At 35.4% G+C, this 72,089-nt stretch overlaps 3 protein-coding genes across 8 annotated transcripts in view; 2 read left to right on the top strand and 1 right to left on the bottom strand.

Moving 5' to 3' along the window:
* ubald1a (UBA-like domain containing 1a) overlaps nucleotides 1-8,542 on the bottom strand; it is a 22,358-nt gene extending 13,816 nt beyond the window's left edge. Inside the window, exons 1-2 of one of the 2 annotated variants that reach the window (XM_009306668.5) lie at nucleotides 8,309-8,542; nucleotides 7,709-7,768 (exon numbers count right to left, since the gene is read on the bottom strand). In XM_009306668.5, the coding sequence (XP_009304943.1) occupies nucleotides 7,709-7,768; nucleotides 8,309-8,416 (168 nt within the window). In that variant the 5' untranslated portion in view covers nucleotides 8,417-8,542. 2 annotated transcript variants of the gene reach the window in all.
* Nucleotides 8,543-10,330: 1,788 nt separating this feature from the next.
* On the top strand, nucleotides 10,331-37,979 carry mgrn1a (mahogunin, ring finger 1a). Of its 4 annotated transcripts, NM_199879.2 has the most exon segments (20): nucleotides 10,331-10,470; nucleotides 10,545-10,761; nucleotides 11,069-11,187; nucleotides 11,700-11,788; nucleotides 13,625-13,771; nucleotides 14,961-15,078; nucleotides 15,224-15,290; nucleotides 15,380-15,423; nucleotides 15,864-15,911; nucleotides 16,844-16,912; nucleotides 17,025-17,184; nucleotides 23,644-23,756; nucleotides 26,158-26,369; nucleotides 26,465-26,579; nucleotides 30,882-30,927; nucleotides 32,808-32,924; nucleotides 35,009-35,051; nucleotides 36,644-37,041; nucleotides 37,190-37,195; nucleotides 37,372-37,979. In NM_199879.2, coding segments are annotated over 16 exon segments (1,590 nt in total). In that variant the 5' UTR covers nucleotides 10,331-10,470; nucleotides 10,545-10,673; the 3' UTR covers nucleotides 35,047-35,051; nucleotides 36,644-37,041; nucleotides 37,190-37,195; nucleotides 37,372-37,979.
* Nucleotides 37,980-39,542: 1,563 nt separating this feature from the next.
* Nucleotides 39,543-47,237, top strand: foxj1b (forkhead box J1b). Of its 2 annotated transcripts, NM_001008648.1 has the most exon segments (3): nucleotides 39,558-39,805; nucleotides 39,940-40,519; nucleotides 45,752-47,237. In NM_001008648.1, coding segments are annotated over 2 exon segments (1,329 nt in total). In that variant the 5' UTR covers nucleotides 39,558-39,805; nucleotides 39,940-39,967; the 3' UTR covers nucleotides 46,529-47,237.
* The last annotated feature ends 24,852 nt before the right edge of the window (nucleotides 47,238-72,089 follow it).

Below are 72,089 nucleotides of genomic sequence, written 5' to 3' on the forward strand. Positions count from 1 at the left end.
CGGTTAGAGAAAAGTTTACGCTGTTATAGTTCATTTACCTTTTAAAATATTTTGCTGTGAAAATAACCCGCTATTTTAAAAAAGAACGATTGAATGTTTTGAATGAGAAGCTGTATTGTAGCCATGGTGGGATACATTTTGATGTGGCACCCTACCATGAAAGAATGAATGTAGTGGAAACCAGTTGTATATTAAAATTCAACTTACACAAATTTCGTTTGTTTATTATTAGTACATGTAAAGCACATAAATATATACAGGGCTATAAAATAAGGACTGCCCGATGGGCCAGGGCCAGTGTGAGAAAAGATCGGGACAATAGACAAAATCGATACTAGCCTGGTCGGGCCAGTGCTGCATTGTCACTTAATTTTAATTTGCCTGCGACTATTTGTCAATTGCGTGCAAATACAGTCTAAGAATCGAGAAACACTTTTGTGCTTTTAAGCCTTTGAATGCTACCTTCTCTGAGACGTCATAAACATCATATTGCATTGGGTCCTCTTATCTGACTGGATGTTGTGAGCATGTTATTTTTTTCCCATAACCTGGTAAAAACCAGGACAGCGAAGAGACGGCAAGATCAAATTATGAGGCTAAAAGAAAACGTCTGTTTCTAATATCTTGGAAGCAGACATTTACATGGATAAAACACGATGAAAAATAATGAAGTGATGTTTTGCAGTTTGCCATCAGTTTGGCAAGTCAACCACCTTTTGTTTTGCAATAAAATATCTGCACATTTATGCTATATTTTACTGCTAAATATTTTACTACTTTAAAAACAGTTACATTATTTTCGTATATATATTATATATATATATATATATATATATATATATATATATATATATATATATATATATACCAATCGGGCAAGTAAAAAAAAAAAACCTTAGAGTTGAACCCTGATATATTGCTGTATTTTGCTGACATTTTTCGACATATTTTAGTTCCCTTATAAACTTAAACATAGATACCAAAACCACTAGCAAGCAGTTAATATACTTTAATTTATTGAATGTAGGTAAAGCCTTAATTATCAGTGTCCTCAATATTTGTGACCAAAAACATTTTATGTATTGTATGAAAGTCCAATAATCTGTAATGGTGAGAAAATGTAAAATATTTATTTGTGAAAAAAAGCATCACCTTCAATGTTATTATTGTTATCACACTGCTTTAAATACAAAAATATCTTTTGTGAAATAATACGCTAATGGAGCATATTCTGTGTCATCATTGAGCCGCAATCACACTATATTTTCAGCATGCAAAGTTATGGATGCAGTTGTCATAATATATGAAATTACATTCAGTGGTGTCTTTTAAAACATAAAAATATGATAATACATACAAAATATCAAAAAATATCCCAGGCTTGCGATTCTACTTCACTATTGCAACAATGTTATCCTCAATATTTAAAGTCATTTCTTTTCTTTGAGCTTCAGTCTTTTACTTTAGCCAAGTCTAAGGGATCGCACCATAACATATCCATATTCTATTGGTCAAACGTTTTCTGGTAAAATAAATTCACAGGTCAGAGTTTACTAAAATTTATTCTGGAATGCAAGAAGGCAGAAAACTTTTTTTTTCATTTACATATATGTAAATGAAAGACACGGAACAAAAATAGTGACTGCCACTTTCATAAGAAATACATCGGACCAGGTGATTAATCAAAATAAGAGCAAAGCTACGGTTGTCATGCACATCTTCTCAGAAAAGCACAGTGTGAACAGCTGTAAATTTCCTTGGAAGGCCAGGGGGCACCAAAGGAAACTTCAAATATCGAAAAACTAAAAAAGAAACTCTGAAAATCCCCATAGTGGTAGCTGAATAAATAAGCTTTAACTGCTTTCATTGGTTCAGCTTATATTAATAAACTATAGAATGATCTCACATAAAGATTTGTTTCAAACACTCAACTGAAGTTATGGCTTGCTTGGGACTTGTGGAGCTGATCATCAATGGATTTGCTCTTAAGTGTAAGGACTTTCTGCAGTTAAACTGAACCGCACTGAACTAAATTTCAACTGTGAAAACTGGACTGACACAGTTTCAATTGACTAAACTTTAAATTTAAGCTGCTATGACAATCTACATCATAAATAAACTATAGAAATAAAAATGAATAGTACAGAGCCGTACACAGAGCCATAGTTCACTTAGAAATGACACTGTCATTATCACAGGATAATTATCTTGATGTCATTATCGAAGTCAAATTCAAATTCAAAACCATTTTTTTTTTGCATAGCTTATCGTTGTACCACTATGTGTAGTAAATGAGGTTCCGTCTGAAAATATGTGCTAAAGGTTTATTAGAACCAGCTTTACCAACAAACATTTATTGAAAGGCCAAAAATGCATAATATTTATCCTTCTTTGTCCTACATTACAAATCTTCAAAGGGGAGCCATATGAATTTCATTATACCTTTATGCCAGTTAAGTTTAAAACCTTTTTTAATTATTTATGTTTTAACACCAAATCAGCAGCATCAGCTATATTCATGGCAACATTGGTATTAATTATTTAATATATAATTTACAATCATAACTAGGGCTTTACAATATATCATTTCAGCATCGATATCACAATGTGATCCTTCGAAATTGTCACATTGCAAGATTTTCAAGATTGAGTCTGTATTATAACGCATCATCTGCGTTTGTTTTTGAAGCCTGTGACTGTATGAGGATTGTAAAATCATTCAGCCTAGAGAAATTGTAGCGTTAGTAACTTTAATAAACATTTTATTATAGAAGTTTTATTGAATTATTATTTTTTTTCACTTATTGTACTTGAATACTGTTAGACTTATAAAACACTGTTTGTTTCGCCTGTAACCTTTCCTTTAATTATATTTATCTATGCTTTTAATTTATTTATTACATTTTATGCAGATGCACTTTCCTACAGAATCATCCCAATCCAAAATGATCAATTCTCTCCAAATAGAGATATTCACGTCATCTGTATACAGTACACATGGCAATATATACAGCAAAGTGACAAAATATCACAATATTAGACGTTCCCAATATTGTGCAGGGCTAATCATAACAGCTTATTAATAAACAAGCATTTTACAAAAACTTACAGATACAACAACACTGAAAAAAGATCTTTTAATTCGATTGTTGATAAATATTCCAAAAATCCTCCTGGAAACACCTTTTTCAGCATTTCCCTTAGATTTTTTTCCTAAATAAAACCCTTCTCTGATATAGTTTTAAATATATATGCATGCTATTAAAATGTTTTAGAGTCAAAATGCACTTACACAAGTTACAAATACGTTTTTCTTACCCTTTCAATAAATAAAGTGTGAAAAGTCCTGAGTCGCCAATTCTACACTTGTACACATCGTACAACCTGGTCTTGTCTACTTTCAAAATGGTTTCTATTTCTGTGTGGTATCCAAAGTTTTGAGTATTTCTGTAAATTATGAGCAAATGTGGTGGGAAATTACTACAGAAGCAAGATCACTCTAAAAGACGACATCAAACATTACATCTGTTCAGGGCATGATCTCAGCACTTGACAACATGCCCATTCACAACAATCAGTTCCCATTAATTAAAGTTTAGTAGTTAAACGAACAGCAGTGAACACAGATGTTAACCTTCAGGGAGCCCTAAACATGTGGCAAACTTTAATTGTGGCTGTGATGTTGTCAATAAAAATAAATTAAAGGATCAGTTTAGACCCAAAAAAGAAAATTCTGTCACCGTCTACTAAATGATTTTAAGTTCAAAGATACAGTCGCCATCATCTTCTCATTTCCAATAGTCAATTCTACACAATACTCCAAAAAAAGGAATATAGAATCAAACCAACATACGGTAAAACATATTTTATCATAGAGTATGAGTTTACCGTGGGTCAGAATAAGCTATTCAATGCATGAAAAATTGAAGCACAAACTTGATTAGGACAGCATAACCAATAACATTAAGTGTTGGGAGCCATGCAGCAAAATTACACCTGAAGCTATCTATATTGGGATGCAGAGGGGAAACTATCCTGTGCTTATAGTGTTAAACAATGATTCAAAAACATTCTTGTGTTTTCCCTAAAACCTTTATTCTGCATAAAAAATTCATTGTTGCTGTAACTTAATTTAATTATGAAACCCATTTCCACACATTTGAACTGCATTATAGTTTATATAGTGTTATTTTAACCTATTTGAATTGCATAATTTCAACATAATTTTGGCAAAAAAAGCCCTTGAGCTAAATGTTTTTTTAATAATTTATGTTTAATATCTTTCATTAGAATTACCCTGCCCTGTGGACATAGCTTACTCTTCAGAAACCAATTCATTTCTAATCACCTAATTTGGATAACAGGAATTTTGCGCTATTTATTGCAGCTGCTTTGATAATGAATACAGATAGCTGACACTAATCTCAGATCTAGCTTTAGTACAGTTAGTCTCATTAAGCAATGCACAAAATAAAATAATTTATATTTAAGCTGCCAACACCCATACTCTTCTGCAAGGTGGTAACCTTAAAACTACACATTATATGAAACTCTTCTAAATTTTAAAACCAAATAAGGATAAAAAAAGCCTTTTTCCTAACTTAAAACACCAGAAAACTTTATTGTCAACATTTCCTCTCTTAATTCAATCCCACGCAAGGCATGCATCGAACTATACACTAACAAAGGTTAAACCAACACAATTCCTTCATGTTGTCCCAACACAAAACAATTAGGTTAACTTAATGTTTTACAAATATAAATGGATTGACTATAAAACAAATTGTCTAAAGAAATGATAATAATTGTGTTGTTTCAGCTCATTTTATAAAAGTAGTCTGAATAAACAGCAGCAATCATGTTAATTACAAACAGAAAAAAACAAGGATTGATCTGAAATCTGAAAATATTGCACAACATTATATAGTGGTGTGCAATATGTAACTGAATATCTAAGAAAGCTTTCATTACATATTTTGATATTGATTAAAAATAGTTTTTATTAATGAACAAATAAATATATTTATCAATTTAACAAAATGCAAAAAAACATATTAATTGAATAAAATAAGTCAAGTAATTCTAAATATTAGCAAACAAGTAACGACTTTTGCTTTAATAAACTATTAATTACCTTCTTTTTAATAGTTATTATGGTATTTTAGGTATTGAGGAATATCTAATAAGATAATGCAGAATAAGTAGTAATAATAGAAGTACAAATAAGCAGTAACCAATATCTCAATAACATGCATGCTAAAAAGCAACTAGTTAATAGTGAGAACTGCTCTCTAAAGTGTTACCTTATTATGTATTAATTTTGATTAAGATGATTCTGTAGGAGAGTGAATCATGCATAAAATGTAATAAATTACAAGCATATGATAAAAGCAATAAAGCAAAAATAACAGTGAAATGAACAGTGCATGCTTTGGTTTTCTATATGTAAATGTAGAAATTACACTGCAAAGTCTTTATTGTATAATTAATTCAATAAAATTATTCTTTATTAAGCTTCTAATTGGTAACACTGTTTGTGCCTAAATACTTCAATCTCTCCTAGACCTTAATAACATGCAAATTATAAAATTTTACTCCATTGTGGTTAAACACTGCTTCAACATTGAAGCAACAATCCCATCTTAACATTGCATATCCTGCAATGTGACTATTGCAGATGCACACTTTGCGATATCGATGCTGTAACGATATATTGTGCAGCCCTAGTTACCATAAGAATTATTACATGTCATTTAGATTCAGACTAATGAATAATTTAGAACATTGTATAAAGCAGTCTGATGTACGTGACTCAAAAAACAATTCACTCACAAAGCTAACTTCATTATAGCTGTGTTTACATCTGGTATTAAGATGTGTATCTGTCAATCCAATCACAAGTCGAAGATGTGAAATACTGGTTTAAATGGAGACATATTTTAAGCTTGCCCACTTTCGACCACTTATAGATAGGCTGAAACCATATTAGACTGGATTGCTTTCATAGTGTAAATGCACATGTGGTTGAATGCATTTGAATAGCCACAAAAGACCAGCCACTCTCCACTACTGAATCAATCCTCAAATATTTTGATACATGTTGGTGAAATGTGCAGGTGTGAATTCTTAGGTTTGGTTTGACAGTATAAAAATGTAAAAAGTTCAATGTTCTCTTCCAGTCCGGATTCAAACACAAACTCAGATAGAGTTCAGCATAGTTCTAAGTTAAATGTTACAGAAAAAATGCTGGTCTCTATATTGCTTTCTGTCTGCATGTGCGAGTCTATTTTTACAATAATAGACTGAGAGTTCAGGAAATCAGGAAATTGCTCAAAGTAGACAATAAAAATGGACACTATGTGTAAATGGGAATGTTTCTCTGATCCGATTGAATAACATACATCTTAATACCATTTAAACAGCCTATGAATGATAATCATGTTTTATTCCACACATTACTATTGATTAGGTACAAAGTCCTAGGAAGATCACTATAGAAAGTTCCATTTGTAAAGGGGTGTATACATAGACACACACACACACACACACACACACACACACACACACACACACACACACACACACACACAGAACACATTCTTTAAAAAATGTCCCCATTTCGAACTCACGTTATACATACAAGCATCAGCCAAATAATTACACATGAAATAAATTAATGCTATCATTGTTAATTTATTTTAGTGTATGGAATGGGACCACATTGTAAAGTGTCTATACATCTAATATCTCTATGTTTCAACTGTGACAACATTTATTTATGTATATTGAGTACACCCCATTTTTAAAATGAATATTTTTTTTTCCATTTCTCATTGAATAGGCAATGCATTAACGGATATATTTATTAAAATACTAACTAAATTTTCCATATTTTTAGTTTCTCTTGATTTTTCCTCTTTTTAAATTTGTATTAAATATTTATCTATAACATACATTTGGGTGTACTAGATATTACGTAAGGTATTTTGTTAGATAATCTCCAGATTTGGCTTCAGTACTGACTAATCTAATGCATACGCATTGCACAAATATAATATTGTTTAGCTTTCTATTAAACATAATAATTTAAAAGATAGATTTGTAAGGGTGTACTTATATATGCTGAGCACTGTATTTAAATGCCATGCCAGCAGCACTGGCTTAAATGTTAACATTGGTATTTAATACATAATGTATCATCATTAACAGTTTCTTAATAAACAAGCTGTACACGAAAACATTCAGATAACTGACAATGAGATATTCCAGAACTACATTATTATTACTAATATATGCACATAGCTTATGTTTCTTTATCATCAAGGAATTAAACACTAGTCCTCTGCTCAGGAAGACATTGATTTGGATTGTTTGACCGATGAAAAACCACATCCGTGATACTTTAACCTTGCGGCCATTATTTCATTTCATTTATGCTGCAACACTGAAATACTGCCTACCTCGGCACACTACAGTAATAACACAGAACACAGCTTGTGTGTGTGTGTGTGTGTGTGTGTGTGTGTGTGTTTATTTCTGGAAGTCCCGTCTCTCCGCAACATGGCCGACACTATGGCTACAGCTTTACATTGTTATTGTTTCAGCCACGGCATAAACTGAGCACGTACACTCAATATAACAAACACATGTATAGAAAAAAAAGTTACATTTAATAAATCAAACACTTACGAACAGTAAGCCTACTCACCATTTGATGATGGTGACCATAAGGGATATTTGTCTCTTGAAAGAAGGCACTGAGGGCTGTCTGTGAGTGAAAGATCAGAACACAACATTACTTCACATGCCGTATTATAATAATTACAGGCTATTTTAACATCACGCTAGACTGGGGAACAGTAGGGGTTCGCTTATTTGGGAATGGCTGTAGGATTTATCCTGATCCAAACGAGAAACGAAAGCACAACATTGTATCAGTGTTGAGCTCTTTGAGTGTAATCTGTCAGCGGTCATCTTCATTGCATAATAGCATGGGAAGCTAGTACAGTGTGTCATGTGGACGGATTATAGTATTTAATCTGGAGTAAACTCTAATTGGATAGTAGCCTGTCTGTTGAGCTTTTTGCAATTTTTATACTATAAAGGTGTAGTTTTTCAAACAACAAAGCACATGCAAAGGCAATTATTATATTTAAAAAACGCTCAGTGAGGACACTAAAACACGTTTGGGTCATTGTTATCACTCTGATAATACAGAATGACACATATGCATATGTGTGCTATGCAGTGCACCACATAAACAATGCACTGGCGTAGGCATGCATAGTGTGCTCTCCGCTGCGCTTACCTCAAACTGCCAATGTGCCGCTTGCAAAAGCTGTTTCGCCTGGTCTGCGGCACATCCAGCTGTCAGGACGAACTGGTTGATCATAACTTGATGTTTGAGTTCATCCATTTTGGCTGGTGCTTGTTTCCGAGCCACGAACACTGGTGTTTTCACCCGGGACAGGATTTTCGAGATTTAGCCTCTCTCCGCTTTTCTCTTTCAGTCGTCCACCATTACAGCCGGTTGAGCAAACACAAATATTTACTGTAGGAGCGCTGGTGTGACGAGCGCCGAATGATTGACACCGCGAATCAGCCAATCAGAGCGGGGCGGGGATCATGGGAATTGTATGCGTTGGGATTCCACGTTTGTTGTGTTTCTGATGACACTATGCTAGTTTGGCGTTTATGTTGAAGCGGTAGATATACACATTACGATTTGGTTTATATAATGTCAAATGATCGATTCTTAAACTGAGAGAGGGAATATGTAGATTACACAGAAATGACAATGGCGCGTGCTGAAGTTGCTCTTTAAACAGCGAAACTGCAGGTCCCGTCATGCAACGCTTTGTTTGTTAAGTTCTAGAGGGCTGAATTTATGAATGACGGTCGTTCCCGTCCAATTCCCATTCGAGCTATGCCACTACCTTCCCAAATATGGTAAACAAATCTTCCAACACCAATTAAATCACTAGCGTCTTAACAGAGGACCTCCGATGTACTTTTAGCGCAGTCATTTCTTTTGCCCTGCTAATAGTAAGCATATGGCGACTACTTTTAGATGACGCCGCTTTTATATTTATTATTATTATTTTATTCTATTTTCACAACAGTGCGTGAATCTTTCGTTTGCGTGAATGCGTAATGTTAAAGAAAAAAGCATCACTTTAAAATACGACATCAACAAAACATTAAATCGTGGGAATTTTTGTGGTCTTTAAGATTCCAAATTTTTGGGGTCCAAATTGAGACCCCCAAATATTGTCAGGAAACCCCATCCTAAAAGTATAAAGCCCCAGTTTATACTGTGACAAAATATTATATTCCATGGGTCTAAATAGTCTGTTTTTGAAAACTATTTAGTTTTTTTAATGTTTTTTTAGCCATTATATTAATTGTTTTCAATTGTTCGCATTGCTATTATTGGTTTATTGTTTACAATTTTATTTTACCTCATTTTAATTTAACATTATTGTCATGTTGTATTAATTTTAATTATTACAATTATCATAATTATTACAATTGAACTGTTATTAAATTTAAAATAATGTTTCTTCTTACTACGGTGACGATGATTATGATTATAATTATTATGATTATTATTATTATTATTATTATTATTATTATTATTATTATACTTAGGCCCCAGCATTTAATCTGTTTACATTTTACATAACGTTCTACTTGTTATAGTATTGTTGTTTAGTTTATTTTGACATTTTAATATTAATTTCAATCGACACTGTGTAATTTATTTTAAAGTTTTTTATTTTATATTGATTATTTCTAATCATTTGTTTTATTCCTATTTATTTTTGTTTATTTAATTTCCTTTTTTACTAATGTTAATTTGTTAATAGAATGCTTGATGATATTTTTTATATGATGTTTATTTATTTATTTTACAGTTTTGTGCGTTTTGTACTTTTGCTTTAGTGCTTTTTGACTGGGACACCTATCATTTGCTGCACTGACATGTGGAATATCTAAACTGTCATGTGAATCACAAACAGAATAACACAATATAACATAATAAAAAATACAACATAATAAAAACATTTAGCTAATTACAATGTATTTAAAGTGAAAAAAATGTAAATATAATAATAATTATTATTATCATTTTAATAATAATGATAATAATATTGATAATAATAACAATGACGATAATAATAATAATAATAATAATAATAATAATAATAATAATAATAATAACAACAACAACAATAAACGTATTATTAATAAGCTAATACATAAATTAAATTTTTATTGCCTTCTGTTCAAATCAGTAACAGAGACCACAATAACAGACACCATTTCCCATCATCCTCGGGAAATCCCATCTCGCGAGAATATGGGTTCCCCAGTAGAGAGTCTTTTTCGTTAGTCTTGTTGTTTTTGTTTATATTTCATTCACCGAGAAAAACGTCGTTTATTTGTCGTCTGCGTATGGGTTCAGAGGTTTGTATAAACCAGTCTGTTTTTTTCCGAAACGCCAAAACGTAGAATCAGAAGTTTATTCCTTTTGTTTGCAGTTCTTCTTGACGCCAGAGATGGAAATGTGTCCGTAGTAGCGGAGAAACAAACGGCATCCAGCTAACTGTCCAAAACAAACCTGCGTTTACCCACATATATCGTTCTCCAGCAACTCTTTACGTCTAAACATGGGTTCAATACTGAGCAGGAGGATTGCTGGAGTTGAAGACATCGATATTCAGGCCAATTCTGCGTACAGATATCCTCCAAAATCAGGTAAAATGTCACTTAAGTAAAGTGTCGACAAATGTTAGCTTTACTAACGTTACAAGTTAGCTTATACGATTAGTGCGTGTTTTAGGATTTTCTGGTGTCATAAATCTACTTTTGCACGTTATTGGTGTTTGTTACATTTTGTACTTTTTCATTAGAAAAATCTGGTAATAACTGGGCTTTATCTCCTACTTTGGTTGTGTACAGAATATATATTAATTTGAAAAGTGTTTATTTTCCAGCTCTATCTTAGCATCATATCCATTCTAGGTTATAATCTCTATTAATAATAACGTTACCATTGTTGCAGGAAATTATTTCACTAGCCATTTCTTCATGGGAGGAGAAAAGTTTGACACACCCCATCCAGAGGGATATCTTTTTGGAGAAAACATGGACTTGAATTTCCTAGGAAACAGGCCTGTACAGGTGACCAAATGAAACGACAACAAAACTATAAACAGCCTGAAGTTTTACATCGTCTTTTAGGGCTGCACGATATTGGAAATATCAGACATTGCAATATTTTCTTTTGCTGCCATTATATATTGCGATAGAAATATAATTTCACCAGATGATTTGAAAAGCTCTATTTGTAAAGAGTTCATTAATTTAGATTGACAGTGTTAATCAGGCATTTTTCTATGCTGTGCAGCTGCATAATTTATTGTAAAATACAAGCAAAAATGAATAGATAAACAATGTTTAATGGTTTTGAGTCTTAACAGTGTTCAAGTACAGTAATTGAACCATCAAATGTAAAATAACATGGTCATCATTGTATAAATAATAAAGTAATATCTTTATTATTTATTCTTTAATAGATAATGCAATCTTGTGATGTGACTATAGCAGATACACACATTGCGATACTGATGCTCAAACAATATATTGTTTAGCCCTGTCATCCTTACTTAAATGCATTATCCTGTTTTCCACAGTTTCCCTATGTAACTCCAGCAGCACATGAGCCTGTGAAGACCCTGCGGAGTTTGGTGAATATCAGGAAGGATTCCTTACGGCTTGTCAGGTGTGTATATGATCATGCCTTTAAAGTGCCTGGGAAATGAAATGAAGTTTTTAGATGTTAGCATCAGTCTATTGGGTTTAAGATAATCTATAGGTGAGTGTGCTCCAAAACAGTGACAAAATTGGTATTAAGTAGATATTATCATCCAAAGTTCGCAGTTTGTCACTTCCCCCCCCGCTTGTTAAGTGTGACGTCACGCGAAGCGGCTTCCGGGTCCAACCGCTCTATTCAACTGAATGGGGAGACTCATGAAATGGTAATAATAAACGTTTACAAAGTGATTTAATACTTTCGAAAGTCACGATTGCAATATATATGTCCATGCCTCATAGCCGATGGCCAGAAAGTGATTCATTGTTTTATAAATTGTTAAATTTTTGGTATTTGTTATGCAGCAAGTCCAGAGATTGTTGTGTCATAAATTGTTGTATCATAAACGAATGATTTCTCCACTCAACTGAATGGCGGCTTGGACCCGGAAACAGTATTACGTAAGTCACAAACACGTCACCACTTATAAAGGGGATATGGATCAGTGATTTATTATTTTTTTTCTTTTACATCATCTCATTCTTTAGTTTCTCACCAAATCTTCTGACCAATCTAGTGCTCTTTAGTATCTAACATGTGCCATCTCTTCAAGGCGTTTTTAATTTCAAGACTTTTCATTTGATGCGCCTGAACTCAACCGCTTTCTGTGGCAGAGCTGTCATTGGCTGTCTTTAAAAAAAAGGGGAGGGGCTACTTCGTCTCACCAAGGTTTTCATGTTTTTGTTGAAATGGTCACATTGAACAAAATTGCACATTTCAAAAGCACATCACCAGATCTTTTAGAAATTTCTGATGACGAAATACAATACAAAATACAAATATGCACTACTGTACAAAAGTCTTAGTCCACTAGTATTTTCACCAACATAAGCTATTTTAAGTCACTTATTCCAAACTTTTGCTGTAGTGTGTCAGTAGAAAATATCAGATTTTATTTTCAAACATTTTTTTTGTTATAATCCAGCAAGATTTTTTTAGGCGTAAAGCAGTCAGTGCTTCACACAGAGATTTAATCTCAGCATCATCTAGTCCATCTGAAAAGACAAACTGAGTCTGACTAAATCCTGTAAACTACATGAAAATGTATGCACAAGTGTACATAGGACTAGAGCAGTTATAAATGCACATTGATAATGATGAGATCAGATCTCTGTGTGAAACACTGGCTGCTCTGAGACTGCTTTTGCATAAAAAAAAAAAAAATTTAAATTATTACAATTACCAGGAAAAATAATGTTTGAAAATGTAAACTGATATTTGACAAACCACCTGTAGGAAGCACTCTTTCCTCTCTATATGCACCAGATGCCTTCTTCTAAAAAACTCCATGTTACTCATTAAGATTCCACAAATGTTTACTTTTAAAAGCACTACGAATCATATTGTACTACCTGCTCTTTAACCTTAAATACTTCATTTGCACACTATTTTGCACACACTTTAACAATATTATGTAAAGTACTTGTATAGTGTTAGGTTATTTGTATTGTCAACTGTTCATAGTATATGTTCAGTTAGATTATCGCTTCAGTACACAAAAAAGAAATAGAATACATATTACTTTTTTGAAAAAGTACATTATACTGTATAACTAGATTAACCATGTATATACTTGTTAGCTTTACTGTCTACCATACTCATACCTTAACTTTTTTTATTTTGATTGTAATGTAATCAGCGCACCATTTGTAAAGCTGCTTTGGAACAATAATTCTTGTTATATGATTATTAGTTGGTGAAAATAGTGACCCAAGACTTTTTTTTAACCTTACTTTTTGTTTGCAGATATAAGGATGATTCTGACAGCACACCAGAAGACACAGGAGATCCCAGGGTGCTTTATAGTGTTGAATTCTGCTTTGATACTGATGCCAGAGTGGCGATTACATTATACTGTCAAGCCTTTGAGGAGTTTGCCAACGGAATGGCAATGTAAGTTTCCACTGTGTGGAGTTTCTGCAGTTTATGAATTGTAAACTAGTGGTTTTGTGCTCAGTTTTGTAACTAATGCTGATTTCTGACTGCATGATTTTCAAAGTAGTCCTGTCACAATGTTTTCACACTGCATGACCATCTGGGTTAGCTTTCGGTCACTGCTGTGTTTACATTGCAAAATGGATTGGCGACAGAGTGTTTCACAAAGCATGACTTTACAATAGAAAAAAATCGTCGACAACTTCGTCTTGGTGTGCAAATTAACATCTCGCACCCAAACAACATGAAAGTAGTGACATGGAACCAACATGAGGGCACATAGTATATCTTTTCTTTATGTTAATGAGAAAGAAGCCTTTAGATGTGTAGAAATGTACTTATGTTGCTCACCTGGCTTTTGAAGGGAATTATCAATTTCTCTCCAACTTTTTTTCATTTTTGAACCGGTTGTGATATTGCTCAGATTACACCTCAAACAGACACAGGTGCTCTTACTAAATTTCCATGAGTTTTTCCTCCATTTCTTGAATCCAAATAGACTAAAAAGAAACCTTTTTTTCAAACGAAGCCATGCTTGTTGATATTGTGTTCTATACCTTCATAACTCCTCCCTCAGCTTCCTGCTGGCCTGGCTGCTCCTTTTTTATTGGCTGTAGGTAATTGCCAATGTTATTTTCAATCAGAACACAATTTACACTGCAAAATTGTGCAGACAGCTCTAGATATTTAGCATGCCAAATATCTCACAGGTCTTTAATAGTTGACACTGTGTATTGTTACTCACGTGAAGGAGCACCGATTTGCCTGTGATTTTGTGCATTTGTCAACGATTTTTTACAACCTGTCGGCGAGTCAAAATCGGGGCTAAAATTATACCGTCTGAACATGACATCAGTGATTAGTTATGTAGAAACTTGAGTTTCTTGTGATTGATAGCCTCGGTTTCTTTAAAGTCCCACTTGTGCCAATGGAGCCCAGTGAAACATAACCCTTTGTTATCTAGGCGTCTACACACTCCACTACATAGCAACTAGATTATTTGCTTAGAAAAAAGGTACAACTATTACTCGATCTTTTTGCAAAAGATTATTCCCTTTTACAATGGTACCATGGTTTTAATGTACATTACTCATAGCTGACACTCTCAGATGTGTTGATGACAATTGCTACTATTTTCTTTTTAAAGATACAGTGCCAAGAGCCCTTCAATGGTGTCAGAGACGGTCCATTATAAGAGGGGGATAAATCAGCAATTTTCTCTGCCATCCTTCAAAATTGATTTCACCAAATGGAAGCCTGAAGAGGTGTGATTTTTCTATGATTACATTTCTCTAGATGATTAGAAACTGGTTTGCATCTGTGCAGTCTCATCAAGGCAGACTTTTAAAATATGTATATTTATAATTAATATAAAAGCTATTATTAATAGTTAGTCATATTTTTTTGTAGCTGAACTTCGATCTGGACAAAGGAGTTTTTCCTTTGGTGGTCCAAGCAATAGTGGATGATGGAGATGGTCGGTGTAAAATCTTTTATAATAAAATACACTTAGTTTTGGTTATGTGTTATCTGTCTCCTCATAAAAAAATATATTTTCTTTTCCAGATGTCACTGGGCATGCACACGTTCTCTTGGCAGCATTTGAAAGGGTGTGTATTTCTTCAGATTTGTTTTTAGCTCAAGAATGTTAGCTGGACTCTTGCTGGATTTTGCAAGCCTTCGGTCATGTTTTACAACATTGAGTCAGTCATTAACCAGGCAGCATTTTATACAGTTAGGAAAGTTTGACATTTATAGTTCCCATCATCATGGAAAATTTGTAAATATCATTTGAAAGTTTATTTTGGTTGTGTTATTTAATGAAATATTTAACCTTATAAATATTAGCACTTGCCAGAAAAAGTCTGGGAAAAGAATGGAAACCTTAAAATATTTTGGATATTATAAACACTGTGTGTAGTGAGATTAATACACTGATACATTTTTAATACGCACTATAATATAAGTCATTTGATCTCTCACATTTTTAAAGCACAAAATCCAGCTTGTTGTTTCTATGGTAGTAATATGTATATTCCTTAATTTACAGCATGTTGATGGCAGTTTCTCAGTGAAGCCTTTGAAACAGAAGCAAATTGTAAGTATTGTGGATCATATTTCTCATTGTTGAATGTTAAGGCCATTATAAACTCAGCTGTTTTTTTAAACATTCTTCACTAATAAACATTGACCTTTTGGTTAGCGTTACACTTCAATTGCAACTATAAATCAGCACTTCAGTGTAATTGGTTTATTTCTCAGTTTCATTTGAAGTAATCCAGGGCCTCAAAGTAGTGGTTTCCAACCATTTTAGCCTGGAGAACCCCTATTTTAACATTCATAATACTCAACGATCCCTCAAACCCTTTAAAAAAAAGGAGAAATGCACTACGACTACATACATTTGACTTATACTGTTATCTTGTACATTTAAAACATTTCTACATTTTAAAAAAAATCTGTTTTTTAATCTTTAAGTTATTTTATAAGTTTTTTGTGCAATAAGCAATAGTAAAACTCAGTCTTATTTTTGCATTGATCTAAAAGAAAGAAAATGTTTATCCATTTTACATGAGGCGTTATTTTATCAGGAAGATAAAATGAATTGAACTGTCATTAAGGTTTTTCTCGAGACAATCGGTTTCCTTCTTATAATTTCACTTTGCACTCAGTTCAAGCTTCTTCATCAAACCTCAAACATTAATTAATTTTGCTGATTCCCTCCTAAGTCTTTGTAACCACTTCCTTCAAGCAACAAAACCTTCTCATTTGACAGTATATTTATGATTGTGACAGTGTTTTTTTCGTAATTGTCTACCTCATTAAACCAACAGACTCAAAGCTTTGATCCGTCCACACTCAATTACAGCAATCAAATGTCAAAGCAATAATCAGACCATGTCACTTCATAAAACAAATAATCGTCATTTTGATCTGTGCTGTGACGTTTCTCAAATCACATGCTTATCCTTTTATGAAGGTAGTTTTATCTTTGATTGAAAAATAAATACGAACACAATAATCCTCCAGGTGGACCGTGTGAGTTATCTGCTGCAGGAGATTTACGGCATTGAAAACCGGAACAACCAGGAGACAAAGGTAAATGATGACTCTATGCCAGAGGATGTTGCACAAATGAGATGACTGACTGGTAATAGGATATTTCCTGTGTCTGATTTCATGTACTGTTTGTTTTGTCTTCTCTCTGCAGTCCACAGAGGATGAGAACAGTGACAACAGCAGCGAGTGTGTGGTTTGTTTATCAGACCTGCGTGACACACTCATTCTTCCCTGCAGGCACCTGTGTCTGTGCAATGCCTGCGCCGACACACTGCGTTACCAGGCCAACAACTGCCCGATCTGTCGACTCCGTAAGTGCTCATTAATCAATGCCTCAGCTTCCTGTATTCTTCTGCTATTATTATTCAGATGGGTTCCGCTTAGTGAGTGGGTATGGCCATAAAGATAAAAGACTGTGCTGTGATTTAAAAACAAAACAATCTGATATGGGGCTGATTTGCTATAGTGGTTTTATTCCTCTTTTCATTGTTCTTCTTGGTAATGAATACTGTCAGTAGTGTATCATTGATCGCTCAGGCATTGCAGATCATATGACTGTTAGAGAACAGAGCCATCTGCTGGGGTTGCCTGGTAATTGTTATTATTAGGTTGATCATAATGTTATCAAATTTGGACCCACAAGGGCTGCAAGGAAGTGTCTGAGGGGGAAATTGTGTATATAACTGTAATAATTAAATTAGTAAGTTATTATTACTATTATTATAACCTTTATTTTTCCAGGAGAGACACATTGAGATTAAAAATCTCTTTTACAAGAGCGTCCTGGCCAAGATTAGGCGATACAGGTTACATGGTTCTAACAAACAAAAAACAACTGACAGTTAACATGAGTCACACATTGACAAACAAACAATTCAAAACATCGAAAATCTTGTGTTTCAATTTCTATATCATTTCCACTCTTTTTAAAAGCATTTAGAGAAATCAATTCTTTAAGCTGCTACTTTGTTTGTAGATTATTCCATGCAAAAGTTGCTCCGTATTTAAAAGCCTTTTTTTTCTATCTCAGTCTGCACTTTAGGAAGAGACAGTAAATAAATATCCTGTGACCGAAGGCCATAGCTAAGGACAGGTTTTTTTACAAATGTAATTCTGGAGAAATGATGGGAGTAAACCCAGTATAGATTTGTCAATGCTTGAGCCTACAAATGGACAAAGCAGACCAACCTACCCTAATATACAACACACAATGATGAGGAAGAGATTTAAATTAGTTTTAAATCTTAGAGCACCATGGTAAACAGTATCCAATGCATGCACACTCTGAGACGAAGCATGCATTTATATAACATCACTGTAGTCCAACATCGACATAAATGTTGCATCAACCAGCTTCTTTTTAGCATCAAAATAAAAATCGCTAAAAATCACTTTTAATTTTTTCACCAATTGCTGAATGATAGTACTAAAAGAAAGTGTATCATCATACTGGGACACCTATTCAATCTCTGCGCCATGAGTAGTAGTAATGGAACCCAGCTTTTGCTTAGTTTCTTTTGAATTTGAAAATAACATAAGTTTTGTTTTAACGGCATTTAAAACTAGTTTTAACTCAGATAAATTACATTGAAGCACATTAAAAGCTATCTGTAGTTGAGAAAGGGCCAGGGTCACTTGGTGATTTCCGAAAATCTCATATATGTTAATAAACTATTAAAATTACTGTTTTATCCAGAACCTATAGAAGATAAAAATAGTATTCAAGTGTTGAATAAAAACAACAACAACATGCAAATTAAAAAAAATCATCAGCCTTTCAATTTAATTTTTTTTCTATTGGATTGCAACCCCTTACTTTATTATTCACAACACAGAAATGGGATTAGTTGCAACAGATTAATTTACAGCACGATGTTCAACTTTTACGGCACTGGTACATTAAAAATAAGTCACGACTGAACATAGAGGATGATCTCCAAGTGGAGGTCTCCAAAATTAAACAAAGAATAGTCTTGTGGTGTAAACATTCTGCCTGCCTCTCTCATTAGTCCTTTAACTGCCCCACCAACAAAAAAAAATTTAATTGCACTTCTGAACTTCGAATGTCGCTAGTTAACCTACTCAGTGCATTTTTTTTTTCAACACATCCCTTAATTTCTAAAAGATCAACCTCTGCCAAATAGTAGATATGTCATTTTATGGTAAAAGAGCTGGAATTAATACATATTTATGAAAAATCTGAAAAATATGAAGTGTACGAACAATTTATTTAAAAACATAATCAAAATAAAACATTTTTTGAATACTAAAAAGTCTTTATTTTTTAAAGTATGCCATCAAATATTACAGATTGTCATTTAACATGTTTTCTTGTTTATTTTTTTTTTACAATAAAGCCAAAATCAAGTGTAATAGTGCAACAGGATTGTTTGTTTGTTTGTTTTTTGCGAACCAACAGTGCTGTGTGTGTCAACCATTATTTAAATCAGTCATTCTTTACATGACGTTAACAGTAGCTGCTTTTCCACTATCGTGCCAAACCGTTCTAAGAACACTTCGGTACGGTTACGGTTGTTTCTCCACTGAGCCTGGAACGGCGCGGCACGATTACAAACCGTTCTCAGCCCGGAATTCTCGGCACGGTTAGACAACCGTGCTGAACTGTGCTGACAGATTCTGTGTGTTGACGTCGCGACTCGGTTGCTAAGCTACCACAGCTGGCTCAGCAGAAGCGCGCTAGTCATCAGACATCCTCAGTAAACTACAGTACATTTAATATAAAATAATGATCCAGGTCTAAACGATACAGTTTGAAAAAGGTGGATGATTTCCTAAATTAATAATGTTAGTGGTTCGTATGGGATTACATAGAGAGCATAGAGCAGTCTCTGGCAGAGAAGTGAATAACTCATCACATTCTTACGAAGATATTTTATTCATTAAAGTTATTATTTTATTGACTTGAATACAGACCTACTTCGCCTGCTGAATGTGAGTTTATTGCACGCAGCGCTGTATTTCACAGCACAAAACTCGCTCTGATCTGGGAGAGACATGCCAGCGACTTGCGCTGCTGACTTTTTTTTCCTGCTGCGCATCGAATAAAGCGAATAAAGTCACGCTTAGCATCGTCGATGTCCAAATTCCACAACAACATCACGATATATATATCCATGGAACACGAACTTGCAGACTCTTTTAACAACGAGGAAATAATTGCACTTTTTAATTCAAAGCCAGGACAGCTTGTTAATACCGGCGAGACCACCTAAAGGACGGTGTGTTGTAATGTCGGCCGTCCAAAAGACATTGCTTGAAAGCTTTACGGAGCGGCACTGTAACTGTCCAAGGTACTGTTGTATGATTTATATTATAGCATATGCACTAATAAACAAGTCAAAAGAATGAATGAATTAAATAAATATGGATTCTTAAATGTCAGTATTGCTTTTACTCAAAAAATATCAATACGCTTTGACAAATGTTTTATAAAAAATAAAATAAGCAATTTTCATCATTTCAGCTCTAGATAATTATATGATTCAGTTATACATAAGTTATATGACATTTATGAGGCATGTAACATGTTTCTGTGTTTTAGTTTTTTGTGGTGATCTTTAATATAGCTACGCAAATATTTTCATAAACGTCTAGCAATAATTCGCCTACAGCTTGTTAGTTAATTATGAACACAAAAATAATTATTATAATAAAAATAAAATGATCAAAATAAAAAGATAATAGAGCAGCATTTTGCTAAATATAATAGTGCTTTAAATGCTTTAAATCCTGCAATATATGTGTTGTTTCATATTCGTTTTTTTTTCACTTGCTGCATTCGTTATTTAATGTTTGAATACTAAAACAAATAACAGCCATCGCTTAATTGGTTTCATTTTACCATCAAAATGTAGTATATTTTATATCATTATCAACTTTTGATATAAAAACGCAGTGTAATTTAATTAATTGTTAAAAATGAAATCATTTAAGTGCTGTGTTTTTATTAGTGAAAGTGCCCGCTCACCTTTGACAAGGCCTGACAAAATTACATTTCTGCCACTATAATACAAATGCACTATTATTGTTGTCTTATCATTGTTTATTTTTCTGTTATGTTCAGAGATTTTAAATATTATTTATTTCCCCTCCAATTATTTTTAATCATCACGTTACATTTTGGTAATTTTCCCTCCAAATAAAATTTTGCCAGAGCTGCGCAACATATAAATAAATAAGGGTGCACATTTAGCACCCCTATTTTATAGAGCGGCATAACAGTGTTTAGTCACATGGTTGCTTTTGCTTTTATGAAAAAAAAAATAGTTTCGGCTCTTATTTAACTTTAGTTGAACAAAGTGAGCCGTTTACATTGCGTTACCAAGGCAACTACTGATGCCTTTTGTGTAATGTTTTAAAGAGCTTTGTCGCAGCACGACAGTGGAAAATGAAACCGTATCCGTGCTGTCTGGCCCGGTTTGGCACGGAATGGAACAGTTCTGTTTAAAGAACAATTCAGCACGATAGTGGAAAAGCGGCTAGTAATTATTCAAAATTGTCAAAATAAGGTCAACCATTTGGTAGAGCAGGCATTTAAAGGACTAAGTGAGGTTAATATTAAAGTGAATGAATAATTACTATGATGAAAAAAATGATATGGTCGTTAGACTGTAAAATTATTTTGTGTTGTCAAAATGCTTGTGTTTATATAGTTCCTATTGGTGAATGTGAGTCGTGTGCAGTGTTTGTATATTTATAACCACCTCCGAGGATAGTGGGGGTCGCGAGTCACTGGGATTTTTATTTTTAGTGGTCACAAGCTGAAAAGTTTGGGAACCCCTGTCTTAAATGAGGGTTTTAGGGATGGGCAGTATTTATGATTTAAGTATTTCAAATATGTAGTTTAAATACTAAATAGTGTTTTGTAATTTGTATTTTGATAAGGTTTATGAAAATGGGGTCATATTTTGTATCAAAATACTTAAGTGTCTTGTTTTTTTGTATTTTTAAAAATCCTGCAAGATGTCTACATGATGACATCATAAAAATGCGGCCCCAGATTGATGCTTTCTCTGTTATTTTCCTAAGCTTGAGATCAGAACAGAAAATTGATCAAGTAGGGGGTCAATGCTCGGAGTATGAATGGAAAATTTGCAAAACACATAAAGAAAATAACAGACAAATGGCAGGGATGTATTTAAGTGCAAGTCAACAATCATTGAAAATAGTATACTGCACAATGCCAAGATCAGGCATATGTAATGGCAATATGGTGTACAATTAGGCATCCGCATCTTTGCTTAAGAAATGGATGAAATAAAATATCAGTCCTTAAGAACAGGATGTGGAACCTTCAACACATCATTCTCAGTCTCAGTGCTGCAGGTGGAAATTCGGACGAACTTTAGAATAATAAAACAGCTAAAGATGGTGTACTGGTGTTCACTAACGGGGTAAACTGAGACTCTTTCTAGTTTAAGAAGAATTGAAATAAAACCTTGGGAGAATGAGTAAGTTGCATATATAATAGTAGTTTTGGATGAATTACTGATGCCAAGAAAATAAGACAAAAACACAAAAATAAGTCCTACAGTGGCTGACTTAAACTTGCTCAGAGAAAAGCTCTTTTTATTAAAGATTGTTTACTTCAAATCAGTTTAATGATAAAGGTATTGATCAAATATGCCTGTTGATAGAAGGTTTATGGAGAAATGTTATACTCTCTTAAAAAAGTATTTTGTAGTATTTTCAAAACACAAAATGTGATGCATGTAAAATTGAGGTGTTTGGTATTTTATTTTAAAATACATTTCAATTTAATTTCAATGTATTTTTATGCATTTTAAAGGATGAAAACTGTCTGCAGTAATCACAAAATATTTGAACAAGCTACTTGTTCACACTAAAATGTCAGAAAACAAATTACTTGCATATACACAGAACATTGTTAAATCTCTGAAACAATTATTTTAATAATCATATTTTGTATTTCGGTCACACTTTACAAGAAGGTTTCATTAGTTAATTTAATTACTAACATTAACTAATTATGAACAATACATTTACAGCATTTATTAAGTGTTTCCTAATGCATTATTAACAACCAAATTCTTACTTGTTTACCTTAATGCATCATGAGTTAACATGAACTAACAATGTACAACAATTTACATTATCTAACATTAACTGACATGAACAGATACTGTAATAAATGTACTGTGTTATTATTTGTTCATGATAGTAAATGCATTAACTAACATTAACTAATACAACCTTATTGTTAGGTATTACCATTATTTTACAGTCAGCACTACAGTGCTAAAATGCATTTACACATTTATCTATTTAGGGCACTGTCATCAAACGTTGAAAAAAGAATGAAAACATCTTTTTTATATATCAAGATTATATTAAGCTATGAATTATTTGACATCAACTGATTGTTTATATTTATTTTGTATTTCTAAAGAAAAGGCATGAAAACATATTTTCATGGATAACGGACGAGGAAACATGTTTAGAAATGTAGAAACTATACAAACTTCGCTGACATGAGTTGGTAAGCTTTTGTGTATATGTGTAAATCAGGTTTCTGCCCTTTAGAACTTCTTCTCTGTCAGAATTTGCACTGATTTCGCTTCAACAGTAACACCAGCTGGGCAAATATTTACTCCTCTTTGTCGCCAAATGAATCTAGTAACATTTAAGCTCACCCATGTGAAGATGCAGCACCTGTGTTTGTTTATGCACTCTGCACTTGTTTGTGTTCCTTTTTTCCCTCAAATGACCTTTTCCTCTCCCTGCTCCAGCATTCAGAGCCCTGCTCCAGATCCGAGCAGTGAGGAAGAAAACAGCCGCCACTCTCTCCCCGGTGTCCTTCAGTCCAGTGCTGTCCCAGAGCTCTGACCATACTGAGCATTCGGTAAAATGAGCGTGTGCTTGTCTAATTGTTAATATATCATTTATTCTGCTGTACTGTGTTACTAGAACGGCAATATTGATTTTGCCATATGAAATCTTGCTTTTGATTCCAGTACGGCTATAATTGAACTTTTTTTGGCTTAAAGGGCACCTATGATGAAAATCATCCTTTGTAACTGTGTAGGTATAGTGTCCATAGTCATATTGGGGTGATATAAAGACATTTTACATTTCACCCACCGATTTGATTGAAAGATGCATATTAACTTCTCTTCAAAGTAACATAATCATATCCACAAGATAGGATGTGTGCAAAGTAACTGGGCTTAAAAAATCTGTTGAGCTGGCTGTGATTCATCAATCATCATCAAACGTGATCAAGAATGTGTTTTACAAGTTTAAAACAGTGTAATTAATTACAGCAATTATACCGTCTTTATCACCACAGCTGCATAGTGTCAGTACAATTACAAAAGAAGACACTTCAAACTTGGTTTGTGGACGTTAATTCAGGTTTATTTTGTACATCAACATAACAGATCTCCATACAGTAGGGCATATCAACACGTATCCTATCACATTTGCTGTGCAAAAATAGTGGAAAGTTAAACACGCGCTGTGTATGTGTGTCTGCTGTGTGTGTCTGTGTGTGCATGTGTATGCGTAATATTTGTAACGACATTGTGTGTGACTCTTTGTTGCAACACGACAACAAATACATCAAATAATCATTGGTAAAGTTCTTACTGTAGTATTTCTCTCAAACGCTACGTGAGATCTGCTTCCTTTATGTCTGTCACCGTGCTGTTTATCTGATGCAGCCGGAGATTTGAGGTACACTTTGACAGGCATGTGGGAACGGTGGGCAGGGAGAACTAGCATTAAAGGCACAGGCAACAAAAACAGCTACTTTGTATTCAGAGCAGAAAATTTCAATGTTCTAAAAGGTATAATAAATAATCTGATACGTGTTTTGAGCTGAAACTTTACAGACGCATTGTGGAGACACAAAAGACAGATCTTAAATCTTGAAAAGGGGGTAAATAGGTGTTCTTTAAGCAGTTTTAGTAAATTCTACTGGTCTGTTTTAGGTTTTCTTGGCATGAGGTGAAAGTTTGGGATTGTTGATATTTTTAAAAAAAAAACTTTTTTATTTGAGAATGAGTTTCTTTTGCATTAAACGAGAGCATTGTATCATTTGGTCAAAAATACAGTCAAAACTCAAAAAAATAAATAAACTTTTTTGGTTTAAGTATTAATATTGGTTTAATAATATTATTATTTAATAACGGTTAAAAAATCATGTAATGGTAAAGCTGTGTTTTCAGCATCAATACTCCTGTATTCAGTGTTACATTTTTCTTCAGAATAATTATAATTTGCTAATTTGGAAGCTCAAGACATTTATTATCATTATTTAAATTCAACTAAACTAAAAGTGTTTCAGGGGTAATTGATGTGTCTGTTCCCTTTGAACAATGATTCATGAAGATGTACAAAAAAATCATAGGTCACTCACAAATTTTTTGACTTATCGGATGCCTTGGGTTTTTGGACTTTTTGAAAAAAGTTATACCACTTAAAAAAATTTTTGAATATGTTGTTGAAAAACAACAGCATTTAATTGTAATAGAGAGATGTATACATACTTTTACATTTTAGTCAATTTTTTTTCAATTGAGGGTGACCATAATTGGGGGTCCCTAGGCATTTTAAAGACCAAATCCTTTGTCTGCAAATAATCACATAACATTTAAACATGTTGCCTATGAAACAATCCTTTTAATAATCATATTTATTATGTCAGTCAAACTTTACAATTTAGTAGATCTAAAGCTGAAAAAGAACAGCATTGAATTGTAATAGATATAAAATGAAATGTCTGTTTTCACTTTACTGATACCAAACTGTTGAATCACGCTATTTGTTGTCAGATAAAAACAACTCTTAACTTATTAGTTCTATGCTCTTTAAATTATGGAAAGACGAAATTCAGACCTTTAATTTCCATTTCGGTCAATTTAGAAAGTGCAATTAAACACAACTAATGCTGACCCATGTGCTGTACAGAATAGATAAATAGTAAAGAAATTTTAAAATAAAACATGAAACCGAGACAGCATAAAACAAATAGAAATGATTTTAGTCTAGGTTTAAAAAAAATAGATAGTGTTGGAGCCTTTCTAATTTCCACAGAAAGGCTGATGGAACATTTTGGAACAAAAGCTCTATTACCCCCTCCATTTTTATTTTCTGCTTCAGGGAACCACCAATATCCTTAAGCTGGCTAACCTAATAGCTCATGTAGTTTGGTGTTTTGTCAGAGATATGAACGATGTAATAACTCAAAAAAACACAATAAGAGAAGTTTTTTAACAATACTTTTCTTTTTTGAATTTCAGAATGCAGACAACATTCCTCCTGGCTATGAGCCCATCTCCCTGCTGGAGGCCCTCAACGGTGTGCAACCCGTGTCTCCTTCAATCCCATCAGCCCCTCTATATGAGGAGATCCAGTTTTCGGGAGAGATGGGAGATCCTCTCAACCTGACCGGCCGGCAACAGAATGGAGATCCTGGAGCTCTGAAGGGCAAAGGTAGCAAGTCACCTGATGGGTAGGTTTTATAACTGTATTAATACTTTTGCTAATGAAAATAAAAATGCAAATGCAGTTTTTGATATGTTATTTATGTGTGTTTGTTGCTTCCAGGTCTGTACGTTCTCCCTCGTCCCCCATTCAGGAGGAGGAAGACGAGGAGAGGCTGTCGGAGCTCTCTGATGCACAGCCGCAATCTGTTTTGCCCTGTAGTCTCAGTCCCTCTGAGGTCAGTCACTGTCACGTCACAAATAATGAGCTGTGGAATATCAATGTAATGTTTTACGATAAATTGAAAGGCTGATGCCAATAATTCGGCATAGATTCATAATTATAAACTACACAGTTATAAAAAAGTTATTGAATCATGTCAAACATATTAATGGAGCGTTTTATTGCAAATAATGTACCCCTTTATTGTATACAGTTAAAGTCAGAATTGTTAACCTCTTTTGTTTTCTTTTTTTAAATATTTCACAAATGATGTTTACAGAGCAAGGACATTTTCACAGTATGTCTGATAATATTTTTTTTTTTCTGGAGAAAGTCTTATTTGTTTTATTTCAGCTAGAATAAAAGCAGTTTTAAATTTTTTAAACACCATTTTAAGAACAAAAGTATTAGCCCCTTTTAAGCAATATATATTTTTCGATAGTCTACAGAACAAACCATCGTTATACAATGACGTGCCTAATTACTCTAACTTGTCTAGTAAACCCAATAAACCTAGTTAGGCCCATAAATGTCACTTTAAGCTGTATAGAAGTGTCTTGAAAAATATCTAGTAAAATATTAATTACTGTCATTATGGCAAGGATAAAATAAATCAGTTATTAGATATGAGTTATTAAAACTATTATGCTTAGAAATGTGTTGAAAAAAATCTTATTTCCGTTTAACAGAAATTGAGGGAAAAATAACAAGGGCTAATAATTCTGACTTCAACTGTATTTATTCAGTTAATTAATGTTTATATTCCCTATCATATAATATTAAAGCAGATGAATCAAACCCAAACGATTTCCTAAATAACCTACACTTTACATGCAACTTTTTAAATTACATGGCACAAATTTGCACACATATTTTTGTTTGTTTTTCTTGATATTAAATGTGTGTGATACTAAAATGTGCTTTACTTGGGCTCAGAATCCTTATGCACATATAGAGACCTCTCTTGATCTTGAAATTGGATGGGTATAAATGAACTGGTTGTTGAAAACACTTTTTATATTTTATTTATATATATATATATATATATATATATATATATATATATATATATATATATATATATATATATATATATATATATATATATATATATATATATATATATATATACATTTCATCTCAAAATGTAAAAAAAAATGTATTACAGGGTTTATGAGTCCTATATAACAGTGCAAGTGTAGCACACAATGGCAATGCTACAGATTACAATTAGTAGTGTTCGTTTATTTCCTTTATTAACATTTTACATTGTATTTTTGACCTGTTGTTAACTGTTAGATGATAAAATTAGGATATCAAGTGAATATCAAATAGTAGCATTAACAATAGAGTCATATCACGTGCCTGTAGTAGCCTACCACTATGAATGGAGAGGGGAAAAAATTAAAAGTATAGTAGTATATATTTTAATATGTTAACCATATATTTTGTTGTTCATTTACAAAGGAATGGTTTTTATTGTTGGGCTAGTAGGTTATACACATTAATGTTTACCCTTTATAGTTTTGAATGATGTCTTGTGCATATTTGTACAATAAAAATTGATGTTTAATTTGGCCTGTAATGATGGTAATCGTAGAATCCACCTTGCGGTTGTGAAGTTTTACCGAAACACAAGTAGAGTACAAAGCCTCATGTAGCATACAGATAAAATAATTTGTATACTGACTAAGATATCTAGCTTACTTAAATTTGCATATAGCGTTGGATCAGAAGATCTGAATAATATCTGTTTAACAGAGACACATCTTTGTGGCTAAATGTAAATAAAACAGTTTGAACAAATCAGATAGCTGTACGATCAGAGAAAACACATGAAGTGACCAGGTGTAACCAGGTCTATGAGATTCTGAATTAAGTTTGTCATCTGTTTTAAAGTAAACAAGCATTAAGTTTAAAAAGAAAATCTGAAGTGCTACAATAAGTGTGTAATTAATACACTTCAGACTAATACACTTCATTATTTATTTTTCTATATTGAATTTTAAATAGGGCGACAGGGTGGTGTAGTGGGTAGCATGTTCGCCTCACAGCAAGAAGGTCGCTGGTTTGAGCTGGGTCATTTGGCATTTCTGTGTGGAGTTTGCATGTTCTCCCTGTGTTCGCGTGGATTTTCTCCAGGTGCTCCGGTTTCCCTCACAAGTTGAAAGACGTTCTATAGGTGAATTGGGTATGCTAAAACTGACCGTAGTGTATGAGTGTGTGAATGAGTGTTTATGAATGTTTCCCAGTGATGGGTTGCAGCTGGAAGGGCATCCACTGCATAAAACATATGCTGGATAAGTTGGTGGTTTATTCTGCTGTGGCCACCCCAGAATAATAAAGGGCTGAAAAGCTGAAAAGGAAATGAGTGAATGAACTTTTAATGTCTTCTGTTAGATTAACTTTTTATTTGCTTTTTTATTTTTGCTTTGTAATATTGTTTTGTTGTTCTTTGTGCTGTTCTTCTTGTTATTTACAATTAGTTTTTACTTTGAACAGTTTAAATTGAATTGTTAAGATAAAACCAGATAAATTGTAGTGAAGTATAACTCACTTTACAAGTCATGTTCATATAGACTATTTCAATGTGCTCATGTCATTGGCCCATGATTATTTCCTGCTTGTTATTAAATTATTTCATAACTGACTGTAACAATAGGCAATTCAATCATATCTCATATGTTAAAACAGCTATCATAACATTATTTATCAGTATGTGGGTCTTTTTGCATTCTCGAAAGCTATAGAAATTAAATATGTAATATAGGAAATACGTTGGGACCACTGTTTTTGTTTGCATCCCTCAAAATGGTATATATTTGTATTTTACACATTCTTAAACCATTTTATCCCCCACTCCAAAACAAAGCCTTTCAATTAAAAAAGAAATCCTGCAATATTCCAGAAATAATGTAGAATACAACATTTTGGATTTCATTGTGAATTTAACATTGATGCTATTAATATTGAAACAGTGAGAATGTGCATTATATATGATCGCTCAGTAACTATTTATGTAATTACAATATATAAGAGTCACCGTAAAATAAAGTGCCGTTTTTTTTCACCAGTGTGCTTTTCACTTGTAAGTGCAAAACATAATAACTTGACTTCTGGTTTATCGTTTGGAAAAGTGACAGAAGATAGACTTTTCTGATGAATCAATTGTTGAACTGCATCCCAATAATCACAAATTCTGCAGAAGACCTGTTTAAACCCGCATGGACTCAAGATTCTCACAGAAATCAATCAAGTTTGATGAAGGAAAAGTCATGGTTTGGGATTACATTCAGTATGGGGGTCTGCGAGAGATCTGCAGAGTGGATGACAACATCAACAGCCTGAGGTATCAAGACATTTGTGCTGCCCATTACATTACAAACCACATGAAAGGGCAATGTCTTCAGCAGGATAGCGCTCCTTCTCATACTTCAGCCTCCATATCAAAGGAAAGCAAAGAAGGTCAATGTGCTCCAGGATTGGCCAGCCCAGTCACCAGAGCTGAACATTATTAAGCATGTCTGGGGTAAGAGGAGGTATTGAAAATGAATCCAAAGAATCTTGATGACCTCTGGCAGTCCTGCAAGAACACTTTTTTTCGCCATTCTAGATGACTTTATTAATATGTTATTCATGTCATTGCAGAGATGTATGGATGCAGTCATTCAAGCACATGGAAGTCATACACAATATAAATTATTTTTCAACTGCACCATGACTTTATAACCTATACTGTTCATTATTTCTGTTAAGTATCAAGATTTTGTCTAAGCAACCTACAGGCCTATTAGACCTTACTCTCATAATTGAATAATTAAAAATCAAGGCATAATGAATATGTTTTTTTTTTGTTTTTTGCTAAAATAAGTGTAATCTAGAGGCTTTTGCCTTTCATAAAAGCCACTTCTGATACAAATGATCAACTAGAAGTCAAGTTTTTATTCGTTGTTTACAAAACTTGGATAGGCAACAAGACTTTTTTCAGGTAGTGTAAGCTTCTGCTCTAATTTTCTTACATTTGGCCTTTAAATGATCTGCCTGATGATTTGTGTAAACAATATACAATGGTTTCTTTAGAAATGCATTTTTCTGTAATGTTTCATTGTGTTGTGTGTAATTCATGCTATGGATAAGCTGACTGTTTGATACTATTAGTTTTGCATAGACCTGTGGTTTTTACCTGGTTGCACATGACTGATGAAGACATGCAAATTAGTGAATGTCCTACACTGTTGTGTCTGTTCATTGTTTCCCACAACATTGACCACAGCCTGTCCTGTAACCTGTCAACTCATCGTAGTTTATTTCCTAACAGGACACAGTAGAGGGTGTGACTGCCAAACCTGGCTTACCAAATTCAGGTTAGCAAACTCCATGTGCAAATCTCTATTAACATAATGTTTTTGACATTACTGCAAAGTTTGTATGCGTGTTTGACAACCGGTCAAAGGTTTCGGTTAAGAATTATTTTTTTTACATTTTATCTATTCTGCAAAAATACAATTAAAATAGTGAAATAATAGTGCAGTTAAAGTGCAATTTATTCCTGTGATTTAAAGCTGAATTTTCAGCATTACTCCAGTCTTCAGTGTCACATGATCCTTTAAAAATCTTTATATTATCATGATCTGCTGGTCAAGAAACAATCATTTTTATTAGTGTTGGAACATTTTTGGACTGCTTCATATTTTTGTGGAAACTAATTTAGTACCATTTAAAAGTAAGATAAAGAATGTTGACTTGTATGTCTGTTGGACACATTAAATTAGTCAAGAGGGAATTTAAAGACATTGTAATATAATATAATGTAAAATATATATTTCATAAAAAAACAATAATAATATATTTCAAATTGCTCAGAATACAAAAAAAAAAGTGAAATTTCCATGAAACTAAAGCAAGACATTTTTTTTCAACATTAATTATAAAAATCATTATTAATGATTGGATGTCAATCATAACTGCTCATAACCTAAAGTGATTATTTCTGAATGGTCATGTGACTGGAGAAATGATAACAATTAAGCTTGGAATCACAGGAAGTGCTTTCCATACATAGACTCTACTTAGACGGGCTGCCCAGGTAAATAAACACCCGCCATTACATGGCAACAATTATTATTATTATTTTTTAGCTATTATTATTATCCTTTTACACTTTTTTTTATATATATCCACCCAAGATAACCAAATATCTGCGATCGATTAACCAGTGGAAAATTGTTTCTAGTGTACCGTTTCGTAGGCTACTGCTGGTTCTGTGTGTGCAAAAACTGTAAACACTCCCACAGACAGTCACATGCTCTGCAGACCCACAGAGACGCACCTTTTTAGCACCTAAAACATGCATCCGGCTGGGGTTTCTAAATCACCTAATGTCCGATATTTGGCTTTCACTTTCAAAAGTTGTCATTAATTGTATCCGTTTTAACATTACCTTTTTATTTAAACATACTTTCACTTGGTTTCGTTGCTGATTGAGCACACACAGCCATGAAAGCGAGAGAAATATTTCATTAAGAAAACAAATAGAAACAAATAATTCATTCTTAAATCTAAACGACTCAGAAAAACTTTACTATATACTCGAAGGGGACGAAATGATATCTAAACTGACTGCTTATAATTAATATATATTTTTAGAGATATTGTCTGTTTTTATTCCTTTTTTCTGTCATTTATTTCTCATTTGCTGTATATTTTCTTAATTTGATGATGTTAATATTTTACATAGGCTATTTTATACATGTCTAAAATGCTTTGGCAATACTGTACAAAATCATACCAATAAAGCAACCTGAACTTGAGAGAGAGAGTGTAGGTCACTCGGCAGAACTACAGTTCGAACCGCTGTGGTTAAAACCCATTCTTACAAGAGAGAGAAACAAATAACAATAAAAATAAAACAATTAAACGGTAAAAAAAAATCTTTTTTTTCTGTTTTTCACATGTAATTGACCATTTATGCGTTGTGGGTAAAAGGTATGTTTCAATCTGACTACCACCGCAAGTATATTTCAACCCTGTGGGAAGCATTGACAGGGATAAATTACATTTGTAACTACATTAAATAATTTATTGGTTGTTTCAAACCGTAATAATAATTCACAGTTTTACAGATGTCCTGTGCTTTGGATCACATAAATGCATAACAGAAGTCTTACTGATCCTGAACTTTTGACTGGTAGTGCGTGTGAAACTCAGACTTGACTTGAATTCTTTATTCATGTCATGATGTCAGGTTCCGAGAGCCGATCGCTGGGTGTGTCTGTGAGTGAAATCCTCCAGGACTGTCACAGTGAGCGCAGCAGCCTGAGCCAGTCAGAAAGTGACCCCTCTGCAGATCTGGCCCTGCCTGGTGAGCCACTAACATGAACACACATACACGCACACACATGCAGGACCCTGACAAGACTGCCTATAGAAGTTACTATTATAAAAGCAGTTCTTCCGAGTCTGCTTTTGCAGGCAGGGTGTCTTTCATGTGCTGATAAAACCTTGTACTGTTGACTTTGAGAAAATGCAAAACTGCAAAGCCGGAGCAAGCAAATTTTTCAGCATGTTTGGCAGAACTGATGCTGTGCTGTGAGATCCTTCTCTGTTATTGCTGCCTTTTTGCTTAATTTCTACCTTTTAAGTAAGTTTTCCATTGTTTAAAAGCATTTTTGCTATTTTCTGGTTGTATTTCAGCCCTTTTCACATAATAGTTTAACCGTTCTCTGTTCTTAAGTGCAGTGTTTATTCAAATATTCATTGGATAGATGTGAATAATTCCCCTGACATTTTGATTATTATTGTGGATGTTAAATTAAACAAAGAAAATGCTAAGATTTCTCTTTCACCTATGATGAAAATCAACCTTGTAAGCTGTCTGTACAGAACTGTGTGCAGTTATAATGTGTCCACATCATATTGAAGTGATATAAGCACAAAAAGTCTCTTTTTATTTATTTTTTTAATTTCCTGACATTAAAATAGGATCCAAATCCCTCCTATTTTAAGGTCCATCGCAACATGACATAGAAATGCGGTTTCCCCACCCACCAAATTTATTGATATTAACATGTGTATTAACATGTCTCCGTCTCCGTAACGTGTATAATAAACATGATCATTAAATGTGGTCAAGAATGAGTTTTACAAGATTAAAGCGTTTCTAAAACATTGGATGTTTGTAATAAATATAGTTAAATCACTGTAGTTTATCACCACACCCTCTAAGTGTCAGTAAAATTATAAAAGAAGATTTGGTTTGTGGACTTAAATCAGGTTTATTTTGTAAATTAACATAATGGATGTCCATACAGCAGTGGATGTTAACATGTGCAAAAACAGTGCAAAGCCAAACGTGTGTGCGCGCACACAAGCAATCTTTATAAAGACATTTGTGTGTGACTCATCATTGCAGAAGGGCTTAAATTAACTCCACATCAGATAAAACAAATAACCATTGGGAAAGTTCTTACTGTAGTAAGGGAGATCTGTTTTATTCTAGTCTGTCAGTGTGCTGTTCGTCTATGTGAAGGCTATGGCTCTGACACACACATGGGAACGGTGGGCTGGGAGAACCAGCTCATTCGCATTAAAAGGCACAGGCAAAAAATACAGCTTCAATGTTATAACAGCTCAAATTTCCCAGATTTGAAAAGGTATAGTAAATAACCAGAAGGGTATTTTGAGCTGAAACTTTACAGACACATTTTGGAGACACAACAGATTTATATTAAATCTTGAAAAAGGGTTCAAATAGATGCCCTTTAATTAAGTTTACTTTTAATTGTACTAGTAATTGAACTAGATCATTTAATTTCATAATAAATGCTTTGAATTTTTCTTTTTATATTTATGTATCAATATTCACCTATTTCTAAGAAGAATAATTTTTTTTTTGCTATAGAAGTCCATTTTTACCACATAAGAAAAAAATATCCATACTATTTTTGTTTAGAATCTTCTGCATAATCAATCAAGATCGATTGACTTGTTCACTCTGCAGGCTTACTGTTACTTTATCTGTAGCTGTCTTTCTGTTTCAACTGAGAAATTCTACACATTTATTACATTTAAACTAAAAGTGCTGCTTTATATTTAATACAATTCCCATTATAAATGGTCTTTTGGATTAAAATGGTTTCTCACATAATACTAAAAATGAATTGAAGAGGTTCAGTATAAAACTGTAAATCTTCCTTGTTCTTGTAATTTTAGAGCAGTTGCTTTAGTACTTTATGACTAAAGCAGCAACATTCACCAAGTCATGAAACATACTAGCCAGGTGTTAAGATGACCTTAATACTATAATATATAAAGTGTGTTTTTTTTCTTGTGTGTCAGAAATGGGCTTCCAATCTGATATTGTGTGTTTTATGCATGTGTTATGCTGTGCTGTCTCCTAACCCTCTCTCTTTCTTACTGAACTTGGCTTGCTCTTAACACACATAGCGTCTGAGTCGTGGTCCACTGCTGTAGAGGAGTGTTGACTCGGGTAGGTCATCACTCTCATAGATAAATCAATCTTTTGACCCATTGTTCGTTTACACATTATATGCACAGTTACATATTTTCTAATGGTTTTTATTCAAAAGCTTGAATGTCTAGCATCTACTGTATGATGGAAACTTCTTCTTAAAGGTCCAGTGAAGGGCTTTTGAAATGAACATTTTTGTTTCAATGTTTGACAATCTCAAGTGAAACGTGAAGACAGGGTGGGACATAGAGTAGGTCCTCTCCTTTTAAAAAAAAAAAACAGCCAAGAGTGTTTTGTTTTGTCACATCTTATGACATGAAGAAAAATCATTCAATCATTTAAGTGGAAGTGACAAACTGCAAGCTTTGGATGTTTTATCAGTTTTATATCTTCCAAACACAAATTTTTTCACTGTTTTTGAGCACACTTGTTATAGATGTCTTTAAAACTTACAATACCCTTACTAACATCTAAAAAACTTTATTTTAATTTTATGGGACATTTAATTCTTATACTTCTGCGTTGAGTGATTGTCATACCCTATGGCATATACCTTGCACTTAGCCCGCACCATTGTGAGCATTTGTTCTTCCGTTCTGTTTGTGCTGTTCTGTCAATAACACATCTAAAATCCAACTAGCCATGCTGTTTGTATTGTTCCTCTGTGTCGAGTTTCTTTGCCGGTATTTTGTTTTAAACCAAAATTTTCAATTTTAAAGCTGAAAAAGTTTATACAACATGAAGCTTGTCAAATTCTTGTTTTTCACTTGAATCCAGTTGCGTTTTTACCACCTACTGAATAATAACCTTCTGACCTGCCAGTGGCATTTCTTGTAAAATAAAGAGAACTTGTATCTTAATTTAGTTTTAGTCTATTAACTCAAAGATAATTTGAACAATTTTGAAAACCAGTAGCTATTAACTTCCATAGTTTTTAAAAGTAATATTATTTCTTCTTTTGTAGAAAGAAAAGAAATTAGTGTTTGGAACCACCTGAGTGTGAGTAAATGTTCAGTTCTTTGGTGGAACTATGCCTTAAAGGATTAGCTCAACGTGAGATGATAATATCGAGTAGCACATTTTAGACACAGTATGTTGTATATTTATTTTTTCTTTTATTTGAGTCGGCGCCAGTGGTCTAGTGGTTAGTATGCGACATATGCACTCTGGTGCTTACGGCGACCCGAGTTCGATTTCCACCTTGTGGTCCTATGGCGATCCTTCCCCTTTCTCTGTTCCCCATTCTTTCATGTCAATACTCTTTACTGTTCTGTCCATTAAAGTTGAAAACACAGAAAAAAATATTTTTTAAAAAAGGAAAAGAAAAACAGTTAGCTAAAGAAAAAAAATACCATCAAATATATATTTTTAATGATCTTTTTGTTTTTAATTATCCACTTATAAAGTTTTCTCCTAAATGAATTGCTTTAATGAAATCTCAAACACAAAGTCAGGGACTTGCCACCACCTACTGGCGGTTTTTGTGTCATTTATTAATCCATGACTATTACCAAATTACATTATCTCATAAACATAAAGATAGTATGTTTTCCTCTATCATGCACCTCAATCTTTTTGCCTCAATCTCCGTCCGGTCTTCACTTCCTCAGGGTCATCAGAGTCCATAGAGAGCCTGAAGAGTCAGAGCACCAACAGCTCCAGTCAGCCTCTGCTCTGCCTCCCCAGCAGCCTGCGCATGGAGGATGAACACCTCACATCATAAACACTCAAATCACTCTACTCCCAATCCTGGACACTATTGTTCAATCAAGACATTTTGAGTACCACAATCAAAGTCTTACGTTGAAAAGTTCAAGACATTTCACTGTTACAGGAAGTCTACATGCTAGCTTAAAGGAACACTTAAAAAAAAAGTTTACTTTACAAGTCTCTACAGTTAAACATTTGAGTTTTACTATTTTGAAATGGTCTGTGTCTAGCTGGAGATTTTTTAGCTTAGCATAAATCTTTGATTCAGATTAGACCATTAGCATCTCACTAAAAAAATGTAAAAAATGAGTTTAGATCATTTTCCAGGAACTGTACTCTCATTCTGGTGTAATAATCAAGAATCCCTGCTGACTAGCTGGGCAATCTTTTCAGGTGCTGCACAATATTGTATAATATATCCATGGTGTAACGGTATGGCTGCAAAGTTTTTTGAATATTACACTAGAATTTAAGTATCATTCCTAGCTCTCAGCCTATGTAACTACAGAAAGTCGAGCTTTAAATAGAAAATGTATCTTTTTAATTTTGGAAAATGTGAAGCTAATGGTCTAATCCGATTCAATGATTTATGCTAGGCTAAAAGTGCTCCTGCCAGAAATGGCAATAGGCTGAATTCTTTCAAAAATGATGAAACTCAGCTGTTTAACTGGGGAGGTGAAATGGGTCTATTTCCCACAGAGATCTACAGTGTTCCTTAAAAAAATAAAGATAAAAATCAAATGTAAAAACCGTCAAACCTGGGCTTTTAGAGTCAAAAACATTTCAGTGGTTTAAAATATTTTCATAGGTGCCCAATCTTTTTGAGGTATGCAGCATAATGGTGATTTTAAGACTGTGTACTTGATTTATTCTTATTGTTTTTTGTAAAATCAGCAAGTAAACACTAAGTGCATCAGATTGCAGTCTAGTACAGACACATAGTATAATCATTTATCCAGTTGAAGTAATTCTCTACGTCTGTATCTTCTATATTTGTTTTGTGCCTTACATTACTGTGTGGCTGTCCCTTTGTCCTCCCTTCAAACCATGCAATGTGGGAAGCTGTAGCACTTCTTGAAGCTTTAATGAGTAGTTTATAGAGGGATCCGCCATCATTTACAAACATATCTGATGCTTTTAGTGAATTCTCTGCTGCTTATCTATGTGATGCACCTTTAAAAGTTATGTATATTTGTATGTAGTCAAATCGTTTTATCATAAAGTGTTGTACACTAATGCCAGTCGCTGTGGTTATTTATTGAAAATGCATAAATTATGTAAAGATCCTGCTCATCTGTGTAAATCCATATTCTAATAGCTGGGTCGTTCCTTGTAGTTGGTACTTTCTAAACTCTTATAAAAGAAATTTTTGTATGTGAAAAGTAGGCAAAATATTTTGGAATAGTTTATACTATTGTTCAGATAGTTCAAAATAGTTTAAAGAGGACCAAATATGCTTAAATAGGGCTATTAAATGCTGTTATTTAAGATGAATTCAAATAAAGGTTGTTGATCAATTTTAAGGCAATGATATCGTGATCTTATGGCAAAAAATAGGTACAGAATAAAAGAAAAACATGCAAAGAATAATTTCTGATAATACCATATAGAATTTTCCATTGAGAAAGTACATAGATTGACGTTTGGAGTAATGCTATTAATTATTATTATTTATTTTTGATCAACGAAATATCTTATTTCTAACTATTTGATTGATTGATAGATTATGGCTAGCGTAGGGATTTTGTTCAGCCAGTGGGTGGCAGTGTATTCTCTGTTTTGGAAAATCCTCATTCTCTCTGACAAAACTTCGGTAGTTTCTGAAAATCCAGTAAAGCTATTATTTACCCAAAGTACACCAAGCCTCCGAGAAAACGGCTACATGTTTGACAATGTGGTGTGTAAGCTAATGCTTTGACTGTAAGGAGAGGGTCATAGAGGTCTCCTGCGGCGGGATGATTGGCGCGCTCTTGTAAAAGCGCGTCACTGTTTTCATTCTTGCGCGCTTCTTTCATTCTTGGCGCGGGCGCAAAGTTTATTATCAACGACTTTTAACGACTTACTCGAGGAATGTGCACTCTTAAAAATATATTTTCTTTAAACCCTGCCACTCCACAGAACGTTTTTATAGTGGAAAATGAATGCCCTTTAAGAACAAAAGGGTTTTTTTTGGGAACCAAAGAATGATATTCTAAAACATCACTGCAAAAAAAATAAAAATAAAATAAATAATAATAATAATAAAAACAATTTTTTGGAACCCTCTTTTAAGAATGTAGCAAATTTCATTTTACAATGTATGCCTATTTAGTGTAATTCTAAGGCAAATAATCATAATAATAAATAAATCGCAAATCCTCGAATGTGATGCATTTTAATCAAGAAAACTTTGTTAATTTAAGAGTTGAAAAACAACATTTAATTATTCAACACTATAATTGCACCAAAATAAGCACCTGTAACATCTTCATCTGATAAAACGAGTTTCAAGCTGTGGTCCGGTTTGGGACCCCTTGATGACCGCATTTGAGGCATTGATAAGAGGTTCATTGTAACGTTTGTAGACAAAAGCATTGCAACAAATGCAAAATATATATTTTTAAAATATATATATATTTAATAAAAAGCTATAAATAAAAAAACAAAACAACAAAAGATCTGTGGCATGTAAAAGCCTGAAACCCCCAGAATGCGCTCATTGCGCAGGGACAATGACATGTTCTACTCTGGAGCTCTCAGCCAATCAGAGAGCGTCAACATTTAAAGGGCTATTAAGAAACGGGCAAAACGGCGGAGTACGGAGCCCGCATCTCATTTCTCTTCTGTTGTTCACTGCTTACGAGTTACGACACAATAACTGCTTCCATTGGACTTTCTTAAAGACGAGATTGGAATGCTACTTTTTTCCAGCAGACATCAGGACATGTGTGATTGTGTGGACGCGCTCCGTTATCCGCTGCACTTGTTGCTCTGAGAAGAACAGGCTGAATCTAACGGACTGAAGAGACATACACCGCTACCGCTCAAACATACGAGTTATTCGGCGTGTTTTCATTTCGCAGGTAGGCGGTTTGTTTAGGAGATCAACTCTGTGGTGGATTATTTATAATCATACGCTTATATTAAAATAGTTAGCTACTTTATTTTATTAGCCGTTATTTTCGAATATTCAAGCGTGTCTGTCTGTCGTTCACAGATCTGCTCCTTCCAAACTCGCGATCAAGATGCCGGTGTTAATGAGTCCTGAAATAGCGAATAAATTCAAAGAGAAATGGCTGATGCTTCATCCGGAGGATCAGGATAATGTCAGCGGCTCTGTGCACTTTGACGACAGTCTCACTAGTCTGCACTGGCTGCAGAACTTCTCCATCCTCAGTGCCAACCCCGAGAGGACTCCCAGCTCCGGCTGCCACCCGCAACATCTCTTTTACTACAAAAACCAGCTGGGGGGTACCGACTCGCCCTCCAGTCCACCTGCCGGAGATACCGCCGCCACAGGGATGCCACAGACACCTGGGAATCCCACAACGTCCTGCAGCAGTTTGGCCAATCCATACGCGCTTCAGCAAGCCGGACACTACATAACGGGTCAAACAAACCCGGCTGAGGAGATAGACTATAAAACAAACCGCCACGTGAAGCCACCCTATTCATATGCCACTCTGATTTGCATGGCAATGCAAGCCAGCAACAAGACCAAAATCACCCTGTCAGCCATATACAGCTGGATCACCGAAAACTTCTGCTACTACAGATACGCAGAGCCGAGCTGGCAGGTAAATTCAGTTTATTTGTTTCTCTGAGGATCATTTAGAGGGGTTCTTTCTTTATCTATTAATTGTCATGTGTACCATGTTTCAAAGACATTTTTGAACATATGCAGCAGGTGCAACGACCTGATATAGGGTTATTTTTAACGACTCTTTAACGGTTCCATTAACGACCCTTATTACTTATTTTGGAAATAAATACATGCAGACAGTTCTCTTCGAATTCACTGCCTGTAGCGTGTTTTTTCTGAATTATAAGATCATTTAAGTTAATAGAGATGAGCAGTAAAAAGAGCATTCATCTTAAAACAAAAAAGTGTTTACCAATAAACACTTTTGGAAATAATTATAATTTCTGTTCATTACTAGGTAATTTAGTAATCCAATAAACCGTTAGGACAAAATCATTAATCATTAATTCATTAATTGTAATCAAAATCATTAATTTCAAGGTCTGATTCATTAGGAGAACCGATTCAAAAGAGTCATTAATTTAAGCATCAGTCATTAATTAACGAATCTCTTCGGATTTTGCAGCTTTGCTAATGCGTGTTTACAGTTCTCATTACAAAGTGCCAAAGTCTTTTGATTGGTATAATTGGACTATATATATATATATATATATATATATATATATATATATATATATATATATATATATATATATATATATATATATATATGTGTGTGTGTGTGTGTGTGTGTCTGTGTGTCTGTGTGTGTGTGTGTGTGTGTAACTATGAATATTTTGATTCACTAAAGAGGATTCGATTCATTATAGTTAATTAGATTAATAATAGTTAATCGTTTGGTAATGACACTTCTTATGTCACGCAGTTTATTTCTACATCACTATAATGAATCGATTCATGAGAGTGAATCGTTAGGTGATCGGACTGCCTTTGTCAGATTGTATATTTCTGTTTTGTCAAAACAAATCGATTCATGCTGGTAAAAGCTGACTCAAGAATGTTACTTTTGTCATGCTGTATATTTCACATTTTCCTTCAAAAAAGGATCTATTGATTATGTTTGGTACTTGAATTTTTTATCACACTGTAAAGATTTCTTATTAAATGAAAAGAATTATCGCATATCTTTGTCAAGCCATATATTTCAAATTTACTAAAAAAAATAAAAATAAAAAATAAAAAAAATCATTTCATAGCCTTCCAGTCAAACAACTGTTAAACAGACTGCTCTTGTCATGCTGAATATTTCTAATTCTTTAAAAAGTATCGATTCAAAAGAGTCAATTGTTTAGTACTCTGGTCAATAATCTGACTTCAACTGTATATATATTTATGAAAATATTAAATAAAATAGATTTTTTTTAAAAGTCATTAGTTCTGGAATCAGATTACAGTTGTAGCACTATATTTTTCAGATACTCAATAAAAATAACTTAATTTTAAGAGTCTCCTGCTTTGTTAATCAGATTACTCCTGTCATGCTTTATATTGTACCTAAAAGAATCAATTTCTAAGGATCAATAGTTCTGGAAACAGATTACACTTACATGTTAGCTCTGCATTTTTCTAATACTCACTAAAAATGATCAAATTATAAGAGTCACTTGCTTTAGTAATCAGACCACACTTGTTGCATATTTTCGATTTTATAAAAGAAATCCTAGTCATTTAGTTAGGAATCAAATTAACTGTAGTCTGTCAATACAGAACTACCAAAACATTGAGCCATAGACCAAATAACTGGTGTCAGACCTGTGCACTCATGTGAGATGTGTTAATATACTTAATGTTAAGGCAGGGTGACTGATGATGGAAGCTGAGACCACTATACCCAAGAGCACTGGTTTCCTGAGGCCTTCTGCCCTAATGAGGGATCCTTAAGGGAGCCGCTGATCATGTGAAACTAGAAGTGCTGCATTACTAGAGAGCTTTATTCACCGCATTTTCTTCTCCTGTACACACAACATTCCCCTCCCCCTTTTGTCTCTGTCACACACACACACACACACTGAGCCAATGAAATAGGATACCTCTACCTGTTGCACAAAGGGATTTTATAGGAGCCTTTATGCATGTTGTCTTTTTCCGCCACAAGAAGTTATTGTATTTATGCTAAATTATAATGCTGGCTTATAATTCAGTTAAATTAGTTTCGTAATGATATATTTTACAGTATAAAAATGCTAAAATACATATTGTAAATTAAAGTACTATAAAATACTCACTTGAAGCAAATGGAAATAGAAAGAATGAGAAACAGAATTTGCATTGTGTTTCTATTTACTGTGACCTATTTATTTGTTACACTTTATTTTAAGGTATAATTCTACAATTCACACACGCACGCACACACGCACACACTCATTCATTCATTCATTCATTTTCTTTTCAGCTTAGTCCCCACGCGAACACAGGGAGAACATGCAAACTCCACAAATAAATTCCAACTCACCCAGCTGAGGCTCGAATCAGCGACCTTCTTGCTGTGAGGCGACAGCATTACCTACTGCGCCACTGCATCACCTATATATCATCCTTATATCCTTATATAATATCCTGTTCACTAAGGCTGCATTTATTTAATCAAAAATACAAAACAAATAGTAAAATAGTGTATTGCACCATAAAAATAACTATTCAAAAGTAGTTTATCATTTTATTTAATAATTTATTCCAGTGATTTTGAAAATGAATTTTCATCTTTATTATTCCAGTCTTCAGTAACATGATCCTTCAGAAAACACTCTAATATTATTTATCATTATTGTTATTATTATTAATATTACTGTTATTAATGGTAATAGTAATAAAAGCAATAATGAAAGGAGTAGTAATTTCATTTGAAACTACATACAATAAGAAAGCAGTTATTTAAAATGTTAATAAATATCTAACAATTACATTTATTTTTACATTTAATAAACGCCGCCTTTATGAACAGAGTAATTTTCTTTAAAAAGACATGACAAAAATAAATAGATAAAAATGACCCCAAACATTTGACCTGTAGTGTATATAGAACATAAAACTAATTTGGTAACACTTTTTAATAACTACACACTATGAATCATTTATTAAGCATCAGCAAATAGTAAATTCATTATCTGTTAAGCATTAACTCTACAATAATAAATGTAAGTAAGCAGTTTATAACAGCAGATACAAATCCTCTATTCTTGACCTGTAAGCACATATACTGTATAATGTGCTTAATTATTGAATTTTCATACTTTGTTAATTAGTATGTTTTCATTAGTAAAGTAAGTATTGCACAATTTACAAACTAAATATTTGAGACAAGGGGCTGGTCTTTAAAGATTATTCAGAATGTGTAAGTAAATGTTTATTAAACTGTTCAAATTAACATTTATAATTCTCATTATACAGGCACATATTAATAGTTAATTTGTAAGTTTATAAATGCTGTTTTAACTCAACTTCATCCAGTTTTTTTTTTACCTAATCTAAAGTGAGGATTATTTATGCTTTATAAATCCCTCATAAAGGACAATTAAAGGCTCAGTTATATTCTAAAAAAGAAAAAAAGAACTTTATTCCTTTCTATTCATTTGAAGATACACAAATAAATCTGTCTTAAATGAAAAATAAATATTTGCAATCTTAGCTAAAATAAAATTTGTGTACTGTTTAAACATCACTAAATGACATTGAAATGTTGTATCGTAATATATTGTTAAATTATTATACTGTTGTTTTTTATACAGTTTCATGTTGTATTTTGACACTCCTGTTATTCAGCAATTTTTAAACTCTACAGGAATTTAACTTTTTAGATAATATTGCGAAGATGTGTTGTTTATTTGATACTGAGCCTTTAATTATCATTTACAGTATAAGGGATTTATAAAGCATAAATAATCCTCACTTTAGATTAGGTCCCAAAACTGGATGAAGTGGAGCTAATAAAGCGTTTATTAATATATAAATTAAATATTAGTGTATGCCTGAATAATAAGAGATATAAATGTTGATGTAAAATGTTATAAATTATCGCAAATTCTGATATACATACACACACACACACACACACACACACACACACACACACACACACACACACACACACACACACACACACACACACAATAGTTCTGTCTGGTTCTTGAATCTGATTGGCTGATAGCCATGATATATTTAAGTAATATCAGCACCCGAAGTGGAGCTAATAAAGCGTTTATTAATATATAAATTAAATATTAGTATACGCCTGAATAATAAGAGATATAAATGTTGATGTATTGTAAAATATTATAAATTATCGCAAATTCTGATATACATACACACACACACACACACAATAGTTCTGTCTGGTTCTTGAATCTGATTGGCTGATAGCCATAATATATTTAAGTAATATCAGCACCCGTAAAGTCTTTTTACCTTTGTGTTTACCTTTGTGTATGACTCCACCCACATACAACCAGCAAAAAGCAGATCTAAAGTTTAAAAAATGCTTGCTCAGCTGTTTAACTGTCAGCTTATGATTTGAATCCAAGGCGGAAGGATTGCGGCCTCGTGCCAACGCACGCCTCCCACCAGTGCTGATATACAGCCATATCGCACTGCTACTCGTGTGATATTGCGTTTATACAACAGTTTGACTGCATAATTGTGTATAGAAAAACAAAATCAAACACGGAGAGTTTCAAAAACCCTTTTGTATGTAGAACTACTTTCTTCCGCCTTGGATTCAAATCATAAGCTGACATAACCTGCTTTTTGCTGGTTGTATGTGGGGCGAGTAATACACAAAGGGTAAAGAGGCTGTAGGAGTTCTGATATTGCAGAATATTGCACAGCTATCAGCCAATCAGATTTGAGAACCAGACAGAACTGTTGTAAATATATATATATATATATATATATATATATATATATATATATATATATGCAGGGAGAACATGCAAACTCCTCACAGAAACGGTTACTGACCCAGCCGAGGCTGGAACCAGAGACTTTCTTGCTGTGAGGCGACAGCACTACCTACTGCCAGTATGGACTCATAGACTCTCTCCCTGATAATTTGAATAATTGAACATAATATTAATTATATAAATTAAAAATCAGAGCCTCAAGAGTTTGACCCTTTAGCTCTACCATATTTAATGTGCACTTGTACACAAAAATGTATGGATTTTGTGTAAACTACTCAAGATAATGTAGCATGTTTGTATTGACATGTATTGTGACACCATATCCCGTATAAATAATAAATGTTTCTCCTAATTTTTCTTGGGTTTTTCAGAACTCAATCCGCCACAACTTGTCCCTGAACAAGTGCTTCATGAAAGTGCCCAGGCAGAAAGACGAGCCAGGAAAAGGAGGCTTTTGGCAAATCGACCCTCAGTACGCTGACATGTTTGTGAATGGCGTTTTCAAGAGACGGCGAATGCCTGCCACAAACTTCAATACCCAGAGACAAAGCAAAATGCTTTCCTCCCCGAGCTCCTCGTACACCTCCCAGTGCAACCAACAAATGGGCATGGGCCACTTCCAAGGAAACAAACGCAAGCAAGTCTTCCCCAAACGCGGGAACAAGCTAGCCCGTATCTCCAAGAGCCCTCTGTTAACCAGTGACATCAAAACCTCAGACGTCCTGAGAGGAGACTTTGACCTGGCGTCGGTTTTCGATGACGTCCTAAGTGGGAATGACAGCACGTTTGAGGATTTGGATATCAACACAGCTCTAAGCTCGCTAGGATGCGAAATGGAGCCGTCTTCCCAGATCCACAACCAGTCTGGTTATAGCAACGAGGATGAGCAGGCTTGTGCTTACCTGGAGGCCAACGGCATTATTGGATGCAACATGGAGGACTTCCACCACCAGCAGCACCACCAGCAAGCACAGGTCCACCCGCAATATTACGAGGGGATGTTCTCGGATCAGCAGAATCAACAACATCCTTGGGAGATTAAAGAGGAAGCCCAGCCAGTCCCTCTTTCGTTGGATCACGGCTATGCGTTTTGTGAGGGATTCTTCTCAGAGATGCAACTTTGGGAAAGAGGAGAGTCATATATGTGAACGCATGACATATACACGCACTGTCTTTGCTGGTCTGAAGATCTACTGACTCTTGTTTTGCTACATTAGCATAATGAATTACAGAAGTTACCTGTAATTATTATTCTTTGTACTTCTTTTTTGCATTTTTTACCAGTTGGTTTATAATCACTATTGATCTTTTGATTTTATTGTCATTTTTCTTAAGATGAATACACTTTGTTGACAAATGTAGTTGTGTAGGATAGTGGCATTTTATTCCTGTATTGATTAATTGATCTAATATATTCATTTTAGTTTACTTTATATTCTAGGCGATGCTTTATATACATACGTCTAACATTAAAAACGAAATACACTATGACATTTTTGAGGGAAAAGGGATGCAACAAGCCGAAAGTGCTCCGCAAAATCAATTCCAGAGACAAATAAACGCACAAGCACTTTGAAACATAAGCTCAGTTTGTTGCCCTGCGATTTAGCCTCATCGTTTATTTTCTCTCTTTAGTAAGGATATTCCACTGGAGAGTAAAGTGTCCCGTGAGAGCCCTCGTACGTTTCAGAATGTAATGCATTAGTTTCAGATTTACCATGAAGTGTGGGTGGCCATCTCACGACGCAGTGACTGTTCTAGAAGTGTACTTGTATTGATTCTTTGAGAAATGGACTAAAACATGCAACGTGAAACAAAATATATTCTGTACTTGAATAAAAAGATCAATCTGTACAACTGCTTTTGTTCTGTTGCTAATGATTTTTGCCTATTGAATCCCATTTGATGATTTTTAATTAGTTGTATTCAAATTACAGTATGCTTTGTTGTTCTTCAAAAAACGTCATTCATTAATATTATTGGTATCTTTAAAGACATTTAAAGGGATAGTTCACACACACAAAACAAATTCATCAGTTATAAATGCCATCATTTATTCACCCAGTTAGATTTTTTGATAACACTTTAAGGTTCATTAGTTAATGCATTTAGTAACATGAACTAATCAAGAAGAACACATGTACAGCATTTATCAATCATAATTGAACATTTACTAATGCATTATTAATATTCAAGTCCATGCTTGTAACATTAGTAAATGCACTGAGTTAACATGAACTAACAATGAACTACTGTATTTTCATTGACTAACGTTAACTAACATAAACAATTACAGTAGTAAATGTATTGTTTATTGTTTGTTCATCTTAGTAAATGCATTAATTAACATTAACTATTGTACCTTATTGTAAAGTATGACCGATTTTTTTTTTTTTTTTTTTTTGTTCTGTTGAACACAAAATATGATATTTTAAAGAATGTTGGAAACCTTTAACCATTGATTGTTATAGTTTTCCCTACTATGAATGTCAGTGGTTATAGGTTTCCAAATTTTTCTTAATCTCTTTAAATTGTGCTCTGTGGAACAAACAAATCTCACACTAGTTTGTAACAAGTAAAGGGTGAGTTTTCATTTTTGTTTGAACTATCCCTTTATGAACTATTACTTGAATTAAATGTTCAGACAAAACAGACGTTAAAGCTAATAAAGCTAATAAAGTTTTGAATGCTAATAACAATGCTGTAAAAATTATTCCAGTTTCAGTAGTATCTGGATGCCTTTATGATGCAAGCTGAGATTGCATACTGTATCTCAAAGATGCAATGTCAGACACAATGCACTCAGTGGAGCTTGTGACATCACTGCGACGGGTAAGCTTAAGGGTGGGGTTAGGCGAGCCCATTCAAATGCATTGCATGCAGCTCAGATTGCAAGTGACAAGTGGTTTGAAGTTTTTATAGGGGTTGACTTTTAGCACTCCTATTGGTTTTTGGTTTTTGGCAGCCAATCAGCTGCTGGTGAAAATGTCAATGTTCATAGACTATAGATTTTACCCTAGGGTTATAGAAATCTTTGGATTTCCAAAATTTCAAAGAGGCACCTTGATGTCAAAAAACAACATCAAATTGACACCAGCTATGTTTCCATCCACCTATTTTATGCGCATTTTGGATGTGCGCATAAAAACCGGTTGATGGAAACATCAAGATGCTTATAATTTTGAAAATGGACATTAAAAAAACATATGTGCATAACTGAGTAGAATAGACTTTTTATTTAATAAGACAAGATGTGCATAAACTACCATGGAAACATTTTTACTGAACAAATTACAGTATGTGCATTAAAAAAGGTCATGTGATTTTGTTATAAGAGATCATGTGAGCATAAAAATGTGTGTGAATGGATAAACCAGCAGGCTGACTACAATATAAAACATCTGAAAAGTTGTTTTTTTCATTCTAAAAGGCTTTAACCGATTGATTATTAACGTTCACTACTTGTCAGTATTGCCTGCTGAGGCGCAAGTCATTTATTAAATAAAGAAAAGATTGACTCAGCTTCTCCTACGACACAAATTCAGTTTTTTCTGTTGAAATTTGGCACCAGTTAATCAGGAAGTGATTATTTTGTTCACTTTGACTCTTTGGATGGAAACACTGCTTTATTTGCACGTTTTGTACGCAACATTCCAGTCTTGTGCATAAAGTTCATTCACATTTTTGGAAACATAGCTACTGACATTAAAAACATTACAAAAATGCTAACCGATTTCAAAAATGCTAACTGATTTCAAAAATGCTAATTGATTTTAAAAATGCTAATTGATTTGATTTCATATCCCTTTGATGTCCACACACTGATGCCTTTTGACCACCAAAATAATGACATAAAAAGTATAATAAATGTTTTATGTCTAAATTGTACATCCATGTAGTCAGTTGACTACCTTGATGTCAAAACAACATCAAATTGACATCTAACACTGGCATGAGAAAACGTTAAAAATGGATTTCAGGACAGTCTTGTAATCAAATTTTGATGCCAATGTTAGATGTCAATTTTGTGTCATTTTGACATCAAGGTAGTCAACTGACATAAACTTTCCCAAATCATTGCCAAAGTTGCATAGTGTAAGGGCTGCAAAATATATCGTTTCAGCATCGATATTGCAATGTGATCCTTTACAATAGTCACATCGCAGAATATGCAATGTTGAGTTTGCATTGTATTTCATCTTTTGCATGTGCTTTTGAGATCTGTGTCTGTATAATGATTTTAAAGCATTCAGGAATAAGACACTATACTGTTCCTAAACTTTAATAATGATTCATTTTTATTTTTATTATTCGGTTACCACACCTGAATGATGCTAGACTCTGAAAACACTAAAATACTGTTTATTTCAATTGTATATTTTTCTCTATTGTATCTCTGCTAGAGGCCATGGTTTTTAGCCTCCTTGGTAGAACACACGATTCCCCTGCGGAAGGTCGCTGGTTCGATACCAGCTTGGAGCGGGTTGGGTGACTTGGGACCGGCGGAGTTACATATAGTTGAAGTCAGAATTAATAGCCCACCTTTGATTTTATTTTTTCAATATTTCCCAAATGATGTTTAACAGAGCAGGGACATTTTTACAGTATGTTTGATAATATTTTTTCTTCTGGAGAAAGTCTTATTTGTTTTATTTTGGCTAGAATAAAAGCAGTTTTAATTTTTTTTTAAACTATTTTAAGGTCAAAATTATTTACCCATTTCAGCTAACTTTTATTTTTGATAGTCTACAGAACAAACCATTATACAATAAAATTAACCATACAATAACTTGCCTAATTACCCTTACTTGCCTAAATAAACTAATTAACCTAGTTAAGCCTTTAAATGTCACTTTAAGCTTTATAGAAGTGTCTTGAAAAAATATCTAGTAAAATATTATTTACTGTCATCATGGCAAAGATAAAAACAATAAGTTATCAGAAATGACTTATTAAAACTAGCATGTTTAGAAATGTGTTGAAAAAAATCTTCTCACTGTTAAACAGAAATTGGGAACAAATAAGCAGGGGGGCAAATAATTCAGGGGGCTAATAATTCTGACAATATAAATATATGTATGTATATATTGCAAATATCAAAATATTGCAATATTAGATTTATTTTAATATTGTGCAGCCCTGGTGTGACCCAACGTACACTCACACTTGTTAATACACTGATCCCATAATACACGTGCACAATGTCAATTTTCACAAAGCTGCATTTTTGTACTTTACATGATATCATGTTTTATCTTTAAAATGTGCACTTTGAAAGAGTTTTCAGGCCCTCAAAATGCTTCTGTTGTGTGAATGAATGGCCAACATACATGAAACATTTTCAGTTCTTCATGATTAAATATTTAAAATTAAAATACTATTTAAAATAGTATTCTTTTTGCTTTAACTACTGAACATGCTAAAGCTTTAAAAGAAGATGCCTCAGTTATTTAATAAACTAGTATGTTTTTTTTTGTGTGTGTGTTTTTATGATTTATTTATGGGGCGACATGGTGGCTCAGAGGTTAGCACTGTTGCCTCTACATGTTCTGTCCTTGTTGGTGTGGGTTTCTTCTGGGTGCTCCAGCTTCCCCCACTGTCCAAAGACATGTGCTATAGGTGAATTGAATAAACTAAATTGGCCGTTGTGTATGAATGTGAATTAGTGTGTATGGGTGTTTCCCAGTGCTGGGTTGTGGCTGTAAAGGCATCTGCTGAGTAAAACATATGGTGGAATGATTGGCGATTCATTCTTCAGTGGCAACCCCTGATAAATAAGGGACTAAGCTGAAGGAAAATGAATGAATGATTTATTTAGCCAACAAATTTCAAACCTACCTTTTTCAAATAATTTCTATTGGCTAGACTGCAATAAGATTGTTTTGGTTGTTAATCATTTTAGTTCCTTATGACAAATTGTAATAATAGTCTACCACACATACATTACCAGCATTCCATGGTCTTATTCAGGTGGCTATTTGTGATTTATTGTCAGAGCGGTTTGATTATTGACTTGGAAATACAGTGAAACATGTTCAGGCTGGCCCACATTGCTCAGATTACAGTCAGTTTCACTTCAGTTTCACAGTTTCACAGTCAGCAACAGCTTTAAGCTTCACTATAGATGTTTGACTAGCATGACCTTTACCCTTTACATCACCATGAGGCATCAAAGAGCATCAAGTGTGTCTGAATTGACAACTACCGGTTCAGGGAACCAGCTGACCGAGCTCATTTTCGTTTAAAGAAAAAAAGCTACAATCTCCTTTCACCCCAGAATTGGACTTTTCTCTAGATCATAATAAGTGATCTGATGGCAGTTTTGAGCTGAAACCTTACAGACACATTCTGGAGACACTAAAGACTTATCTTGGATCTTGTAAAACAGGTAAAATAGGAACCCTTTAAACATTAATGCCTGTCTTATGTGTAGTTTAAGTATTTTATTTTATAGTATATGTTAGTTATTCACAGTTTTTTTTAAATGGCTCTTATGTCCAGTGTTGTATTTTTATGAATACTCTATGAAAGCAAGACACAACATTTCATTCCTCTGTATGTCCACACATGTAGCGAAATGACAATAAAACTTGATTTGATTGATTAATGTTGTTTTTTAAAGTGTTACTGAATTATTAAGGAGAATAAAAGATGAGACCCAATTTTTTTTTATGTTATTTTCTGTCTGTTTTACTCTAAACATTAATAGATCTGACTGAACTGGTGACTTCTGTTCAAATGGAGCAGTCAAACTAGGACAGAAATGCTCTTTTTAGTAACTTGTGTTTTACTTTCTTTCAAGTTAATTTCCTTGCTGTGCCTCCCAGCTTGCAAAATAATCCAGCTGACTTGAATATCTGTGAAAATCCACCGCATTTGAGGAAAAAAAATAATACTTTCACACTTAAAATCTCTTTTTAATGAAAAAGAAAAAAGCAAAAAGAGGATTAGTCTATTTCATCGGCTCTGCCTCCTTCTGTTGGAGGTCATGTGTAGAGACCCTTCTGAATCTGTGCAGTAATTCACATTCCTTCAACATCAGGGAGAAGCAGGCATGGTAATTCCAGCAGGCCATGGTCTATTCCCTGTAATGTCATGGTCTACGCAAGGGCACACGTTCATGCAGACATCCTATGACTCTACAGTTTATGTGTTCAGTTTCTTTTTTCCACACCTTTTATCACCCTTTTTGGAACAATGGGTTCATGAGGAAACTTTCACGTCGGTGGAAGATATTTAATGCACAGAGAGTTCTTACCAGCTATTACAGAATCATCAGCACTTTAGGAACAACCAAACAATCAATTACAGTAATGTTAAATTTTCAAGAAAACAACCGAACAATAAATTGCAGTAATGTTACGTTTTTGAGAAAGCAACCGAACTAAAAATTACAGTAATGCTACGTTTTTGAGAAAGCAACTGAACAGTAAATTACAGTAATGTTTTGTTTTTGAGAAAAGCAACCAAACAATAAATTACAGTAATATTTAGTTTTTGAGAAAGCAACCGAACTATAAATTACAGTAATGTTATGTTTTGAGAAAGCATCTGAACAGTAAATTACAGTAATATTTAGTTTTTGAGAAATCAACCGAACAATAAATTACAGTAACGTTTCATTTTTGAGAAAGCAACCAAACAATAAATTACAGTAATGTTACATTTTTTTATAAAGCAACCAAACAATCAATTAAAGTAATATTTAGTTTTTGAGAAAGCAACCGAACTATAAATTACAGTAATGTTACATTTTGAGAAAGCAACTGAACAGTAAATTACAGTAATGTTTTGTTTTTGACAAAGCAACCAGACAATAAATAACAGTAATATTTAGTTTGTGAGAAATCAACCGAAAAATAAATTACAGTAATGTTTCATTTTTGAGAAAGCAACCACACAATATATTACAGTAATTTTACGTCTTTGAAAAAGCAACTGAACAATAAATTACAGTAATGTTTTGTGTTTAAGAAAGCAACCGAACAATAAATTACAGTTATGATATGTTTTTGAGAAAACAACTGAACAATAAATTACTGTAATGTTTCGTTTTTGAGAAAGTCCTTAAAACTTTATTGTTCATTTAGAATCTGGCAAAAGCCCACAGAGTGGGGGCACCATTTCTTGATGCACAACCCCAGTTAGACTTTAATAATTGACTGAATTGCTTTACTGTATATATTAAGTGCATGTATTGTCAGATTTTTATTTAGATTTGTATTTTCTTTTCCCTAATAACAAAAACTTTCACTTTAAAATTGCATGATGTCTTCACTTGTGTTAGCTTTGATTAATATATTTACATTTGCTCGATAATTTGAAACATTGAAGTGTGACAAACATGCAAGAAAATAAACAAAGAAATCAGTAAAGGGGCAAACACTTTTTACACCACTGTGTATATTATAAACACACATACACATACACACACACACACACACACACACACACACAAATAGCTGGTTCTTCAAACTTTTTGTTTAAAATGAGCTGAATCAACACAATTCTTGAGTTTTTTAGGGATAACTTTTATGTTCAATCCACTTAAATTTGCAAAAATTATTATGGTAACTTAATCAATATGTGTTGGGACAACATGTAGGAACTGTATGGAACCCAGCATTTTTCATATTGTACACGCAGAGCTGACATTGAAGCAAAATAGAAAAATGCATATCAAAAAATGTAAGTGCATAGCTCATCCAAAAATCTAATTATGAAATGATCTCACCCTTCACTTGTTTTCAAAACTGTTTGACTAAACTGTTTCTGTCGAGCAAATAAAACAGAAGAATTTGGAGGAAGCTGAAAACCATTCTTTTAACATTATAAAGAAACTAATTAAGGATAAAAAGACCTTTATTTCAGTCTATAGATGTACTTCTAACTGAAATAAAATATTGAGTAAGGGCTGCAACATCATCCATTGCTTATCATCTCATAGAAAACTAACATTAAGAGGAGGCATGGTATGGAAGAGTATTGTGTCTGAAGCCATCAAACTGGCATCAACAGAGAAGGGCCACCAGAGTAAACACGGAAGCAAATGGTCAGAATTTGAATAAAGATTACTAACACAGACAACTTTTTCAGTGGACAAACTCACATGGATTAACTGTTCGTCTAAAGAAAAATGTGTAAAGTTAGATTTTACATGGATTTTAAAGGGCATCTATTTTACCCCTTTTACAAGATGTAAGATAAGACTTTGGTGTCTCCAGAATGTGTCTGTTGTAACGAAGTGGCTGACACAGAGGGATCCATTTGCAGAATTTTTATTAAACACAGTTTAATAAACAATAGCACACAGAAGTTGTGCGTGCGCAAACTCACATCAAACACAGTAGTATGTAGTCGTTTGGCTGGCGGCAGGTAAACACAGGATGAGTATGCAGGCATGGGTCAGAGGCAGGCGGCTAGGATCAAAGTCGGGATTCAGGCTGAAGTACAAGGCAGGCGGCAGGCAAGACTGGGTCAGTAAACGAAGCAGGATCACAACGGGAAGGCAGGCAAGGATGAGAACGCTCAGTAGTGTTAGCCGGGGCAAAACAAGACTTCGCAATGAAGCAGCATGTGAGTGCTGCTTATATGTGTGTGGAGTGTGATTGCTGGATGCGTGTCAGGTGTGTCTGCAATCAGTGTAAGTGGATGACGTAATGTCAATAGTCCGGTGACAATGACCTCTGCTGGCCAGCGAGGGGAATGACTGGGACCGAGTCGGTGACAGTCTGTAAAGTTTCAGCCCAAAATACCCGGCAGATTGTTTATTATAACGTAGAATTTCCCCATTTTGGTGTCTTGAGGACAATGTAGCTGTTTTTGTAGCCTGTGACTTTAAATCCAAATGAGCTGCTTCTCCCTGCTCACCGTTCTGACGTGCGTGTCTGCTTCTCATGCGTATATCAGATAAGTGAAGTTTATTCATAAACTAATTTCGAGAGGATCACGTGCTTATGATTGACACGGCTGGCCCCGAGTCAAGCAAATGTATGAATCACCAATCAGACTACTCCTAACCAAGTATAAATAACCAAACACCTTACCTTTAGTCATCTTCGTCTTGAAGAATAGCCAATCGCTGTAACTTTCAAGCAGAAATCTCCGAGGAGAACATCCTTAAACTGCCAGCTCCTATCGCTTCTTCTACTTGACATCCAGCGAACTACCACTCAGCAGAACAGACCAACAAGTCCGCGGCTTCAAACACGGGGCCGCTGGCCTTCACGCAATGCCGCCGCTCTCCCAAAGCCTGGAACTAGCCCCCATCGGAGCGCGCAAGCCTCCAGCGCCCAGTATTGGCTGTATTCCACCGTGCATCCTGATACAGCGGTCGATAATGCTCCGCTTGCGGCACGTAAAACTTCGGGCTATTCAGCCTGTTTTGTCGCACTACCGGCCTTGCCAGGTAAAGATCCCGCACATTAATACCAAGCACACGCGCACTGCTTTCGCTTTATTTAGTCATGTTCAACCGTGGCGTTACAAGCAGACCAAACATTCAAACGACGATCAACACGCTGCACGTAGACCATTCCCATAGCTGACAGCACTTGCTATAGTGTCAAGCAGTCATATACGGACAAACATAAGCCGTTATTATGATTAGGCAGACTTAAAACATTTACTCAGTACTTCATGCCAAAGCCTCGTTCCACGCACTCCGATTTTAATCTAGACATCCACAGTGCTTCCGGCGAACTCCTTCCATTAGAAACCATCATATTAGATCTGAATTCTTTACAAACTAGCTCACTGACTGATGTTTTAAGTAAACACTATGCATCAGTCTAATTAAACTAAACAATGACTATATGGCAAGCCATGTTTACATTAATCCAAATCCATTCCGTATGGCAAGCCCCATTTGCACGTATACTCTTAACTAATGCAAATTAGCATTAGATATTATATGCTGTCATATATTTTACAGCATTTAAATATCCCGATAGCTACTTGCTATTCGATTAGTCATTATTATGCCCACACAGAATCTGCACGCACGAAATTCTTAGCCCATCACTGTTTCTGTTTATTTACTTTTGAATGTGTGTAATGTTTATATTCATCTAGATGGTAAATTAACTTCAGTAATATTATTGAATAATTTAAAATGTTTACATAATCTATAGTTCGTAAAGTTTTATTTTCTGCCTTTCTAGTAGATATATTATATGAGCTTGCTTGTTTACCAAATAAGTGGATATAACTGGATTTCCATCGTAAGACTAAAAAGTAAAAAAGATATCACTGTTATTTAATCTATAAAAGTTTAGTTCCGATACTCATAAAATCATTCCACATAAATCTGCAGTTTTTCCAAAGTCAGGAGATTCTGTCTAGCCCTAGTCATTAGCACTACTTTCATTACTGATACTTAATCATTATGATGGCACGAGAAACCTACATTCTGTCATGCTGTTAACTAATTGACAGAAAGTCGTCTTTGTTGTATATAACACTGGCCACACCTTCAGTCATCAAATAAATAATCTAAGCATTATATTTTCTATGATATGGCAAGCTATTTTTCACTAGTCCAAGTCCAGTTTTTACTGTCGTAGAGACATCCGGCTCGATTTCAGCATTCACACAAGAAGCTGCGGCGTATCACCACGCTAAGCTGTCAATTTGATCCATAGCAACAACAAACTAACCTAGTAATAACTTATGAACTGTTCTACTTCAGCATCAGAACAGCATTGTCTCGTCTGACACATGCTAGTAACGTGATTCCTTGTATGCTACAGTTGGCAACAGCGACTTGCCACGCGATGATCTGCTTAACGCTATCACATGCTAGAAACACTTGCTAAGCATAGGGTTTGACCAACATGTAAACAAGGCTCGCCAGTTAACTATCCAGGGAACCCCAGGAACCGCCCAGGAATCACTCAGAACACCCTAGCAAGCACCTAGCAACGCTTAGCGACACCTTAGCATCAATGCTATTCATGCCAACTGCCTCAGAGCCCCAGTGCAGTCACGCTGGCTCTCTCAAGCCAATATCAAGTCTGTCAAGAACTTGGGTTCCAGCTATTTTCATCACACATATTATTTAATCTATGTCATAATAGGGACTTCATGAAATCTATAAGTCACATTTACCTCCACTGGAATATTACTGGTGGCTGAAACCACTAACTGAACATACAGCCATCGTTACAGCGATTGGTTGCTGCTCGATTTTCTCAAAGAAGCCATGCCCCCAGCCGCACTGCCCGCAGACTCTGCCTCCAATAACCCTGGACCACCCTCTCCCCCTTCAACAATCAATCTTCAGGACCTTATTAAGTTATTCTCAGCATCCATGGCTGATCTATGCATCTTAGGAGCTTGCATGCGAGGCAATACAGAGGGAGAGCGACTTAAAGACGGAAATCAAAACACCTTGCCAACTCTTCATGTATATACAGAAACTCTGGCAGCTGGCCCCGAAGCGGAGTCCAACCCTACTCCTGCCCCTCCCTATTCAGGACTGACATGGTCGCAAACCACCCAACTACTACCTCTGGGAAACCTCCATCACCCTCAAATACCCTCTGACCATATTCCACAGCATGGAATGCTTCCAAAGACCATCACACATTTTTAAAGTTTACCCTATTCATTTCTAATCTCCACACTGCAAATATCCAAGTCAGTTCTACTAATACCTACTCTTTGGTGCCCTGGGATGACTAAAACTTCCAACCCCCACAAGCCTTTACGCAGACGACGCTAATCATCTCATAAAATGAGGTAGAAGATAAGGTCGTCGAAGATAAAGGTCGTCCTCCGCCTTCAGGTTTTCCACAAACCCCCTTTCCAGCCATTCATCTAGAATCTGAGCATTGTCCCTGCAGCCCACTAGGCTTTCCCAGCAATCCAGACTCATGGCATCAGCCTCAGCCATTACTACATCCACACTGTCCAAAGACCCTCACCAGCCACCACTCAACCATTGGTTGCCAAATGAATCAGCATGCCTAATGCAGAGCAATACCCACGCTCCTCCCTCCCTGTACCCCTAGCATGGACTCGACTCCGCTTCTCCCCTCAGCAAAGCACCACTATGACCTGCTCCTCGCTCCAAGCGAACAAACTTTGCTTACTCTCCCCTTTTCTTTTAGCTTTTATCCCTGCTTGCACTACCCTGTGTCGCTAACTCCTGCAGGAGCGACACCCCAAGTGCCGACTCCGGCAGGAGCCATGCCCACTCCAGCCACCCCTTCACCTTTTACTCCCACTGCAAAGTCACCACCACTCTCTCTTTCCCTCCTCTCACAGGATCCTGGCTCCCGCAGCTCTGACTCCAGCAGGAGTTACCTTAAGCTTCGACTCCCACAGCAGTCAACCACTGCTCAATAGCTTAACCTTTCTTTCTTCCAGCGTTGAGTCTCTCCGCCCCTACCCTTCCTTCCAGTGTCGAGTGCTCTGCTCCCTTCGAGCGTTAGAGTCTCTTCACCCCCCCTTTTCTGTCCCAGCGTCGAGTGCTCCGCTGCTTCTTAAGCAGCGAGTCTCTCCGCCCCACTTTTATGTCTCCCGGTGGCGGAGGTTCCGCGCCTGCCAAGCACCGAGTTCCTCCGCCGTCCCCCTCTTTTCCCTTTCAGCGTTTAACTCTTTGCTACCCTCGTCTTCCTTCTAGCGCAAATCTTGCTTCTCTATATTCCTTCCGCATAGGCCCTACCCACCTGCTCGGACCCCCGCAGGGGTAATCCCCCCGAACATGGAGCCCCAAAACCTCCCTGCAGGAGTCTTCACCGCCCATCCCCTTTCCCGACTCCTGCAGGAACTTGGCCCAGCAGCTCTGATCCCGAGCTTCGACTCCCGCGTAGTCTGTCACCGCCCCCCCCCCACCCACTAGATAATTTTCTGTCTTCCTTCTAGCACCGAGCGCTCTGCTGTCTCCCAGCATCGAGTCTCTCTGCCCATACCCTTCTTTCTGGTGTCGAGCGCTCCTTGCTCTCCGAGCATCGGAGTCTCTCCACCCCCCCCTTCTCTGTCCCAGCGTCGAGTGCCCCGCTTACTCTTAGCGGGAGTCTCTCCGCCCCACTTTATGCCTGTCTCTCAGTGTTGAGTGCTCCGCTCTCTCCAGCGCCGAGCCTCTCCACCTCCCTTCGATTTTCTTTTCCTTTTCAGCACCAAGTCTCTCCGCTACCTCCGCTTCCTTCAAGCACACCTGGCTCCTCTATGTTCCTTCCGCATAGGCCCTCACTCACCAGCTCTGACTCCCGCTGGAGTTACCCCGGAGCACGATTCTGGCCACGGCCCCTCCCCGCAGGAGTCATTATTGCCCCCTCCCGCTCCCGACTCCAGTGGGGACACAAAAACTGGCCCAGCAGCTCTGACCCCGAGCTTCGACTCCCACGGAGTCTGTCACCACCCACCCCCGCCCCTTAGAATTTTTTCTTTTTTCCTTCCAGCATCGAGTGCTCCGCTACCTTCTAGCGCCGAGTCTCTCCACCTTTTCCCTTCCTTCCGGTGTTGAGTGCTCCGCTCCCCCAGAGCGCTCGAGTCTCTCCGCCTCCTTTCTGTCCCAGCGTCGAGTTTCTCCGCCCCACTTTTTTCTCTACCCTGCGGCGTCGAGGGCTCCGCTTCCTCCAAGCACTGAAGTCTCTCCGCCCCCTCTCCTTTTCTTATTCTTTTCAGTGACGAATACCGCCACTACTCCCCCTAGCTCTACTCCTCTATCTTCCTTCTGCTTAGGCCATCACTCCCAGCTATGACTCCGCAGAGTCTCCCAAGCTTCCCTGCCCAGACTCCCACGGAGTCTATGCTTACTAGTGACGAATACCGCCACTACTCCCTCTAGCTCTACCCCTCTATCTTCCTTCTGCTTAGGCCATCACTCCCAGCTATGACTCCGCAGAGTCTCCCAAGCTTCCCTGCCCAGACTCCCACGGAGTCTATGCTTACCCACGCTCCCGCAGGAGCCCCTCTCTTTCTCCTACTCTTCCCTAACTGTATATCCAGCAGCCGGATATGGCATTGGTATCAGTGGCTCTGGGGGGGTTCTTCAATACGCGGCTGCTGTCCCGAGCATAAAGCACTTTGGGGGGTTCTCGAGATCTACCCGAGCTCAAACTCCCCTCTCGCCCTGCAACGGGAGGGAGCCCCGGGCTCGAGGCTCTCATGAGCTCGGGGCTCTCTCCCGGGACAGCATGCCAAACTAGCTTATTACCAATCATCAGCTAAGTGTGAACTCTTGAAGTGAAGTTTATTCATAAACTAATTTCGAGAGGATCACGTGCTTATGATTGACACGGCTGGCCAAGAGTCAAGCTAATGTATGAATCACCAATCAGACTACTCCTAACCAAGTATAAATAACCAAACACCTTACCTTTAGTCATCTTCGTCTTGAAGAATCCCCCCTTCCACCCCTTCCCCTCCTCTTTTGTCTACAGGGCAGCACGGTGGCCCAGTGGCTAGCACTGCAGCCTCACAGCAAAATGCCTCCGGTTCGGGCATCTACCCAAACGGTCAGCATTTTCGTGTGGAGTTCATGTTCTCCCCGTGCTTGCGTGGGTTTTCCCCGGGTCCTCCGGTTTCCTCCCACACTCCCAAAAACATGACTCTTAAGTAAATTGACTAATCCAAATTAGCACCAAATTTGATTCAATTCTGTCAGCAACGCATCACCTTAGCAACCCTCACGCAGCAGGAGGGAGGGGGGTTCTCGAGATCTACCCGAGCTCAAACTCCCCTCTCGCCCTGCAACGGGAGGGAGCCCCGGGCTCGAGGCTCTCATGAGCTCGGGGCTCTCTCCCGGGACAGCATGCCAAACTAGCTTATTACCAATCATCAGCTAAGTGTGAACTCTTGAAACAGCCGTCAGTGATAGAAACAGGCATGGATGTAGGTCACAAGTCAAAAATACTAAGCAAGTTTATTTCATGTATTTGTGGTGTTTATTCAAGCCTTTCTGAAATGATCAGTCCCACACAAATGTCATTTGGGGTATACACACACATTTATGCATTTACTGACAGTTACATCGGTTACATGGGATTACAAGAATTACATATTGATTTTACTGTCTTCATTAAAAACATGCTCTGTTTTAAAAATGCTTTAAACTTTTAAAATTAATTATTGAGGTTCAGCTGATCTCAGAGTTTTGTAACATGTTTTAATCACTGTTTCTTTGCAAAAATGTTCTGTGGACATGTATAACATGTATAACATGTGTAACATGTGTATACATGTTATTGTGGAGACATGGCACTTCTTAATGAATTCGTTGTGTGGGCAAAACCGCATCACTTTGTCAGGTTGAGGTGGCCCTCAAAATCACTGGGATTTGGGTCCTATTTTAACGTAAGAAAATTAAAAAAGAGACTTGTTATGTTTATATCGCTCCAATATGACAATGGACTACACACAAACACAGTTCTGTCCAAACAGCTTACAAAAGTAAATTTTCATCATAGGTGCCCTTTAAATGGATAGTTAACGCAAAAATGTAAATTTCTGCCCCATTTACTGACATTCCAGTGGTTCTAAATTTTAATGAAATTCCTGTTTTTCTGTTGAACAAGAAAAGACATTCTGAATGTCCACTGACATATATTAGGAGCTAAAAATACAATGGAAGTCAATAAATGCTTTTTCTCAACATTCTCCAATATGTTTTCTTTGTGAAAGAAAGAAAGAAAGAAAGAAAGAAAGAAAGAAAGAAAGAAACTCAAACATGTTTGGAACAATTGAAGCAAGAGTGAATCAGTTCAGTTTTGGGAGAACTATGTCTTTAAATGTTTTTCTATGCCATCAGTTGGAAAACCTCTTATTGGATGCTTTATTTCTGAGATTGTAGGCAGGGTAAGAGGGGGTGAGATGCGTGTGCTTCTCAGGGGATGGTTTTTGTGGAGGAGGGATGGGAGAACTCCTTGACGCTGGAGATAACATTATCTCTCCAGAGGCAGAGACTCCAGCCTGTATTTACACATGCGCTGTCGCCGCTTCAGCCCTGCATACGGACCTGTCAGCAGGAACAAGGACTGCTGTCACGACGGGGCATCGCCACACTTTCTTTATGTCCCCCCGGGCACTGCTGGCAGCCCCTGATTACAGGTGTTATGTGGGCATGTCAGCCAGATCACACAGAGAGATGTGTCAGCCATTCTGCTGGAAAAAAACAGCGAAACACTGGCGTCAGCACCCAATGTGGGTATTTTTCTCCCTACTTTAAAATCATTTCATTTGGAAGTTCTAGTTTTATTCTTTTTATTAAAAATCTATTTGATATTCTTATGAAGCTCAGAAGTTTGAATTGTCTAAATATTATAGCAAAGAAAAAAAAGAAGCATGAAACAATAAATGAATTTTATTCTTGAGAGATTTTTAAATAAAACCTTAGTTTTGTATATATTATAATTTTCATGTTGTTTGTCTTATGATGCACTTTTTAATTTTTTTTATTATTTAATTTCTTTTATATGGCAAAAATCATTGGAATATTAAGTAGATCATGTTTGATGAAGATATTTAGTAAAATGTCCATATTGAATATATCAAAGATTTGATTTGTATTTAGTAATATGCATCACTTTTAACTTAATATAGACAACTATAAATGTGATTTTCTCAATATTTCAATTTTTTGGAACCCTCATATTGCAGCTTTTCAAATAGATGTATTTTGGCCAAATATAGTCCAATAACAATCTATTCACCAATGAAAAGCTTATTCAGCAACAAATGAAAATACTTACAGGTTGTGGCTCACAAACTACAGCTTCGTCGGTTGGAGAAGATTTTAGCCGAATCCAGCACTGATCAAATGCTATATATATATATATATATATATATATATATATATATATATATATATATATATATATATATATATATATATATATATATATATATAATAAATCTCTGGAACATAATTAAAATTGAATTGTAAGCACTTCTCTTTTTGTGTCGTGTCCTTTGGAAGCCCAAATATAGAAACAGAACAAGCTCATGGAAATAGCAGCGTTTGGTTTGGTACAGCATTGCTGCAAATCTGGCCATGTAAAAGCCAATGTCTCCCTTTGCTCTTTGAGGATATTGCATTCAAACATGTTGTGTATGTTAACACAGCTAAATTACACATCAACTAAAGTTTAAAATATGATATAGTAGTGGACCACCCCTTAAAATATTTGATAACTTGGCCAATTTAGCAAGATACAATATAATAATAATAATAATAATAATAATAATAATAATAATATGGCAATCATACTGTAAAATATTTAAAAACGTAAATACTGATAGAACACAGTGTATATTTTACAATACATGCAATGACTTGATTGTTTGCAACATATAAACAGTTTTATTGTCTATATGCTCTAAATCTGCTAAATGAAACCATAAAGCTTGATGATATTAGAATGGTAAATGCATTAACATTATGGTTTTCAAAGCTGGTTTCCTAAAATGTTATGTTTTTGACTTGACCCGAAAACATAGTTCATATTCGGCCTCCTAACAAATTTATTTCATGCTTTCAAAGCATTGTCTGTTAATATCTCAGGCTTTTCTTGAGTCACAGATGCAGAACTGTGGGAATACCCAGTAGGAATAAATTGTGATTGTGAATAGTTTTGCCTATAATCTTATTTAAAGCTTTACGTAAGCGTACAAACCCTTTTCATTCCAGGCTGGATCTGCCAGTGGTCACTAGCAGAACAAGGTTAAGAGGCAAAGGTAATAAAATGATTCTTATCTTACAGAGCTTCAGAACAGTTAGCGGGATGATGTTTACTAGTTGATATGTGTCTCTGATTATGTGTCAATTCAATGTGTCTATTAATGATTATATTATATTATATTATATTATATTATATTATATTATTATTCTAGTTGCTGTGTAAGAATCATATTTTCATCATGATATATATCATTGTTGTATAAAACAGGTTTTTAAGTGACAGTTCACCCAAAAATGTTAACTCTGCCATTATGTACTCATCCTCCACTTGTTCCAAACCTGTTTGAGTTTCTGTCTTCTGTTGAACACAAAAGAAAATATACTGAAAAAAATGTTGGGAAAAAAACAGTCATTGGGTTTCATACTATTTTTTGAAGGTTAATAGCTGTTTTTCCAACATTCTTCACAATACACTACCTGACAAAAGTATTGTCATCAATCCCAGTTGTAAGAGCAACAAATAATAACTTGACTTCTGTTGATCACTTGGAAAAGTGGCAGACAGTAGATTTTTCAGAAGAATTGTTTGCTGAACTGCATCCTAATCATCACAAATACTGCACAAGACCTATTGGAACCCACATGGACCCAATATTCTCAAAGAAATCAGTCAGGTTTGGTGAAGGAAAAATCATGGTTTGGGTTTACATTCAGTATGGGGGTGTGCGAGAGATCTACAGAGTGGATGGCAACATCAACAATCTGAGGTATTAAGACTTTTGTGCTGCCCATTACATTTTAAACCCCAGGAGAGAGCAAATTCCTCAGCAGGATGACGCTCCTTCTCATACTACGGCCTCCACATCAAAGTTCCTGAAAGCAAAGAAGCTCAAAGTGCTCCAGGATTGGTCAGCCCATTCACCAGACATGAACATTATTGAGTGTGTCTGGGCTAACATGAAGGAGGAGACATTGAAGATGAATCCAAAGAATCTTGATGAACTCTGAGAGTCCTGGAAGAACATGTTGCCTTTATTTTTAGTTATTTGAGTCATTGCAGAGTTGTATGGATGCAGCCTATGGGAGTCAAATATGATTGACAAATATGATTGACCAAAGGCAACCATAACTTTTTTTTATTCTATACTGTACATTGTTTTTGATAGGTGACAAGACTTTTGTCTGAGCAAAGTCATACCTTACTGTCCTAATTAAATAATTAAGAATTTAGGCATGATCATATTTTATTTGGGTAAAATGCATGGGCATAATCTAGAGGGCTTTGCCTTTCATATAAACCATTTCTGATACCAAATGATCGACTAGACGACAAGTTATTATTTGTTGTTCCTAAAACTTGGACAGGCGATAAGACTTTTGTCAGGTAGTGTATTAAAATAGCTGTCCCTTTAAAGCATTATAGGTAAAGACTTGGTTCCATAAGTAGATTTTAAGAATATTTTACAAAATTGAACAATATTTTTGCAATGAAATGGGTGGCTTTTTTAAATTTTATTTTAGCAGGTTTCATGAATAAATTACCCCATACTTTTTTACATAGGAATTTTTAAAAAGTTTATTTTTATATTATTATAATATAAATAATAACAAATTATTATAAACTATGAACAAACAAACAGTTATGAACAGATTAATAACATTAAAAAAGTAGCAAAACAAAATACAATGAATTAACAACTGCAGAGCTGAAAACAGACCAATCTATCAGATAAAATACAAAAAAAAAGATATTTTAGATTAAAAAAAATTGTGTGTGTGTTTTTTTTTTTTGGTATAATTTATTTATCAAAAATTTACAGGGACCCAAATGCTGCACTTTATAAGGTCTCAAATATGCATTTGGGGGTAAAAAGTACAGAAGATCTATCAAATGTATTTTAAAATCTCAAATCTCCACTTTATAATCACTTTTACTTCAAGCAGGCCAGTTTTGGTATGTCTCTGCTACTACTGTCGGCTTTATTTTTGTTTTCCTTGATGTGCTAATTTTAATGATTGCTGTAGTGGTTAAAACCCACAAATAGAAACATGCTGCAATAAACTGTGCTACGCAGCTCTGTTTGCGTCTCTTTAGGATGACGTCTTTTCACCAATATCTGGACAAATGGAGATGCTATTAGGGGACACTTCAGATGGGTGAAGAGCCTATTCAGACGCCTCCTTGCACAAAGACCCCAAATAGCCTTTTTTGTCTCCTTAATATGTCACTGTAGATTTACCTTACTCATTGGAGAATAATCATTTCTGATCAATTTCTCAAGCAAAATTATATTAAAAAGCCGTAATGACATATTTACATAATATTAATTCATGCTGACAAACGGTTGATCGGGATTACTTGCATCCAAATTTTTGTTTATATATTTGATCTGTACTGTATATTTATTATGTATGCATATATGTATATGAAAGTTTAGAAAATGTTAATTAATATTATATGTAGATTATTTAGTGTAGTATTTTTACATAAATATATGCGGTACACATATTATGTAAACGCAAACTTTTATTTTGAAACACAATGAAGTGTTTGACAGCATATTTGCATTATGTTGTGCTGGTTGCAGAGGCCACACAAAAATGATTTTGGTTATTGATTTATCTTAACTGGGTTTGAATTCATGTCGTGGACAGAAAGAGCATTTCACAAATGCAACGTACTGAAAATATGGCTCTTTGGCTATGAGCCACGGCCGTGATTGGAATGCAGAATTAGTCAATACAGTCCTCCTAAATGTCACTCCTGCCTGCTCCTTTCATTTCTCCTCCATCTCCTTTGTGGGTTGCTATAAAGCGTGATGCAGGCCCAGGACGGTTGGCAGGGTGGCTGGTGAAAAGCATTCCTCAGGGGTTTCTTAGATCTCTGTGGCTGAGCAGGAGAGAGCAGCCAAAGGGCAGAGTGTCGGGACGCCCAGAACCAGAAGCAGTGCCCTGGAGCCCGGCCACACACTCTGCATCATGCCAGCAAGCAAAGACAGAAAACAAACGTGAGTGCCATTCTCTGAATCTTGTACCACCTAACCTGTTGTTCACTCAGAGTCCTTTAATACTGAGGTGATATTTTAGGTCTCAAGTTTGAGGATAGAATTGTGAATTATTTATGTATCACCTATTTTACTTAACGTATCTGTAACCAGGGGAGTGTCACTGACAGCAGAGGTGAGGATCTACATGCAGGTTTATTAGAATGGTCAGGCAAGCAATGGTCAACACAGGGGCAAACAGATGTATACAGGCAGTCTAGAATCATAGTCAAAATAACAGGCAGATGGTCACAAGGCAAGCAGCAAACAGGATGTAACAAAAAAACAAGTCAAGGATCAAAAAAACACGGTAAAACAAGACAAAGGAAACGCGTTTTAGTGTCACTAAAACAGTAAAAAAGACTCAGCAACAACTGTGTGTTTGAGAGGTATTCTTATAGTCCAAGTAATTAGTCTGTGAGCAGTTTCAGCTGTGAAAGTCTAATCAGAGCAGACTTGGAGCAGGTGTGTGTGTGTGTGTGCTGCATGACCGAATATGTAGTCCATAACATGGTGGATTTGTAATTGGACAGTATCAAGATTAGACAACAATGTACTGTATACGTGCTTGATTTTTTTTCATAATTCAAATGAATTCAATTCATGTTTATTAATTTACAATTAGGATTGTAAAAGCAGCTTCACATAGAAGTTCTAATGAATTGAAACTGAGACAATTTTCAGAGTTCAGTTCCGTTCAGTGTGGTTTAAATTTCACTGCTGAAAGTCTAAACACTGAAGAGCAATCCATCAATGCGCAGCTCCACAAGTCCCAAACCAAGCAAACCAGTGGTGACATAATGTAATCTTCAGTGTTCAGATTTCGACCAATACCATGCTGGTAGTTTTACTAAATAACCAAGGCACTTCAATGAAAACTATATTTTGTGAAAAACACCATGGTGGTTATAACAAAAGCAATCATGTAGGTTGAAAAAAGATTACCCGTAAAATGTCTGAAGGTTACAGGCCTTGGTTTGAATGACTTTAGCACATAAGTCATTACTAGTCTCTCACTCTGCTTCACTGACTGTAGTTGTAACGCCTGAGTTCACTTCAGGAAGGCACAGGATTGCAGGATTTATCAAAACACCTGGATTTATTGATAAACACTCGAAGAAAATCGAAGAACACAGGAGACAAGACATGGCGTGAAAACAGACATCAGCTGAGACATCACGACAAGAATAACGCACAATGAATGAACCAAATGAAAGGGTATATATACAGGAACATAATGACACTGATGATACACAAGGGATAAACACAGGAACAGATGAACATTAACTAATGGCGGGAACAAAGGAGCACATGGGGAAAACAAACACACACGGAACACAGGACCTGACTAGTGTTTCTCAGCCATAATTTTGTGTCATTTTCCAGAGATTTTCAATCAGGTTTAGATCGGGTCTTTGGAGTGCATTTTTTTTATATATTTTAGCCATTTTGCTGTGTTTTGGGCTCATTAAATGAATTTGTTTGATTTATGAAAGCAAGGATTAAACTGCATGTTGCTGAAGGAATGTTGGATAAACATTAATCCATTCATTCATTCATTCGTTCATTTTATTTTCGGCTTAGTGCCTTTATTAATCCGGGTTTGCCACAGCGGAATGAACCACCAACTTATCCAGCACGTTTTTACTCAGCGGATGCCCTTCCAGCCGCAACCCATCTCTGGGAAACATCCACACATTCTCATTCACACACATTTACTACAGACAATTTAGCTAACCAAATTCACCTATAGTTCAATTCAATTTTCAATTCAATTCAGCTTTATTTGTATAGCGCTTTTACAATGTAGATTGTGTCAAAGCAGCTTCACATAAATGGTCATAGTAACTGTAACAGTGTGGTTCAGGTTTTAGTGTTTAAGTTCAGTTCAGTTCAGTTTAGCTCAGTTCAGTGTGATTTAATCATTACTGAGAGTTCAAACACTGAAGAGCAAATTCATCGATGCGTAGCTCTACCAATCCTGAACCATGCGAGGCAGTGGCGACAGCGGAGAGGGAAAAAAAACTTCACCTGATGGGAGTGAAGAAAAAAACCTTGAGAGAACCAGACTCAGTTGGGCACGAACATTTTAATTTCTCCGCTGGCCAAAAGTCTTGTGCAGAGCTTCATTCGCCGTGGTTTAGGCTGGAAGATGGCCTCAGCGAAGACTCGTTTGTCCCTGGAGCGTCGCTGGAATCAGACTCATGTTCTCCACTCCCCACGACCATCAGCGCAGCAGCAGCTCAGGATATGGCCTGGTCCCGGATATGGAATCCTTGGGATCATCACGTCGCTGGTCTTGGATCCAATCAGTGACTCCGCATAATCTGAGGACCTTGGGATGAGTATCCCCAGGTGAAAATAGAGAATAAAGAAAATAATTAGCGTAGCTGCTGTTCATAGTGTATATAAGCAAGATGCAGATGCCTGTGTGGAACCCGCTAGGTGATGCATTGAGTGTATGCTTTACTAAACAGATAGGTCTTTAATCTAGTTTTGAACTGGGAGAGTGTGTCTGAGCCTCGGACGTTATCAGGAAGGCTATTCCAGAGTGTAGGAGCCATGAAAGAGAAGGCTCGACCTCCTTCACTTGATTTTGCTATTCTAGGTACTACCAGAAGCCCTGAATTTTGAGATCTTAAAGAGCGAGTTGGTTTGTAGTGAGACAGAAGGTTGGTTAGATAAACAGGAGCTAGATTATTTAGAGCTTTATAGGTGAGAAGTAATATTTTAAATTCAATACGAAACTTAACAGGCAGCCAGTGTAAGGAGGATAAAATTGGGGTGATGTGATCCTATTTTCTAGACCTGGTCAGAACTCTGGCTGCTGCATTTTGTACTAATTGAAGTTTGTTAATAGAGGATGCTGGGCAGCCAGCAAATAGAGCACTACAGTAATCCAGTCTCGAAGTCATAAAAGCATGGACTAGCTTTTCTGCATCTGAGATGGATAGCATATTTCGTAATTTAGCGATATTTCTCAGATGAAAGAAGGCAGTTTTTGTGACATGGGATAAATGATTTTCAAAAGTTAGATTGTTGTCTAATATGACACCCAGATCTTTTATAGTAGAGCTAAAGCTAACTTTGTATCCCTCTAATTGTAAATTGAGTTGCGAGATCTGCTGTGTGCAAGATTTAGGCCCAATAAGTAATAATTCTGTTTTGTCGGAGTTTAAGAGAAGAAAATTGTTGGTCATCCAGTCTTTGATGTCTTTGATACACTCCGTTAGTTTAGAAAGTTCAGACGTCTCGTCAGGTTTAGTTGAAATATATAATTGAGTATCATCTGCATAGCAGTGAAAGCTGATCCCATGTCTTCTAATAATGTCTCCCAGAGGTAGCATGTAAATTGTAAACAGAAAAGGGCCTAAAACTGATCCTTGAGGCACCCCATACTTTACTGGGCAGATTTGTGAAGGCTGTCCATTAATATTCACAAACTGGTAGCGGTCAGTTAAGTATGACTTAAACCATTGTAGAGCCTGTCCCTGGACACCTGTAGACTTTAAGCGATTTATGAGGATATTGTGGTCAATGGTATCAAATGCCGCACTAAGATTGAGTAAAACTAATAGCGAGACGCACCCTCGGTCAGCAGCTAAGAGTAAATCATTGGTTATTTTCACTAAGGCGGTTTCTGTACTGTGGTGAGCCCTGAAACCTGACTGAAACACTTCAAAAATATTGTTCGTCTGCAGAAAAGAGCATAATTGAGTGGAAACAACTTTTTCTAGTATTTTAGACATAAATAATTGATAATGTTAGAAGAGGTTCTCCTATAGCAGGTAGCAGCTCTTTCAGTAATTTTGTTGGAATTGAGTCCAGCATACACGTAGCTGGTTTAGAGCTATTTATAATTTTTACTAACTCTTCATGTTCTATGATGTTGAAGCAGTGTAGGTTATTATTATGATTCAATGAAATATTTACAGGATTTGGAGTATAAGCCAGTGCAGAAAGTTTGGCATCTCCTATTTTCTGTCTAAAGCCTTCTATTTTATTACTAAAAAAATTCATGAAGTCATCACTACTAATTTGCGGTGGAGTAGTTTGTTCCAAGGATGACCGATTATTTGCTAATTTAGAGATGGTGTTAAATAAAAATCTAGGATTGTTATGATTATTTTATATCAGTTTGCGCAGGTCTATAGTACATGTCTTTGGACTGTGGGGTTAACCGGAGCACATGGAGGAAACCCACATGACTGCAGGCATGACATGCAAACCCCACACAGAAACACCAACTGACCCAGCCAAGGCTTGAACCAGTGACCTTCTTGCTGTGAGGCAACAGCACTACCTACTGCACCACTGTGTCGCCTGTCTGATAAACACTGACTTGTATTCACTCTGTTATGTATCTTTATTAGAGACACATTTGCTTACCTATATCTTCCTTATCAGATGAAATGTTTTAACTTTTCTTTATTGTAACATTCTCTTTATTATACAGGACAGTGGTGTGGAAACAGGAATATGTGAAGTTTGTCTATAAACTAATTCCGAGTAGATCACATGCCTATGATTGTCAACTGCTAGTCCTGCATAAGCCTATGCTTGATAGTCCAGATGATTCCTAACTCACTTTAAATACCCAGAGTTTCTTATATCCATATCTTCGTCTTGAAGAATCCCCCCCACCAACCTCTACCACCCCTCCTTTCTTGATGGCCAACACAGCTCTAATTCTCCTTAATCAAACACACCTGATTCAGATCATCAGCTCATTAGAGATACTGAAAGACCTGTAATGGGTGTGACAGACAAAGGAGATATCCAAAACATGCAGTGTTGGTGGTCCTCTAGGAACGTGGTTGAGAAACACTGCTCGCAATCAATATTTCTGTGCAGAGTTTGCTCATTGTCCCCATGCTTGCATGGGTTTTCCTCAGGTTCCTACAGTCCAAAAAAACACAAAACCTAAGAAAAAAGAATATAAGCAACTGTTATCATAGTCAAGCTCTTTGCAAGTCGTATATCTCTACTTATATTTGTCGGGAAAATTCATTGAGATCTACATGAGCTCAAACTTCCCCT

Source organism: Danio rerio, chromosome 12 (genome assembly GCF_049306965.1).
Source record: "Danio rerio strain Tuebingen ecotype United States chromosome 12, GRCz12tu, whole genome shotgun sequence".
NCBI classification, from domain to species: Eukaryota; Metazoa; Chordata; class Actinopteri; order Cypriniformes; family Danionidae; genus Danio; species Danio rerio.

What these genes read in the sequence shown, in the direction of transcription:
- mgrn1a (XM_073917922.1), top strand. Translation starts at nt 10,674, where the DNA reads ATGGGTTCAATACTGAGCAGGAGGATTGCTGGAGTTGAAGACATCGAT. An exon ending in TAGGAAACAGGCCTGTACAG is followed by an intron (nt 11,188 to 11,699) that starts GTGACCAAATGA and finishes TGTTTTCCACAG; the next exon opens with TTTCCCTATGTAACTCCAGC. An exon ending in TTTGCCAACGGAATGGCAAT is followed by an intron (nt 13,772 to 14,960) that starts GTAAGTTTCCAC and finishes TTCTTTTTAAAG; the next exon opens with ATACAGTGCCAAGAGCCCTT.
- foxj1b (XM_009306612.4), top strand. Translation starts at nt 39,968, where the DNA reads ATGCCGGTGTTAATGAGTCCTGAAATAGCGAATAAATTCAAAGAGAAA. An exon ending in ACGCAGAGCCGAGCTGGCAG is followed by an intron (nt 40,520 to 45,751) that starts GTAAATTCAGTT and finishes TGGGTTTTTCAG; the next exon opens with AACTCAATCCGCCACAACTT.